Source organism: Somniosus microcephalus, unplaced genomic scaffold, assembly GCF_052327205.1.
Source record: "Somniosus microcephalus isolate GS21.2 unplaced genomic scaffold, FLI_Smic_1.0 scaffold552, whole genome shotgun sequence".
Lineage (NCBI taxonomy): Eukaryota > Metazoa > Chordata > Chondrichthyes > Squaliformes > Somniosidae > Somniosus > Somniosus microcephalus.
Window position 1 is genome coordinate 1 of NW_028225739.1, and position 72,089 is coordinate 72,089.

The window sequence follows — 72,089 nt, forward strand, 5'->3', positions numbered from 1 at the left end:
CAGGACTATCTCCTGAATCTAACAGAATTAGACACACGAAACAGGAGCAGGATCAGGCTACACGGCCCCTGGGCCCGCTCCGCTACCCACAGGGCCATGACCGATCCGAACCTAGACTCGTGTCCAAATTCCTGCCCGCTCCCCGTAACCCTTAATTCCCTTTTCTTCTAGGAAACTGTCTATTTCTGTTTTAAATTTATGTAATGATGTAGCTTCGACAGCTTTTTGGGGCAGCATATTCCATGGACCTACCACCCTCTGAGTGAAGTAGTTCCTCCTCGTCTCAGTTTTGAAAGAGCAGCCCCTTATTCTAAGACTATGCCCCCTAGTTCTAGTTTCACCCATCATCTGGAACATCCTCCCCGCATCCACCCGATCCAACCCCTTCACAATCTTATATGTTTCAATAAGATCGCCTCTCATTCTTCTGAACTCCAATGAGTAGAGTCCCAATCTACTCAACCTCTCCTCATATGTCCATCCCCTCATCCCCGGGATTAACCGAGTGAACCTTCTTTGTACTGACTCGAGAGCAAATGTGTCTTTTCTTAAGTACGGACACCAAAACTGTATGCGGTATTCCAGGTGCGGTCTCGCCAATACCTTGTACAACTGAAGCAATACCTCCCTATTTTTATATTCTATCCCCCTAGCAATGAAAGCCAACATTCCATTGGCCTTCTTAATCACTTGCTGCACCTGCATACTAACCTTTTGAGTTTTGTGCACCAGGACCCCCAGATCCCTTTGTACTTCAGTACTTTCCAGTTTCTTGCCATTAAGATAATAACTTGCTCTACGATTTTTCCTGCCAAAGTGCATAACCTCACACTTTCCAGTATTGTATTCCATCTGCCAAATCTCTGCCTACTTACTTAGCCTGTCTATGTCCCCTTGCAGGTTTTTTATGTCCTCCTCACTCACTACTTTCCCTCCCATCTTAGTATCATCTGCAAACTTTGATGTGTTACACTCGGTCCCCTCCTCCAAATCGTTAATATAGATTGTAAAGAGTTGGGGACCCAGCACTGACCCCTGCGGAACACCACTGGCTACTGATTGCCAGTCTGAGAATGAACCATTTATCCCAACTCTCTGCCTTCTGTTAGATAGCCAATCCTCTATCCATGCCAGAATATTACCCCCAATCCCGTGATTTTTTATCTTAAGCAATAATCTTTTGTGCGGCACCTTGTCAAATGCCTTTTGGAAGTCTAAATACACTACGTCCACTGGTTCACCTTTATCCACCCTATATGTTACTTCCTCAAGGAACTCCAGCAAATTTGTCAAACATGACTTCCCCTTCATAAAACCATGCTGACTTTGTCTTATTAAATTATGATTATCCAAATGTCCTGTTACTGTCTCCTTAATAATGGACTCCAAAATTTTACCTACCACAGATGTTAGGCTAACCGGTCTATAGTTTCCAGCCTTCTGTCTACTGCCCTTTTTAAATAAGGGTGTTACATTTGCAGTTTTCCAGTCTGCCGGGACCTTTGCTGAGTCCAGGGAGTTTTGGAAGATTATTACCAATGCATCCACAATCCCTACCGCCACTTCCCTCAAGACCCTAGGATGTAAGCCATCAGGTCCAGGCGATTTATCCGCCTTGAGTCCCATTATTTTACCGAGTACCACTTCCTTAGTGATTTTGATCGTATTTAGCTCCGCCCCCCCTATAGCCCCCTGCTTGTCCAGTGTTGGGATATTCTTGGTGTCCTCTACTGTAAAGACTGATACAAAATATTCATTCAGTGTTTTTGCCATCTCCATATTTCCCACCATTAATTTCCCGGTCTCATCCTCTAAGGGACCAACATTTACTTTAGCCACCCTTTTTCTTTTTATATAACTATAAAAACTCTTACTATCTGTCTTTATATTTTTTGCTAATTTACTTTCATAATCTATCTTCCCTTTCTTAATCAATCTTTTTGTTATTTTTTGCTGTCTTTTAAAGTTTTCCCAATCCTCTATCCTCCCACTAGATTTGGCTACCTTATATGCCCTTGTTTTTAGTCGAATACTATCCTTAATTTCTTTACTTAGCCACGGATGGCTGTCTTTTCTTTTACACCCTTTTTTTCTCAGTGGAATATACTTTTTTTGGAAGTTGTAAAATAACTCCTTAAATGTACACCACTGATCATGTACCGTCTTACCCTTTAATCTATTTTCCCAATCCACTTTACTCAATTCCGCTCTCATACCTTCATAGTCTCCTTTATTCAAGCTTAGCACGCTTGTTTGAGATACAACCTTCTCACCCTCTAATTGAATATGGAATTCAACCATGTTATGGTCACTCATTCCAAGGGGATCCTTTACTAGGACATTTTTAATTAATCCTGTCTTGTTACACAGGACCAGATCTAAGGTTGCTTGCCCCCTGGTCGGTTCAGTTACATACTGCTCAAGAAACCCATCCCTAATACACTCAATGAACTCATCCTCAAGGCAGCCCTGCCCAATTTGATTTGTCCAATTAATATGATGGTTAAAATCCCCCATAATTATAGATGTTCCCTTATTACAAGCCTCAACTATTTCCTGATTGATACTCCGTCCAACTGAGTTGCGACTGTTCGGAGGCCTATAGACTACGCCCACTAGTGTTTTTTTCCCCTTATTATTCCTTATCTCCACCCAAACTGTTTCATTATCCTGATCTTTTGACCCAATATCATTTCTCTGTATTACAGTGATTCCTTCCTTTATTAACATAGCCACCCCACCTCCCCTTCCTTCCTGCCTGTCCTTCCTGATTGTTAAATAACCTGGTATGTTTAATTCCCAGGCATTGTCACCCTGCAGCCATGTTTCTGTAATGGCCACAAGATCATACCCATATGTAGCTATTTGTGCCTTTAACTCGTCTATTTTGTTACGAATGCTACGTGCATTCAGATAGAGAACTTTCAAATGTGTTTTGTGACACTTAGTTCCTGCTTTTGCCCTTTTTATTATTTTACCTTTTACTCCATACCTTCTGCCCCTTCCTGACACGCTCTGGTTTTTAATTTCCCCACTGCTACCTAAGCCTATGACCTTCTCTGTTGTCATTTTTATTGTTTGTTCTCTAGGAAAGGTTGAGTAGTTTGGGACTCTACTCATTGGAGTTCAGAAGAATGAGAGGCGATCTTATCGAAACATATAAGATTGTGAGGGGGCTTGATCGGGTGGATGCGGTGAGGATGTTTCCACTGATGGGTGAGACTAGAACTAGGGGGCATAATCTAAGATTAAGGGGCTGCCCTTTCCAAACTGAGATGAGGAGAAACTTCTTCACTCAGAGGGTAGTAAATCTATGGAATTTGCTACCCCAGAGAGCTGCGGAAGCTGCGACATTAAATACATTTAAAATGGAGATAGACAGTTTCCTAGCAGATAAGGGAATTAGGGGTTACGGGGAGAGGGCAGGGAAGTGGACGTGAGTCTAGATTCGGATCAGCCATGATCCTATTGAATGGCGGAGCAGGCCCGAGGGGCCGTATAGCCTACTCCTGCTCCTACTTCTTATGTTCTTATGTACCTGCCCTCGGGAGCAAATTTGGCTAGGGTAAATAAAATCAGAGAGTTAAATGCGTGGCTCAAAGACTGGTGTGGGAGAAATGGGTTTTGCTTCTTGGGACACTGGCACCAGTACTGGGACAGGAGAGTGCTGTTCCATTGGGACGGGCTTCACTTGGCCAGTGCTGGGACTAGAATCCTGGCGAATCGAATAACTAGGGCTGTAGAGAGGGCTTTAAACTAATTAGTGGGGGGGGGGTGGTTTCAAGAGAGCGAAAAATAAAAATGTCAGCGGAGAAGGCAATAGAGCAAGGTAGCAGTGGGGGAATTAAAAACCAGAGCGTGTCAGGAAGGGACAGAATATATAAAGATAAAGGTAAAGTAGTAAAGGGGGTAAAAGCAGGAATAAATTGTCACAAAACATACTTAAAAGTTCTTTATCTGAATGCACGCAGCTTTTGTAACAAAATAGACGAGTTGACGGTACAAATAACTACACATGGGTATGATCTGGTGGCCATTGCGGAGACATGGCTGCAGGGTGACCATGACTGGGAACTAAACATCCAGGGGTATTTGACTATTAGGAAGGACAGACAGGAAGGAAAAGGAGGTGGGGTGGCTGTGTTAATAAAGGATGGAATCACTGCAATAGTGAGAAATGATATTGGGTCAAAGGATCAGGATAGTGAAACGGTTTGGGTGGAAATAAGGAATAATAAGGGGAAAAAGTCACTAGTGGGCATAGTCTTTAGGCCTCCTAACAGTTGCAACTCTATTGGTCGGAGTATAAATCAGGAAATAGTTGGGGCTTGTAATAAGGGAACAGCTATAATCATGGGAGATTTTAACTTTCATATTGACTGGACAAATCAAATTGAGCAGGGCAGCCTTGAGGAAGAGTTCATAGAGTGCATTAGGGATGGGTTCCTTGAGCAGTATGTTACCGAACCAACCAGGGGGCAGGCAATCCTAGATCTGGTCCTGTGTAATGAGACAGGATTAATAAAAAAATGTCCTAGTAAAGGATTGTAAGAAGTCACACAACACCAGGTTATAGTCCAACAGTTTTATTTGAAATCACAAGCTTTCGGAGCGCTGCTCCTTCGTCAGGTGAAGTGGAGAGATGCATAAAGTCACAGCTTATATAGTCAGAGAATAATGTCAGATGATTACAGTTAATCTTTCTAACTGCCAGTTATTTCTGGTGGGCTGGGGCCCGATTGTGATGGCATCAGAGGAAGAGGCCCAATCAGGTGGATGGAGGCCGGCCCGGCCTGTGACTGACGGGAGCTCTGACCAATAGGATGAGGGCTGAGGTGGGAGGACTGAACTGGGCCGCCTGGTCCTCCAACCAATGGCGGCGCGGCAAGGGGGCGGGGCCTCCTCTCCAGCTCAGGTGCGCTGGGGCCGATTGTGACGCGCTGTCCCCAGGTGAGAGCAGCTCAGTCAGCACAGAGCTGGGGCTGGAATCTGGGAGAGGGGCCGCAGGCAGCGGGCCTGGCAAAGGGGCACAAGCTTCACAATACAAGCTTCTTTCAAATGCAAAATTGTTTCCTACACACAGCCTTGGTCACTCTGCAAAAAAAACTGTTTAACAATTCATCATAACTCCCCTGCTTTAGGAGAGGGGTAGAGTGCAAAAGCAAGAAAGTTATGATGAAACTGTGTAAAAGACTGGAGTCAGCTGTGGCTCAGTGGATAGCAGAGTCAGAAGGTTGTGGGTTCAAGTCCCGCTCCGCACTGTCGGAGGGGCAGTACTGAGGGAGCGCTGCTCCATCGGAGGGGCAGTGCTGAGGGAGCGCTGCACTGTCGGAGGGGCAGTACAGCGGGAGAGCCGCACTGTCGGAGGGGCAGTAATGAAGGAGCGCTGCAGTGTCGGAGGCGCCATCCTATGGATGAGACGTTAAACCGAGGCCCCCGTCTGCCCCCTCAGGTGGATGTAAAAGATCCTGTGGTGCTATTTCGAAGAAGTTATCCCCGGTGTTTTCAGCCCAATATTTATCCCTCAATCAACATGACGATAAAACAGATTATCTGGTCATTATCACACTGCTGTTTGTGGGAGCTTGCTGTGCACAAATTGGCTGCCGCGTTTCCCACATTACAACAGTGACTACACTTCAAAAGTACTTCATTGGCTGTAAAGCGCTTTGGGACGTCCGGTGGTCGTGAAAGGCAGTTAAGAAGACAAATGGTATGCTGGCCTTCATTACAAGAGGATTTGAGTACAGGAGTAAAGAAGTCTTACTCCAATTATATCTTCTCCTTTCTTCTTAGGCAGTCCCTCGGAACCGAGGATGACTTGCTTCCACATTAAAAATGAGTTCTCAGGTGTAAGGGTAAACCAGGAGAGCTCCTTCTCCCCGAGACGGACCCTCTGATATAAAGGGTCGACTGGATCCATGTTTATCTGTAATTTAAACAGAGGTCTGGTCGTCTTCCGAGCTCTTTCCCCTGGAGGAGAGGGTAGAATGGGGGTCTTTAGTGTTAAATGGTTTCACCTGGGTCCATTGCTTCCATCGCATACCCATCGGTTCCTGTAGACAAACACACGTATCACTTGTCATTAATACAGTACATGACCCCATCCAACGGGCCCCATTCCCTTTCTTCCGATAACTTGCGTCATTACTTGTTGACCTATTCTGGGCAACTCGTCTGGTTTAAGTCCAGCATTCTGCCTTTCTAGATCTTTAATCTGTTGTTGGTTCCTTACTTCTTTATTTAGTGCTTGTGCCTCCTGATTTAGTTGTACTAAGTATCGCCTTAATCTATCTTGTACTGGTCCTGGTTCTCCCACCCCTCCAGCCAAATCCTCTGGTAGTCTCATAGCTCGTCCTGTCATTAATTCATAGGGGGTCAGTCCGGTCGTTCGTCCTGGGGTGGCTCACAGCCTCATTAGTATGCTGGGTAATAATTCCGACCATCCCTTCCCTGTTTCTTGGGTGGCTTTTGTCAGCACGTTTTTCAGTGTCCTATTCATTCTTTCTACCATCCCCGAGCTCTGGGGGTGATATGGTATGTGATATTTTTGTGTCACATGTAGCAGCTTACAGATTTCTTTCATTATTTTGCCGGTGAAATGAGTGCCGTTGTCTGAGTCAATTTGCAGAGGCACTCCCCAACGGGGTATAACCTCGGTAGCCAATATTAGTGCAACTGTTTTTGCAGAGCAGTCTCGGGTGGCAAAGGCTTCCACCCACCTGGTAAATTGGTCAATTATTACCAGGCAATATTTCTTCCCCCGGTCCTGCGCTAAGGGGCCGGTAAAGTCAGTTTGTAAGTTTTCCCAGGGTCCTTGGGGCCTGGGTTGGTTTGCTACTCTAACTCGACATCTCTGTCCTACATTATTCTTGCGCATATTATACAGCGGTGGCAATATTTCGCTACTTCCCGACCTATCTTTGGCCACCACCAGTACTCTCACAGTAGGTGCAACATGTTACTTCTGCCAGTATGTGTTACACCATGGTATAGCGCCATCAGTTGTTGTCTACAACATTCCGGTGCCACCACCTGGTTACGTGGGCCCCATTTCCAAATTCCATCTTGTAATTGCGCGCCAGCTTGTCTCCATTTCTCCTTTGCCTCTTTACTAGTATTTTCTTGTAGCTCCATTATATTCACTTCCTGTACCCCACTGACTATCATGACCATATTTATTTAGTTTTTGAACGTGTCCTCTGGTTGCATTTCTTCTGCAGCTAGTTTTGCGCCTAGATCTGCATACCTATTCCCCATAGGGGCCTGGTCCTGGGGTTCACAGAAACATAGAAGATAGGAGCAGGAGTAGGCCATTCGGCCCCTCGAGCCTGCTCCGCCATTCAATGAGACCATGGCTGATCATCCAAATTCAGTACCCTGTCCCTGCCTTCTCCCCATATCCCTTGATCCCTTTAGCCTTAAGAAATATATCCAACTCCTTCTTGAATATATTTAATGAATTGGCCTCCACTGCCTTCTGTGGTAGAGAATTCCACAGGTTCACCACTCTCTGGGTGAAGAAATTCCTCCTCATCTCTGTCCTAAATGGCTTACCCCTTATCCTTAGACTGTGACCCCTGGTTCTGGACTCCCCGACCATCGGGAACATCCTTCCTGCATCTAGTCTGTCTAGTCCTGTTAGAATTTTATAAGCTTCAATGAGATCCCCTCTCATTCTTCTGAACTCCAGCGAGTACAAGCCCAATCGACGCAATCTCTCCTCATACGTCATTTCTGCCATCCCAGGTATCAGCCTGGTGAATCTTCGCTGCACTCCCTCCATGGCAAGAACATCCTTCCTCAGATAAGGTGATCAAAACTGCACACAATACTCAAGATGTGGTCTCACCAAGGCCCTGTACAGCTGCAGCGAGACATCCTTGTTCCTGTACTCAAACCCTCTCGCTACGAAGGCCAACATACCATTTGCCTTCTTACATCTAGTTCCCTTGTCTAGATCATTAATATATATTGTGAATAGCTGGGGTCCAAGGACCGATCCCTGCGGTACCCCACTAGTCACTGCCTGCCACTCGGAAAAAGACCCGTTTATTCCAACTCTTTGCTTCCTGTCTGCCAACCAGTTCTCTATCCAAGTCAATACCTTGCCCCCAATCCCATGTGCCTTAACTTTACACGCTAATCTCTTATGCGGGACCTTATCGAAAGCCTTCTGAAAGTCAAAATACACCACATCCACTGGTCCTCCCTTATTTATTTTACCAGTTACATCCTCAAAAAATTCCAGTAGATTAGTCAAGCACGATTTACCTTTTGTAAATCCATGTTGACTTTGTCCGATCCAGTCACTGTTTTCCAAGTGCTCTGCTATTACATCTTTTATAATGGACTCTAGCATTTTCCCCACTACCGATGTCAGGCTTACCGGTCTATAATTTCCCGTTTTCTCTCTACCACCTTTTTTGAACAGTGGGGTAACATTAGCTACCCTCCAATCCATGGTACTGTTCCAGAGTCTATTGAATTTTGGAAGATGGCCAGCAATGCATCTACTATTTCTGGGGCCACTTCCTTAAGTACCCTAGGATGTAGATTATCAGGCCCTGGGGATTTATCGGCCTTCAATCCCGTCAATTTCTCTAACAGCATTTCCCTCGAAATACTGATTTCTATCAGGGTTTAATGAAAGGGAGGAACTATGTTCCCCGACATCTCTGGGAGGTTATTTGTGTCCTCCTTTGTGAAGACAGAACCAAAGTATGTATTTAATTGGTCAGCCATTTCTTTGTTCCCCATTATAAATTCCCCTGATTCTGACTGCAAGGGACCTACGCTTGACTTCACCAATCTTTTTCTCTTCACATATCTATAAAAGCTTTTACAGTCAGTTTTTATGTTCCCTGCAAGCTTACGCTCATTCTCTCTTTCCCCCCTCTTAATTAATCCCTTTGTCCTCCTTTGTTGAATCCTAAACTGCTCCCAATCCTCAGGTTTACTGCATTTTCTGGCCAATTTATATGTCCTCTCCTTGGATCTTATGCTATCTCTAATTTCCCTTGTTAGCCATGGTTGAGTCACCTTTTTTGTTTTAATTTTATGCCAAACTGGGATGAACAAATTCTGTAGTTCATCCATGCGATCTTTGAATGTTTGCCATTGCCTATCCACCGTCAACCCTTTGAGTGACATTCCCCAATCAATCCTACCCAACTCATGAAGAAGGATCAAGAAGGAGTTACATATATTTCTTAAGGCTAACGGGATCAAGGAATATGGGGAGAAGGCAGGGACAGGGTACTGAGTTTGGATGATCAGCCATGATCTCATTGAATGGTGGAGCAGGCTCGAGGGGCCAAATGGCCTACTCCTGCTCCTATCTTCTATGTTTCTATGCTTCTAAAATTGCGCTAGTCGCCATGCGCTGAGTGTATCCGAGCATTGCTCCAATGGGCGCCGCGCGGCTCAATCCGGTGTCTGAAATCACAGGAATCAACTTTCATTGATTTTCTCATCCTCCTCCTCCTATTGCTTGCTCTAAATGTATCTCTGCACTCCTCAGCCGGCCAAGACAATGGCGGTGGCTGTTACCCAGAACGCTCCCCGGGGTAGAATAGGCCCTATCAATGCTGCAGGGGTCTGGTGTGCAGGCGCGGCGTGGGGGCAGGGCGGGTCCCGCGCGTGCGCAGTCAATGCCGCCAGTCGGGTGATGGCGGCGGAAGGCGGAGAGAAGATTCCGGAGTGGGGAGGCGGAGGGGCGCAGGGGAGCAATGGAACCAGCGGGGAGGCTGTGGTAAACCACTGTTGTTAGTATTGTTGTTCACCACTGTTGTTAGTACTGTTGTTCACTGTTAGTACTGTTGTTCACTCTTGCATATTGTTGTACTTGTCTGTGCATGCCTCAGCTGACTCCGCCCCTGGCTCCACCCTCATGGCTGGGTATAAAGGTGGCTGCTCGGCAGCTCCCGGCCCTTTTGGATACCAGGCAACCACAAGAGGCATGCTCTGTTCTTTGGTAATAAAAGCCTGTCTGTTACTTTCTCAACTTCCAGTCTTTTGTAGCAATTGATAGTGCATCAGAGGCTTTATAAACACCCGGTGTAGGCCTCAAGCCCCCGAATAAGAACTTACGGGTCCCGCGTTTGCCCCGAGCGGGGCGGTGGCTGCGGGTCTTTCTCCCGGTGACAGGCCCAGCTCAACGGCCGCCATCTTGAGAGGCCGAGTGTGCAGCGGGGCGCATGCGCGGCCCCCTTGGGCCAGGGAGCAGGAGGAGAGAATGTTGTCAATTTCTGTCCTGGACTCTCAGTGATGGCTTTTGTAAACTCCTTTCACAGGCTGTGAGAAGGGCAGGATTGACAGACGGGGAAACTCAAACCAAACTTCACATCAAGATCTCAGAGAGTCACTCCATTCATCAGGACCTGAAATTCATCGGCCTTTTGAGTGCGGAAGGAGAAATGTTTGGGAGGTAAGTAGCACGGAGTCCAGTTCTACGGAGTACTGCTTCTACAGAGTACTTAACTCGGGAATTGGGTGAGTGAGCGAATTCGATGAGGTGGGGGTAAGAGGTGCTGCTTGATACGTGAAAAAATATAAACAACTAGGGTTTAATTAGGCTAAGTTACAGTAAAGATCTAAAGCGTATAACTAAATGTAATAAATTAAACAAGGTTATTACCTAGATTAAAAACTATTAATAGACAATTGGGTATTTCAAAACTTGAAAACCTAATTAGTTAAATAAAATACAATAGAGATGGCGGGGCAGGTGATGTGTTGCAGCTGTAGCATGTGGGAGCTGGTGGACCCCAGTGTGATCCACAGCAACCACATAGAGTCATAGAGGCACAGAAGGAGGCCATTCGGCCCATTGACTCCGTCCCAGCTCTCTGTAGAGCAATCCAGTCAGTCCCATTCCCCCGCTCTATCCCTGTAGCCCTGCAAGTTTATTTCCCTCAAGTGTCTCCGCTTCCACCACTTCCGTCGGCAGTGAGTTCCAGGTCCTCACTGGAGTTTTCCCTCTGTATCTGTTGCCCAAAACCTTAAATCTGTGTCCCCTAGTCCTTGTACCATCAACTAGTGGGAACAGCCTTTCACCGTCTAGCCTATCCAAACCCGTCATAATCCTGTACGTCTCTGTCAAATCACACCTCAACCTCCTTTGCTCTAATGAAAACAAATCCAGCTTCTCCAACCTGTCCTTGTAGCTAAGATCCCCCATCCCCGGAACCATTCTGGTGAATCTCCTCTGCACCCTCTCAAGGGCCTTCACATCCTTCCTAAAGTGTGGCGACCAGAAGTGTCTGCAACTCGAGGAACTTCGGCTCAGAGTTAGAGTCATAGAGTTATACAGCACAGAAAGAGGCCCTTCGGCCCATCGTGTCTGCGCTGGCCATCAAGCCCTGTCTATTCTAATCCCATTTTCCAGCACTTGGTCCGTAGCCTTGTATGCTATGGCGTTTCAAGTGCTCATCTAAATGCTTCTTGAATGTTGTGAGGGTTCCTGCCTCTACCACCCTTTCAGGCAGTGAGTTCCAGATTCCAACCACCCTCTGGGTGAAAAAGTTTTTCCTCAAATCCCCTCTAAACCTCCTGCCCCTTACCTTGAAACTATGTCCCCTGGTTATTGACCCCTCTACTAAGGGGAAAAGTTCCTTTCTATCTACCCTATCTATGCCCCTCATAATTTTGTACACCTCAATCAGGTCCCCCCTCAGCCTTCTCTGCTCTGAGGAAAACAACCCCAGCCTGTCCAGTCTCTCTTCATAGCTGAAGCGCTCCAGCCCAGGTAACATCCTGGTGAATCTCCTCTGCACCCTCTCCAATGCAATCACATCCTTCCTATAGTGTGGCGACCAGAACTGCACACAGTATTCCAGCTGTGGCCTAACTAGCGTTTTGTACACCATCATAACTTCCCTGCTCTTATATTCTATGCCTCGGCTAATGAAGGTAAGTATACCATATGCCTTTTTAACCACCTTATCTACCTGTCCTGCTGCCCTCAGGGATCTATGTACATGCACACCAAGGTCCCTCTGATCCTCTGTCCTTCCTAGGGTCTTACCATTCATTGTGTATTCCCTTGCCTTGTTAGTCCTCCCAAAATGCATCACCTCACACTTTTCAGGGTTAAATTCCATTTGCCACTGTTCTGCCCATCTGACCAACCCATCTATATCGTCCTGTAGCCTGAGGCTTCCCTCCTCACTATTTACCACTCCACCAATTTTCGTGTCATCTGCGAACTTACTGATCATACCTCCTACATTGATATCTAAATCATTAATGTACACTACAAACAGCAAAGGACCAAGCACCGATCCCTGTGGTACACCACTGGACACAGGCTTCCAGTCACAAAAACAAACTACCTCCTGCCACTAAGCCAATTTTGGATCCAATGTGCCAAATTGCCCTGGATCCCATGGGTTCTTACCTTCTTGACCAATCTCCCATGTGGGACTTTGTCAATAGCCTTACTGAAGTCCATGTAGACCACATCAACTGGACTACCCTCAGCCACACACCTAGTCACCCCCTCTCAAAATTCAATCAAATTGGTTAGACATGATCTCCCCCTGACAAAGCCATGCTGACTATCCTTGATTAATCCTTGCCTCTCTAAGTGGAGACTAATTCTGTCCCTCAGAATTTTTTTGCAATAATTTCCCGACCACTGATGTTCAGCTCACTGGCCTGTAATTCCCTGGTTTATCCCTACTACTACCCTTCTTGAATAATGGTACTAAGTTAGCTGTTCTCCAGTCCTCTGGCACCTCCACTGTGGCCAGAGAGGTTCTGAAAATTTGTGTCAGAGCCCCTGCAATCTCCTCCCTTGCCTAACACAGCAGCCTGGGATACATCTCATCTGGGCCTGGGGATTTATCCACTTTTAAGCACGCTAAAACCGCTAGTACCTCCTCCCTCTCAATACTAATTTGTTCAAGTATATCACAATCTCCCTGCCTGATTTCTATGACTGCATCGTCCTTCTCTATAGTGAACACAGATGCAAAATATTCATTTAAAACCTCACCCACATCTTCCAGCTCTACACACAGATTGCCACTTTGGTCCCTAATGAGCCCTACTCTTTCCCTGGTTATCCTCTTGCCCTTAATATACTTATAAAACACCTTGGGATTTTCCTTTATTTTGCCCGCCAGTGTTATTTCATGGCCCCTCTTCGCTCTCCTAATTTCTGTTTTAAGTACCCCCTGCACTTCCTATACTCCTCTAGGGCTTCCACTGTTTTTAGTCCATTGTATCTGCCAAAAGCCTCCCTTTTTTTCCTAAACCATTATCGTATACCCCTTGACATCCAAGGTTCCCTGTGCTTGTTGGTCCCACCCTTGACCTTTACGGGAACATGTTGCCATTGTACTCTCTCTATTTCCTTTCTGAAAGATTCCCATTGCTCTGATGTGGATTTTCCTACAAGTAGCTGATCCCAGTCCACTTTGACCAGATCCTGCCTTATCATATTAAAATCGTCCTTCCCCCAATTTAGAACCTTTATTTCCGGTCCATCTTTGATCTTTTCCATGACTACCTTAAATCTCACTGAATTATGGTCACTGTCACCAAAGTGCTCACCTACTAACACTTCTACCACTTGCCCGGCCACATTCCCTAGAATTAGGTCCAGTACCGCCCCCTCTCTTGTAGGACTTTCTACATGCTGGCTCAAAAAGCTCTCCTGGATGCACTTTAAGAATTCCGCACCCTCTAAGCCTTTCACACTCTGACTATCCCAGTTAATATTGGGGAAGTTGAAATCCCCCACTATTATTACCCTATTATTTGCACACTTCTCTGAGATTTGCCTACATATCTGTTCCTCTATCTCCCCCTGACTGTTTGGGGGCCTATCGTACACTCCCAGCAAAGTGCTTGCCCCCTTTTTGTTTTTAAGTTCTACCCATATGGCCTCATTAGAGGAACCTGTTAATATATCATCCCTCCTTACAGCAGTAATTGACTCCTTAATTAATATTGCGACACCCCCTCCTCTTTTACTCCCCCCTCTGTCTCGCCTGAAGATTCTATACCCCGGAATATTGAGCTGCCAGTCCTGCCCCTCCCTCAACCATGTCTCAGTGATAGCAACAATATCATACTCCCATGTGTTCATCAACACCTTCAGTTCATCCAACTTATTCGCAAGACTCCTTGCATTAAAATAAGTGCCATCCAGCCTTGCCCTACTCCCTTGTGCCGTTACATATTTGCTCTGCCTTCCAAGCTGACTTGTTTTTTCCTCTATATTTGGCTGTACATCACCCCCTATTATAGCTCCAATCTGTATCCCATCCCCCTGCCAAGTTAGTTTAAACCCCCCGCAACAGTGCTAGCAAACCTCCCCGCAAGGATATTTGTCCCGTTCTGGTTCAGATGCAACCCGTCCGACTTGCACAAGTCCCACCTTCCCCAGAAGCAGGCCCAGTGATCCAGGAAACTAAAGCCCTCCCTCCTGCACCAACTCTTTAGCCACGCATTCATCTGCTCTATCCTCCTATTCCTATATTCACTAGCACGTGGCACCGGGAGTAATCCAGAGATTACAACCTTTGAGGTCCTGCTCTTTAATCTGCTACCTAGCTCCCTAAATTCTTGCTGCAGGACCTCATCCCTCTTCCTACCCATGGCGTTGGTCCCAATGTGAACCACAACCTCTGACTGTTCACCCTCCCCCTTCAGAATGCCCTGCAGCCGTTCAGTGACATCCTTGACCCTGGCACCAGGGAGGCAACAAACCATCCTGGAGTCACGTCTGCGGCCACAGGAACCAGGGGTCACAGTCTAAGGATAAGGGGTAAGCCATTTAGGACAGAGATGAGGAGGAATTTCTTCACCCAGAGAGCGGTGAACCTGTGGAATTCTCTACCACAGAAGGCAGTGGAGGTCAATTCATTAAATATAGTCAAGAAGGAGTTGGATATATTTCTTAAGGCTAAAGGGATCAAGGGATATGGAGAGAAGGCAGGGACCGGGTACTGAATTTGGATGATCAGCCATGATCGCATTGAATGGCGGAGCAGACTCGAGGGGCCGAATGGCCGACTCCTGCTCCTATCCTCTATGTTTCTATGTTTCTAAAATAGACTTTGCTGACTCAGCAAACCTCATTTGCTTTGCTGTTTTTTGGCTGAGTAAATAAATGTTTTTTTTTGGCTGCATGCAGGTATTTAATTGAGTTAGTTCAGGCTTGCTGTCAGTCCTGGCCCTGGTCCCGCCCCTTCCTGCACCTCATTGGCTGACACCGCTGTCAATCGACACCACGAGGGGGAAGGGTGGGTGATTGACAGGTGACGATTGATAGAAGCGCCTACCCGCGCTGTGATTGGTGCAGGGGAAGGCAAGTGGGCGTGGCCGGCGCGGCCCACGTGGGGGAATGAAAGGCTGGCTGGAACGCATGCGCAGCCCGCCTCGCACCGTTGGGAAGCTTTTCAAATTTTTTTTTTGCGAAACAAATTGAAAACACTTATTAATTCCCCCAACCTCCTCCCCTCTAAAGTGCGATTATTATTTTTGTTTTTCCTCATTTATGTGGGGTGTCTTTTTTTACCTTGCGGTGGCGTGCGCCGATCCAACCAACCCCTGGGCGTTGCGTGCTGGCGTCACTGCGTAATCGGAAGGGTGTTTTGATTGACGCGAGGCGCCCGCCAATCAGGAGCGCGGAAAACGCTGGGAGGACCGGTCGGGCTGACGGTCCTCCAACCAATGGCGGCGCGGGAGGGAGGGGGGCGGGACCTCGGTGGGCTGCAGGCCGCTTTCCTGCTTTCATTGTCTGCAGGAGCTGTTAAAGGGAAGGGGAGGAGGGGGTGGAAAAAAAACAAGCTTGTGAGCGTTTATTCCTTTGCATTACCTTTATTGTAAGGCTATTCATCAACTGCATTCATTTAAAAATAAGTGAACCTTTTCTCTTTTCGACTTTTATCCAGAACAGAGCCCTGGTGCTGTGAACATTTTGGTGGGCAGCCACTTTTAAAGGGACAAAGACCAGCATTCGTCCTCCTCTCTCTCTCTCTCTCTCTTGTGAGTATTTGTGGTGGGGGAGGGGGTGAGTCAAAGGGGACTGCGGCCCCTTTTCCAAAAAAACAATTGCTTGGCCATTTAAAGGGGAATGGGTGCCCCCCCAGGTATTTAAAGGGGCAGTGCCTTGTTTTGTTTTACACACGTTGTATAAAAATAATAAATTGCAGGACAATGGAGTATTACAGTGTAGCTCTTTAATCTGTAATCTTACTCATAGCAGCACCAGTGGGGAAAAGCCTGGCATTAGGAACCCTAGCCTGGGTCTTCAAAACAATAGTAGTCCTTACAGATGCCTGCAGGCCAATGACAACTCAGCATGTGATCACGTGAATATAATACGTATTCTTTACAGATGCCTGCGGGCCAATGATAATTCAATATGCAAATGTTACATCCCCTTTCTTTTAAAAGAAAAATGTTATGCATTACTTTTAAACCTTTCTTCTACATAATGTTCTCGGTAGCATAAACATATAAGTAAAATTCTGATCCTTGTTTTCAAATCACTCCATGGCCTCGCCCCTCCCCATCTCTGTAATCTCCTGCAGCCCCACAACCCCCCTGAGATATCTGCGCTCCTCCAATTCTGCCCTCTTGCGCATCCCTGATTATAATCGCTCAACCATTGGTGGCCGTGCCTTCTGTTGCCTAGGCCCTAAACTCTGGAATTCCCTGCCTAAACCTCTCCGCCCCTCTACCTCTCTTTCCTCCTTCACACTATATATTAATGATCTGGACGAGGGAATTGGATGTAATATCTCCAAATTTGCAGACGACACAAAGCTGGGTGGGAGGGTAAGCTGTGAGGAGGATGTCGTGAAACTCCAGTACGATATGGACAGGTTGGGTGATTGGGCAGAAACATGGCAAATGCACTATAATGTGGATAAATGTGAGGTTATCCACTTTGGTGGCAAAAACAGGAAGGCAGATTATTATTTGAATGGCAATAGATTGGGAGAAGGGGAAGTGCAAAGAGACCTGGGTGTTCTTGTGCACCAGTCGCTGAAGGTAAGCATGCAGGTGCAGCAGGCGGTTAAGAAGGCAAATGGTATGTTGGCCTTCGTAGCAAGAGGGTTCGAGTACAGGAACAAGGATGTCTTGCTACACTTGGAGTCCATTTATTAAGGAGACAGTAACAGGACATTTGGATAATCATAATTTAATAGGACAAAGTCAGCATGGTTTTATAAAGGGGAAGTCATGTTTGACAAATTTGCTGGAGTTCTTTGAGGAAGTAACATATAGGGTGGATAAAGGGGAACCAGTGGACGTAGTGTATTTAGACTTCCAAAAGGCATTTCACAAGGTGCCACACAAAAGATTATTGCTTAAGATAAAAAATCACGGGATTGGGGGTAATATTCTGGCATGGATAGAGGATTGGCTATCTAACAGAAGGCAGAGAGTTGGGATAAATGGTTCATTCTCGGACTGGCAATCAGTAACTAGTGGTGTTCCACAGGGGTCAGTGCTGGGTCCCCAACTCTTTACAATCTATATTAACGATTTGGAGGAGGGGACCGAGTGTAACATATCAAAGTTTGCAGATGATACTAAGATGGGAGGGAAAGTAGTGAGTGAGGAGGACATAAAAAACCTGCAAGGGGACATAGACAGGCTAAGTAAGTGGGCAGAGATTTGGCAGATGGAATACAATACTGGAAAGTGTGAGGTTATGCACTTTGGCAGGAAAAATCGTAGAGCAAGTTATTATCTTAATGGCAAGAAACTGGAAAGTACTGAAGTACAAAGGGATCTGGGGGTCCTGGTGCACGAAACTCAAAAGGCTAGTATGCAGGTGCAGCAAGTGATTAAGAAGGCCAATGGAATGTTGGCTTTCATTGCTAGGGGGATAGAATATAAAAATAGGGAGGTATTGCTTCAGTTGTACAAGGTATTGGTGAGACCGCACCTGGAATACTGCATACAGTTTTGGTGTCCATACTTAAGAAAAGACATACTTGCTCTCGGGTCAGTACAAAGAAGGTTCACTCGGTTAATCCCGGGGATGAGGGGATGGACATATGAGGAGAGGTTGAGTAGATTGGGACTCTACTCATTGGAGTTCAGAAGAATGAGAGGCGATCTTATTGAAACATATAAGATTGTGAAGGGGTTGGATCGGGTGGATGCGGGGAGGATGTTCCCGATGAGGGGTGAAACTAGAACTAGGGGGCATAGTCTTAGAATAAGGGGCTGCTCTTTCAAAACTGAGATGAGGAGGAACTACTTCACTCAGAGGGTGGTAGGTCCATGGAATATGCTGCCCCAAAAAGCTGTAGAAGCTGCATCATTACATAAATTTAAAACAGAAATAGACAGTTTCCTAGAAGTAAAGGGAATAAAGGGTTATGGGGAGCGGGCAGGAAATTGGACATGAGTCTAGGTTCGGATCGGTCATGGCCCTGTGGGTAGTGGAGCGGGCCCAGGGGCCATGTAGCCTGATCCTGCTCCTATTTCGTGTGTCTAATTCTGTTAGATTCAGGAGATCGTTCTGTGATAGTAGATTGGCGGTTAGGATCAGATCAGCCATGATCTCATTAAATGGCGGAGCAGGCTCGAGGGGCCGATTGGCCTACTCCTGCTCCTATTTCTTATGTTCTTATGTAGTTGTACAGGGCCTTGGTGAGACCACACCTTGAGTATTGTGTGCAGTTTTGGTCGCCTTACCTGAGGAAGGACGTTCTTGCCATGGAAGGAGTGCAGCGAAGATTCACCAGGCTGATACCTGGGATGGCAGGAATGACGTATGAGGAGAGATTGTGTCGATTGGGCTTATACTCACTGGAGTTTAGAAGATTGAGAGGGGATCTCATCGAAACCTATAAAATTCTGTCAGGCCTGGACAGACTAGATGCTGGAAGGATGTTCCCGATGGTCGGGGAGTCCAGAACCAGGGGTCACAGTCTAAGGATAAGGGGTAAGCCATTTAGGACTGAAATGAGGAGGAATTTCTTCACCCAGAGAGTGGTGAACCTGTGGAATTCTCTGCCACAGAGGGCGGAGGAGGCCAGTTCATTAAATATATTCAAGAAAGAGTTGGATATATTTCTTGAGGCTAAAGGGATCAAGGGATATGGGGAGAAGGCAGGGACAGGGTACTGAATTTGGATGATCAGCCATGATCTCATTGAATGGTGGAGCAGGCTCGAGGGGCCGAATGGCCTACTGCTGCTCCTATCTTCTATGTTTCTATGTTGAGACGCTCCTTAAAACCTACTTCTTTGACCAAGCTTTTGGTCACCTGCCCTAATTTCTCCTTATGTGGCTCGGTGTCATTTTTTTTGTCTTATAATACTCCTATGAAGCACCTTGGGACGTTTTACTACAGTAAAGGCGCTATATAAATACATAGAAACATGGAAGATAGGAGCAGGAGTAGGCCATTCGGCCCCTCGAGCCTGTTCCGCCATTCAATGAGATCATGGCTGATCATCCAAATTCAGTACCCTGTCCCTGCCCTCTCCCCATATCCCGTGATCCCTTTAGCCTTAAGAAATATATCCAACTCTTTCTTGAATATATTTAATGAATTGGCCTCCACCGCCCTCTGTGGCAGAGAATTCCACAGGTTCACCACTCTCTGGGTGAAGAAATTCCTCCTCATTTCAGTCCTAAATGGCTTACCCCTTATCCTTAGACTATTACCCCTGGTTCTGGACTCCCCGACCATCGGGAACATCCTTCCTGCATCTAGTCTGTGTAGTCCTGTTAGAATTTTATAAATGTCAATGAGATCCCCTCTCATTCTTCTGAACTCCAGCGAGTACAAGCCCAATCGACCCAATCTCTCCTCATACGTCATTCCTGCCATCCCAGGTATCAGTCTCGTGAATCTTCGCTGCACTCCTTCCATGGCAAGAACATCCTCAGATACAAGTTGTTGTTTCATTTTTAAACATTTAACCGTTCTTGCAGTGACTGATGGCGGCTTTGCCTGGCTGAAGTTCTGGAGAGTCCAGGACCAGGGGTCACAGTCTCAGGATAAGGGGTCGGCCATTTAAGACTGAGGTGAGGAGGAATTTCTTCACTCAGAGGGTTGTGAATCTTTGGAATTCTCTGCCCCAGAGGGCAGTGGAGGCTCAACCGATGAGTATATTCAAGGCTGAGATCGAAAGGTGTTTGGGCTCTCGGGGAATCGAGGGATATGGGGATCGGGCGGGAAAGTGTTGAAGTCAAAGATCAGCCAAGATCTTATTCAATGGTGGAGCAGGCTCGAGGGGCCGTATGGCCGACTCCTGCTCCTATAGAATCAGAGTGGTTACAGCACAGAAGGAGGCCTGTCGAGCCCGTGCCGACTCTCAGCTAGTCCCACTCCCCCGCCCTTTCCCCGTAGCCCTGCAAATTGTTTTCCTTCAGGCACTTATCCAATTCCCTTTTGAAAGCGGTGATTGAATCTGCCTCCACCACCCTCTCAGGCAGTGCATTCCAGATCCTAACCACTCGCTGCGTCAAAAAGTTTTTCCTCATGTCGCCTTTGGATCTTCTGCCAATCCCCTTAAATCTGTGTCCTCTGGTTCGCGACCCTTCCACCAAGGGGAAGAGTTTCTCTCTATCTACTCTGTCCAGACCCCTCATGATTTTGAACACCTCCATCAAATCTCCTCTCAACCTTCTCTGCTCTAAGGAGAACAACCCCAGTTTCTCCAGTCTCTCCACGTAACTGAAGTCCCTCATCCCTGCAACCATTCTGGTCAATCTTTTCTGCACCCTCTCTAAAGCCTTCACATCCTTCCTAAAGTGCGGTGCCCAGAATTGGACACAATACTCCAGTTGGGGCCGAACCAGTGTTTCGTAAACGTTCATCATCACTTCCTTGTTTTTGGACTCTCTGCCTCTATTTATAAAGCCCAGGATCCCGTATGCTTTTTTAACTGCTTTCTCAACCTGCCCTGCCACCTTCAATGATTTGTGCACATATACCCCCAGGTCTCTCTGTTCCTGCACCCACTTTAGGATTGTACCCTTTAGTTTATATTTCCTCTCCTTGTTCTTCCAACCAAAATGTATCACTTCACATTTCTGCGTTAAATTTCATCTGCTACGTGTCCGCCCATTCCATTAAACATAGAAACATAGAAGATAGGAGCAGGAGTAGGCCATTCGGCCCCTCGGGCCTGCTCCGCCATTCAATAGGATCATGGCTGATCTGAATCTGGACTCACGTACACTTCCCTGCCCTCTCCCCGTAACCCCTAATTCCCTTATCAGCTAGGAAACTGTCTATCTCCATTTTAAATTTATTTAATGTAGCAGCTTCCACAGCTCTCTGGGGTAGCAAATTCCATAGATTCACCACCCTCTGAGTGAAGAAGTTTCTCCTCATCTCAGTTTTGAAAGGGCAGCCCCTTATTCTAAGATTATGCCCCCTAGTTCGAGTCTCACCCATCAGTGGAAACATCCTCCCCGCATCCACCCGATCAAGCCCCCTCACAGTCTTATATGTTTCGATAAGATCGCCTCTCATCCTTCTGAATTCCAATGAGTAGAGGCCCAACCTACTCAACCTTTCCTCATACGTCAACCCCCTCATCTCCGGAATCAACCGAGTGAACCTTCTCTGAACCGCCTCGAGAGCAAGTATATCTTTTCTTAAATATGGAAACCAAAACTGCACGCAGTATTCCAGGTGTGGCCTCACCAATACCCTGTATAACTGAAGCAAGACTTCCCTGTTTTTATACTCCATCCCCCTTGCAATAAAAGCCAAGATTCCATTGGCCTTCCTGATCACCTGCTGCACCTGCATACTAACTTTTTGTGTTTCATGCACCAGGACCCCCAGATCCCTTTGTACTGTAACACTTTGCAGTTTCTCTCCATTTAGGTAATAACTTGCTCTTTGATTTTTTTCTGCCAAAGTGCATAACCTCACACTTTCCAACATTACATTCCATCTGCCAAATCTCTGCCCACTCACTTAGCCTGTCTATGTCCTTTTGCAGGTTTTTAATGTCCTCCTCACTCACTGCTTTCCCTCCCATCTTTGTATCGTCGGCAAACTTGGATATGTTGCACTCGGTCCCTTCCTCCAAATCGTTAATATAGATTGTAAAGAGTTGGGGTCCCAGCACTGACCCCTGCGGAACACCACGAGTTACTGATTGCCAGCCCGAGAACGAACCATTTATCCCAACTCTTTGTTTTCTGTTAGATAGCCAATCTTCCACCCATGCCAGTATATTACCCCCAATCCCGTGATTTTTTATCTTGATCAGTAATCTTTTGTGTGGCACCTTGTCAAATGCCTTTTGGAAGTCCAAATACACCACATCCACTGGTTCCCCTTTATCCACCCTGTTTGTTACATCCTCAAAGAATTCGAGCAAATTTGTCAAACATGACTTCCCCTTCATAAAACCATGCTGACTCTGTCCTATTAAATTATGTTTATCCAAATGCTCTGTTACTGTTTCCTTAATAATGGACTCCAACATTTTGCCAACCACAGATGTTAGGCTAACTGGTCTATAGTTTCCAGCTTTTTGTCTACTTCCCTTCTTAAATAAGGGCGTTACATTAGCAGTTTTCCAATCTGCCGGGACCTTTCCTGAGTCCAGGGAGTTCTGGAAAATAATCACCAATGCATCCACAATCCCTACCGCCACTTCTCTCAAGACCCTAGGATGTAGGCCATCAGGTCCAGGGTATTTATCTGCCTTAAGTCCCATTATTTTACTGAGTACCATCTCCTTAGTGATTTTAATCATCTTTAGCTCCTCCCCCCCCCCCCCCCCCCATTGCCCCCTGTTTGTCCAGTGTTGGGATATTTTTAGTGTCCTCTACTGTAAAGACTGATACAAAATATTTGTTCAGCGTCTTTGCCATCTCCATGTTCCCCACCACTAGTTTCCCGGTCCCATCCTCTAAGGGACCAACATTCACTTTAGCCACCCTTTTTCTTTTTATATAGCTGTAGAAACTCTTGCTATCTGTTTTTATATTTTTGCTAGTTTACTTTCATAATCTATCTTCCCTTTCTTAATTAATCTTTGTTATTGTTTGCTGGCTTTTAAATGCTTCCCAATCTTCTATCCTCCCACTAGATTTGGCTACTTTATATGCCCTTGTTTTCAGTCGAATACTATCCTTTATTACTTTACTAAACCACGGATGGCTGTCTTTTCTTTTACTCCCCTTTTTCCTCAGTGGAATATATTTATCTTGAAAGATGTGAAATATCTCCTTGAATGTAGACCACTGCTCTTGTACCGTCTTACACTTTAATCTGTTTTCCCAGTCCACTTTAGTCAATTCTACTCTCATACCTTCATAGTCTCCTTTATTTCAGCTTAGTATGCTGGTTTGAGATCCAACTCTCTCACCCTCAAACTGAATTTGGAATTCAACCATATTATGGTCACTCATTCCAAGGGGATCCTTTTACTAGGACATTTTTTATTAATCCTGTCTCATTACACAGCACCAGATCTAAGATTGCCTGCCCCCTGGTTGGTTCAGTTACATACTGCTCAAGGAACCCGTCCCTAATACACTCTATGAACTCTTCCTCAATGCTGCCATGCCTAATTTGGTTAGTCCAGTCAATGTGAAAGTTAAAATCCCCCATGATTATAGCTGTTCCCTTATTACAAGCCCCAACTATTTCCTGATTTATACTCCGACCAACAGAGTTGCAACTGTTAGGAGGCTTATAGACTACGCCCACTAGTGACTTTTTCCCCTTATTATTCCTTATCTCCACCCAAACTGTTTCACTATCCTGATCCTTTGACCCAATATCATTTCTGATTATTGCAGTGATTCCATCCTTGATTAACATAGCAACTCCACCTCCCTTTCCTTCCTGTCTGTCCTTCCTAATTGTCAAATACCCTTGTATGTTTAGTTCCCAGTCATGATTATCTTGCAGCCATGTTTCCGTAATGGCCACCAGATCATACCCATGTGTAGTTATTTGCACTGTCAACTCGTCAATTTTGTTACGAATGCTGCGTGCATTCAGATAAAGAACTTTCAAATATGTTTTCTGACAATTTATTCTTGGTTTTACCCCTTTATCATTATACATTCTGTCCCTTCCTGACACGCTCTGGTTTTTAATTCCCCCACTGCTACCTTGCTCTGTTGCCTTCTCCGCTGACATTTTTATTTTTCGCTCTCTTAAAACCTCCCCCACACTAATTAGTTTAAAGCCCTCTCTACAGCCACAGTTATTCGATTCGCCAGGACTCTAGTCCCAGCACTGGCCAAGTGAAGTCCGTCCCAACAGAACAGCTCTCTCCTGTCCCAGTACTGATGCCAGTGTCCCAGGAAGCAAAACCCATTTATCCCACACCAGTCTTTGAGCCACGCATTTAACTCTCTAATTTTATTTACCCTAGCCAAATTTGCACGTGGCTCAGGTAGTAATCCAGAGATTATTACCCTTGTGGTTCTGCTTTTTTATTTGGCCCCTAGCTGCTCAAACTCCCGCAGCAGAACCTCCTTCCTTGTCCTATCTATGTCGTTGCTATCAACATGGACCACGACAACTGGATCCTCCCCCTCCCACTCCAAGTTTCTCTCCAGCCCAGAGGAGATGTCCTTAACCCTGGCACCGGGCAGGCAACACAGCCTTTGGGACTCTCGCTCTCGGCTGCAAAGAACTCTATCTATCCCCCTAATGATACTATCCCCTACCACTACAACATTTCTTTTAACTCCCCCCCACTTGAATGGCCCCCCGCTCCACGGTGCTGGCCAGGTTGCTCATCCTCCCCGCAGTCCCCGTTCCCGTCCTCACAGGGAGTAAGAGCCTCAAACCTGTTGGACGAGAGCAAGGGCTGCGGCTCCTCCAACACTACCTCCTGGATCCCTGTACCTGCCTCACTTCTAGTCACACCATCCTGACCCTGGCCACGGACTACATCTGAATTAATTAATCTAATTGGTGTGACTACCTCCTGATACAGAGTTCAGGTAACTCTCCCCCTCCCTGATGTGTCTCAGGGTTTGAAGCTCGGACTCCAGCTCTTCAACACGGAGCCGGAATTCCTCGAGCAGCCAACACTTACTGCAAATGTGATCACCGTGAGCATCAATGGTGTCCACCAGCTCCCACATATTGCAGCAGCAACACATCACCAGATCTCCCATTCTATGTAATTAATTAAATTTAATAATTGGATTTTTAAATACCCTCTGCCCTGATTCTAGATGATGAATATCGCACCTTAGAAACTATAAACCACAGAGTTTAAGCTTAAAAAAGAGAGAAATACTTACCAACCAATCACTTACCCGCTTTCTGGTGACGTCACACTTGGATTACTTTTTACACCTCTCCTTCCCTCCGAGTTCGGAGACTGGTCTCTGGGGCCTTTTATAGCCCCGCTCTGCCGCTCGAGATTCCCACCGATGCTGTGAGGCCTTACCTGGTCTCTGGGGCCTTTTATAGCCCCGCTCTGCCACTCGAGTTTCCCGTCGACGCTGTGAGGCCTTACCTGGTCTCTGGGGCCTTTTATAGCCCCGCTCTGCCGCTCGAGATTCCCGCCGACGCTGTGAGGCCTTACCTGGCCTCTGGGGCCTTTTACAGCCCCGCTCTGCCGATCGAGTTTCCCACCGACGCTGTGAGGCCTTACCTGGTCTCTGGGGCCTTTTACAGCCCCGCTCTGCCGCTCGAGATTCCCGCCAACGCTGTGAGGCCTTACCTGGTCTCTGGGGCCTTTTACAGCCCCGCTTTGCCGCTCGATCAAGCCCCCTCACAATCTTATATGTTTCGATAAGATCGCCTCTCATTCTTCTGAATTCCAATGAGTAGAGGCCCAACCTACTCAACCTTTCCTCATAAGTCAACCCCCTCATCTCCAGAATCAACCGAGTGAACCTTCTCTGAACTGCCTCGAGAGCAAGTATATCATTTCTTAAATATGGAAACCAAAACTGTACGCAATATTCCAGGTGTGGCCTCACCAGTACCCTGTATAACTGCAGCAAGACTTCCCTGCTTTTAAACTCCACCCCCCTTGCAATAAAAGCCAAGATTCCATTGGCCTTCCTGATCACCTGCTGTACCTGCATACTAACCTTCTGTGTTTCATACACCAGGACCCCCAGATCCCTTTGTACTGTAGCACTTTGCAGTTTCTCTCCATTTGGATAATAACTTGCTCTTTGATTTTTTCTGCCAAAGTGCATAACCTCACACTTTCCAGCATCATATTTCATCTGCCAAATTTCTGCCCACTCACTTAGCCTGTCTATGTCCTTTTGCAGGTTTTTTATGTCCTCCTCATTCACTGCTTTCCCTCCCATCTTTGTATCGTCGGCAAACTTGGATATGTTGCACTCAGTCCACTCCTCCAAATCGTTAATATAGATTGTAAAGAGTTGGGGTCTCAGCACTGACCCCTGCGGAACACCACTAGTTACTGATTGCCAACCCGAGAATGAATCATTTATCCCAACTCTGTTTTTTGTTAGATAGCCAATCTTCCACCCATGCCAGTATATTACCCCCAATCCCGTGATTTTTTATCTTGTGCAGTGATCTTTTGTGTGGCACCTTGTCAAATGCCTTTCCAAATACACCACATCCACTGGTTCCCCTTTATCCACCCTGTTTGTTACATCCTCAAAGAATTCGAGCAAATTTGTCAAACATGACTTCCCCTTTATAAAACCATGCTGACTCTGTCCGATTAAATTATGCTTATCCAAATGTCCTGTTACTGCTTCCTTAATAATGGACTCCAACATTTTACCAACCACAGATGTTAGGCTAACTGGTCTATAGTTTCCAGCTTTTTGTCTGCCTCCCTTTTTAAATAAGGGCGTTACATTAGCCGTTTTCCAATCTGCTGGGACCTTTCCTGAATCCAGGGAGTTTTGGAAAATTACCACCAATGCCTCCACAATCCCTACCGCTATTTCTCTCAAGACCCTAGGATGTAAGCCATCAGGTCCAGGGGATTTATCCACCTTTAGTCCCATTATCTTACCGAGTACAGGTAGACTACCCTTTATCCGAACTTCCGAAACCCTCTAAAAACCGAAGGTTTTTTCGTTCAGCGTAAGTCGTGCGCACGACCCCCCGCCGACCCCCCCGCGGACCCCCGCCGACCCCGACCCCCGCCGACTTACGCTGAGCAGAGGGTCAGCGTAAGTCGTGCGCACGACCCCCCCGCGGAACCACCTGACTCTCTTCCAAAGGCTCGAAAGCAACGAGAGCTCTGAGCCCGCGGCGGTGCCGGCCCCTGTTCCGACCGAGCACGACGACCTGTTGGTGGAAATGCGGAACTTCATTGCATTCCAGGCTAGCAGCGACGGACAAGCCACGACTGCGGACCCCCGCCCCCGCCGACCCCGACCCCCGCCGACCCCCCCCCCCCCCCCCCCACGGACCCCCGCCGACCCACCTTCCGAAATCCGAAATTTTCCGAAAACCGAAACACGGCTGGTCCCGAGGTTTTCATATAACGGATAGTCTACCTGTACCATCTCCTGAGTGATTTTAATCGTGTTTAACTCCTCTCCCCCCCCCCCCCCCATAGCCCCCTGTTTGTCCAGTGTTGGGATATTTTTAGTGTCCTCTACTGTAAAGACTGATACAGAATATTTGTTCAGCGTTTCTGCCATCTCCATGTTCCCCACCACTAATTTCCCGGTCTCGTCCTCTAAGGGACCAACATTCACTTTAGCCACCTTTTTCTTTTTATATAACTGTAGAAACTCTTGCTATCTGTTTTTATATTTTTTGCTAGTTTACTTTCATAATCTATCTTCCCTTTCTTAATTAATCTTTTAGTTATTCTTTGCTGGCTTTTAAATGCTTCCCAATCTTCTATCCTCCCACTAGATTTGGCTACTTTATATGCCCTTGTTTTCAGACGGATACTATCCTTTATTACTTTACTTAGCCACGGACGGCTGTCTTTTCTTTCACAGCAACAATTCACAAAACGTTGGCAATATAACGTGGAGCACAGATGGTTAAGTGGAGCTGTGATCGAGGTGCTCAAAATTATGAGGGGTTTTGGTCGAGCAAACAAGGAGAAGCTGTTGTCACTGGCAGGAGGGTCGGAAACGAGAGGACACAGATTTCAGATCATTGGCAAAAGAATCGAGAGAGGAAATGAGGAGACACTTTTTTACACAGCGAATTGTGATGATCTGGAATGCACTGCCTGAATGGGAGGTGGAATCAGATTCAATAGTAACTTTCAAAAGGGAATTGGATATATACTAAAGGCAGAAATTTGCAGGGCTGTGGGCTAAGAGCAGGGCAGTGGGACTAATTGCATCGCTCTTTCAGAGAGCCGGCACCAGCACGATGGGCCGAAAGGCATCCTACTGTGCTCTATGATTCTATAACATCAGCTTCTCTCTGCTCACTAGTACTGAGAGAACAGGGAATAATCTTTAAATACAGCCCAGTTATTGGGGGCTCTTAACATTAACAAGCCCCAGTTGCCTGAATTAACATGGTTCAGTCCTGGATGTGATTAAAGGCATCGGAAACAGTGGAATCGACCCACCGCAGTCACACTGTGGACACTCTGGTGTGTCAGCGGGTGGGATACACCAGGGAATCCCTTTCCACACACTGAGGTTGGCTCTAATGATCGGGAGTCCCAGGGTTTCGGATACCAGATAATCAAGCTCACAAGAACACAAATTGTCTCTCCAGACTTTATTAAGAGCGCTGCATAACACAGATCGGGTGATAATTCCCTCAATCTGGAGAATAGAAGTACAGTGGATTCGCGCGCGATCTTCTCGAGTCTGTTCCAACTGACAACGGCTTAAGTGGCCTGTTCTTATACACAAGCTTGGTTACCGCTCAGGAAATGGGATTGTTTGGACCCGTCTGTTGACCGCCTCCTGAACTCCTGCTAATTCAGGGAATTTAGTCCATCTGTGACCAGACTATAACCACAAGCCCGTCTGGTTATCACACCTATACGGTCCGTGAGGTTATTATCAGATTCACACCCAGACGTTGTGCCTTCACTTGTCTGGCACTTCATCCCATAACACGGGTACAGGGGCTCAGTAATGTTTCATTCATCAGAAAAAGACAAAGTACAACAACATACTGGTCAGCTTAATAACAACAGAAAATGCTGGAAAAACTCAGCAAGTCAGGCAACATCCGTGGAGAGAAATTTGAGTTGACGTTTCGGGTTTGACCCTTCTTCAAAACTGGAGAGAAAAGGAACTAGATCGAAGGCAGGGCTGCGATCGGACAAAAGAATAAAAGAACCAAAAGAAGTAAAAGAGATTAGAAGCTAGACGAGATGGTAATAGGCTGTGATTAGGTGTAAAGTGTACTGGCAGGGCAAAAGATAGCTGCCAGGTGTGAGAGAGAAACAAAAGGAAAGGGGGGGGGGGAAAGGAAAGGAGTGGAAAAATATAAGTGAAAATGAAATAGGGGCCGAGGTTATGATCTGAAATTGTTGAACTTGATATTGAGACCGGAAGGCTGCAGACTGCCTAATCGGAAGATGAGGTGCTGTTCCTCGAGTCAGCTTAACAGAATCTCATCATATTTATGTGGCTATAAATATAAAAGTCACTAATAAATCCAGGAGGGAATTCAGAAGAAAATTTTTTACCGTGAGAATGGGGAACTCGCTACCACAGGTAGTAGTTAATTGAAATAGGGTGGGTGTGGGGCATAAACACTGGCATGGACCAGTTGGGCCGAATGGCCTGTTTCTGTGCTGTACATTCTATGTAACACCATCTAAGGATAAGGGGTAAGCCATTTAGGACAGAGATGAGGAGGAATTTCTTCACCCAGAGAGTGGTGAACCTGTGGAATTCTCTACGACAGAAGGCCGTGGAGGCCAATTCATTAAATATATTCAAGAAGGAGTTAGATATATTTCTTACGGCTAAAGGGATCAAGGGGTATGGGGAGAAAGCAGGGACAGGGTACTGAATTTGGATGATCAGCCATGATCTCATTGAATGGCGGAGCAGTCTCAATGGGCCGAATGGCCTACTCCTGCTCCTATCTTCTATGTTTCTATGAACAGTGAAACAAAGGGAATCATCAGCACAACAGATTGAAAGATTAAACAGCAGTACAAGAATTTATAAAACATTCATCCATTCCATGTTCATGTCACCCCAGCTGTCTACAGGGCCCTGCGCTACGAAGCAATGTGAACACGCTGGTGTGTCAGCAGGTGGGATGTCCAAGTGAATCCCTTCCCACACACGGAGCAGGTGAACGCCCTCTCCCCGGTGTGAACGCGCTGGTGTCCACTCAGATTCCAGGAGCTTTTAAAGCTCATCCCACAGACAGAACATTTAAATGGTCTCTCATCAGTGTGATATCGCTGGTGTGTCAGTAGGTGGGATGACCGAGTGAATCTCTTCCCACACACGGAGCAGGTGAACGGCCGCTCCCCAGTGTGAACTCGCTGGTGTCTGTTCACATTCCTGGAGCTTTTAAAGCTCATCCCACAGACAATGTAAATGGTCTCAGATCGGAGTGAACTCGCTGGTGTCCACTCAGATTCCAGGAGCTTTTAAAGCTCATCCCACAGACAGAACATTTAAACGGTCTCTCATCAGTGTGAACTCGCTGGTGTTGCTTCAGATCCTCAGAGGTTTTAAAGCTCTTCCCACAGGCAGAACAGTTAAATGGTCTCTCATCAGTGTGAACTCGCTGGTGTGTCAGTAGGTGGAATGACCAAGTGAATCCCTTCCCACACACGGAGCAGGTGAATGGCCTTTTTCCTGCTCTCTCTAGCTGGTGTCCCTTCAGCACCTGGGACATTTGAAAGCTTTTCCCACAGTCGGAATGTTTCACCGGCCGCTCCCCAGTGTGAATATGCTGGTGTGCCAGCAGATTCGAGAACCGAGTTAATCTCTTCCCACACACGGAGCAGGTGAACAGAATCTCTCCTGCTCTCTCCAGCTGGTGTCTCTTCAGATCCTGGGACCTTTTAAATCTCTTCCCACAGTCAGAACATTTAATCGGTCTCTCATCACTGTGAACAAGCTGGTGTCTCAGGAGGGTGGCAGAATGAGAGAATCGCTTCAAAAACACAGAGCAGGTCAACGGTCTCACATCGGTGTGGACAAGCTGGTGTCTCAGCAGCACGGAGGATGCAATTAATCCCTTCCCACACACGGAGTGGGTTAAAGGTCTCTCCCTAGTGTGAATTTGCTGGTGTATCATCGGAGCGCATGACTGAGTGAATCCCTTCCACACACGGGGCCGGTGAACGGGCTCTCCCCAGTGTGTAGCCACTGGTGTCTCTTTGGGTACTTGTAGATTTTGAAGCTCTTCCCACACTCAGAACATTTAAAAGGTCTCTCAGCAGTGTGAACTCTCTGGGGTGCCAGCAGACTGGAGGAGCGATTGAATCAGGTCCTGATGAATCGAGCGACTCTGTCTGTTCTTGACGTGATGTTCGGTCTGAGCTTCCTGTCTGTAAATGCTCTACTTCTAAAACCCTGTAAAAGGAGTGTAGATAAAATTCAATACAGAAAAGTGGGAGCTGAGACATTTTGCGAGGATGAGGAGAGAAAATACCTGCTAAATGGTACAATTTTAAAGTGGGTGCTACAAGGGAGCTTGTGCTCAATTCTTTAAAGGTGGCAGGACAGGTTAACAAAGCAGTTAATAAAGCTCATGGGGTCCTGGGCTTTATAAATAGAGGCAGAGAGTACAAAAGCCAGGAAGTTCTGCTAAAGGTTGAACAGGTTGGGCCTATACTCATTGGAGTTTAGAAGAATGGGAGGTGATCTGATTGAAACATATAAGATTCTGAGGGGGATTTATCCGGCGGCCCACACTGCGCCTGCACAGGACACACACCGGCCGTGCTGTGATCGCTGCTCTCTCCTTCCACGTGCAGAAGCTGATGATGTTCAGGTCCCGATGAATAGAGCGACTCTGTCAGATCACGGTCTGAGCTTCCTGTCTGTAAATGCTCCACTTCTAAAACCCTGTAAAAAGAGTGTAGAAAGGGGGTAAGAGGGAGAATGTTGTCTCATGTCGCCCTTTCCAAGCCCAGGGGCAGTGAAGCTGATTTTCAGGCCCCAGTTGCTGCACAGGTTGCATACAAACATACGAATTAGGAGCTCCAGGGAAAGCGCAGGCTGTGAACAGGCCCTGCCCCCTCCCGCTACTCTGCATGTGCTGCCGGGCCCCTCTCCCGAGGATGAGCCGCTACCGCACCTGTTCAGGGCCCCGCATTCTGGGGAAGGCCCGGGCAACCGCGAGAGTCCAGATCACCGGCGGAAAGTGAGTTTTATCAGGGTTTATTTTATATATAGTGGAGAGAAGCGCGGGCGGGAAAATAAATAAAAAGAAAATACAAACCGCACCGTCCCAGCGCCCTCCTGGCACCGAGCGGAGCGGTTTGAGCGGCCGCAGCCCCTTGTCTTCTGCAGGGAGCCAGACTGGGGCACATCATCAACTCCACGGTGGTGACTGACGGGAGCTCCGACCAATAGGGAGAGCGGGCGGAGCTTGGAGGACTGAGGTGGCGGCGGATCCTCCAACCAATCGGGGCGTCCGAGGGGTGGGACTTCCGCCGCCTGCTTCACCCGCTGCTGAGACAAGTGGAATGCAGCAGAGGGCGCTCTTCTGAGTTTGGGGCTCAGGCCTGTTGGTTGAGCAGTGCAGAGGGAACTTTACTCTGCACTGGGCTTCACTCCCTCAGCACTGCACTGGAGGGGCAGCACAGAGTTTTAGACTCGAGTCTCTGGAGTGGGACTTCAACCCACAACCTTCTGACTCAGAGGAGAGAGTGCTGCCGCCTGAGGCACGGCTGACACTCTGTATCTAACCCGTGCTGTACCTGCACTGGGAGTGTTTGATGGGACACTGTAGAGGGAGCTTTACTCTGTATCTAACCTGTGCTGTACCTGCCCTGGGAGTGATGGGACAGTGTAGAGGGAGCTTTACTCTGTATCTAACCCGTGCTGTACCTGCCCTGGGAGTGTTTGATGGGACAGTGTAGAGGGAGCTTGGGACGGAGCGATCATAATATGATCAAATTCTTCATTAAGATGGAGAATGAAGTTGTTGACTCAGAGACTAGGGTCCTAAATTTAAATAAAGGAAAGTACGATGGTCTGAGGCGCGAGTTGGGTAGGATTGATTGGGGATTGTCACTCAAAGGGTTGGCGGTGGATAGGCAATGGCAAACATTCAAAGACCGCATGGATGACCGACAGAATTTGTTCATCCCAGTTTGGCATAAAAATAAAACAAAAAAGGTGACTCAACCATGGCTAACAAGGGAAATTAGGGATAGCATAAGATCCAAGGAGAGGACATATAAATTGGCCAGAAAAAGCAATAATCCTGAGGACTGGGAGCAATTTAGGATTCAACAAAGGACAAAGGGGTTAATTAAGAAGGGGAAAATAGAAAATGAGAGTAAGCTTGCAGGGAACATAAAAACTGACTGTAAAAGCTTTTATAGATATGTGAAGAGAAAAAGATTGGTGAAGTCAAGCGTAGGTCCCTTGCAGTCAGAATCAGGGGAATTTATAATGGGGAACAAAGAAATGGCAGACCAACTAATTACATATTTTGGTTCTGTCTTCACAAAGGAGGACACAAATAACCTCCCAGAGATGTCGGGGAACATAGGGTCTGATGAAAGGCAGAAACTGAAAGAAATCAGTATTTGTAGGGAAATGGTGCTAGGGAAATTGATGGGATTGAAGGCCGATAAATCCCCAGGGACTGATAATCTTCATCCTAGTGTACTTAAGGAAGTGGCCCTAGAAATAGTAGATGCATTGCTGCTCATCTTCCAACATTCGATGGAATCTGGAACAGTACCCATGGATTGGAGGGTAGCTAATGTTACCCCACTATTGAAAAAAGGTGGTGGAGAGAAAACGGGGAATTTCAGACCGGTAAGCCTGAATTCCCCAGACAGTGGTGAACCTGTGGAACTCTCTACCACAGAAGGCGGTGGAGGCCAGTTCATTAAATATATTCAAGAAGGAGTTGGATATATTTCTTAAGGCTAAAGGGATCAAGGGGTATGGGGAGAAAGCAGGGACCGGGTACTGAACTTGGTGATCAGCCATGATCGAATTGAATGGCGGAGCAGGCTCGAGAGGCCGAATGGCCTACTCCTGCTCCTATCTTCTATGTTTCTATGAGCTTTACTCTGTATCTAACCCGTGCTGTACCTGCCCTGGGAGTGTTTGATGGGAGAGTGTAGAGGGAGCTTTACACTGTATCTAACCCGCGCTGTACCTGCCCTGGGAGTGTTTGATGGGACAGTGTAGAGGGAGCTTTACTCTGTATCTAACCCGTGCTGTACCTGCCCTGGGAGTGTTTGATGGGAGAGTGTAGAGGGAGCTTTACTCTGTATCTAACCCGTGCTGTACCTGCCCTGGGAGTGTTTGACGGGGCAGTGTAGAGGGAGCTTTACTCTGTATCTAACCCCTGCTGTACCTGCCCTGGGAGTGTTTGATGGGACAGTGTAGAGGGAGCTTTGCTCTGTATCATAACGCGTGCTGTACCTGCCCTGGGAGTGTTTGATGGGACAGTGTAGAGGGAGCTTTACTCTGTATCTAACCTGTGCTGTACCCGCCCTGGGAGTGTTTGATGGGACAGTGTAGAGGGAGCTTTACTCTGTACCTAACCTGTGCTGTACCCGCCCTGGGAGTGTTTGATGGGACAGTGTAGAGGGAGCTTTACTCTGTATCTAACCCGTGCTGTGCCCGCCCTGGGAGTGTTTGATGGGACAGTGCAGAGGGAGCTTTGCTCTGTATCATAACGCGTGCTGTACCTGCCCTGGGAGTGTTTGATGCGGCAGTGTAGAGGGAGCTTTACTCTGTATCTAACCCGGGCTGTACCTGCCCCGGGAGTGTTTGATGCGGCAGCGTAGAGGGAGCTTTACTCTGTATCTAACCCGTGCTGTACCTGCCCTGGGAGTGTTTGATGCGGCAGTGTAAAGGGAGCTTTACTCTGTATCTAACCCGTGCTATACCTGCCCTCACGAGCAAATTTGGCTAGGGTAAATAAAATCAGAGAGTTAAATGCGTGGCTCAAAGACTGGTGTGGGAGAAATGGGTTTTGCTTCTTGGGACACTGCCACCAGTACTGGGACAGGAGAGAGCTGTTCCGTTGGGATGAACTTCACTTGGCCAGTGCTGGGACTAGAATCCTGGCGAATCGTATAACTAGGGCTGTAGAGAGGGCTTTAAACTAATTAGTGGGGGGGAGGGTTCAAGAGTGCGAAAAATAAAAATGTCAGCGGAGAAGGCAATAGAGCAAGGTAGTAGTGGGGGAATTAAAAACCAGAGCGTGTCAGGAAGGGACGGAACAGATAAAGATAAAGGTAAAGTCGTAAAGGGGGTAAAAGCAGGAATAAATTGTCACAAAATATATTTAAAAGTTCTTTACCTGAATGCACGCAGCATTCGTAACAAAATAGACGAGTTGACGGTACAAATAACTACACATGGGTATGATCTGGTGGCCATTACGGAGACATGGCTGCAGGGTGACCATGACTGGGAACTAAACATCCAGGGGTATTTGACTATTAGGAAGGACAGACAGGAAGGAAAAGGAGGTGGGGTGGCTGTGTTAATAAAGGATGGAATCACTGCAATAGTGAGAAATGATATTGGGTCAAAGGATCAGGATAGTGAAACGGTTTGGGTGGAAATAAGGAATAATAAGGGGGAAAAGTCACTAGTGGGCATAGTCTTTAGGCCTCCTAACATTTGCAACACTATTGGTCGGAGTATAAATCAGGAAATAGTTGGGGCTTGTAATAAGGGAACAGCTATAATCATGGGAGATTTTAACTTTCACATTGTCTGGACAAATCAAATTGGGCAGGGCAGCCTTGAGGAAGAGTTCATAGAGTGCATTAGGGACGGGTTCCTTGAGCAGTATGTTACTGAACCAACCAGGGGGCAGGCAATCTTAGATTTGGTCCTGTGTAATGAGGCAGGATTAATAAAAAATGCCCTAGTAAAGGATCCCCTTGGAATGAGTGACCATAACATGGTTGAATTCCAAATTCAGTTGGAGGGTGAGAGTTGGATCTCAAACCAGCGTACTAAGCTTAAATAAAGGAGACTATGAAGGTATGACAGCAGAGTTGACTAAAGTGGACTGGGAAAATAGATTAAGGTGTAAGACGGTACATGAGCAGTGGTGTACATTCATGGAGATATTTCACAACTTTCAAGAAAAATGTATTCCACTGAGGAAAAAGGGGATTAAAAGAAAAGACAGCCATCCGTGGCGAAGTAAAGTAATAAAGGATAGTATCCGACTGAAAACAAGGGCATATAAAGTAGCCAAATCGAGTGGGAGGATAGAAGATTGGGAAGCATTTAAAAGCCAGCAAAGAATAACTAAAAGATTAATTAAGAAAGGGAAGATAGATTATGAAAGTAAACTAGTAAAAAATATAAACATAGAAGATAGGAGCAGGAGTAGGCCATTCGGCCCTTCGAGCCTGCTCCACCATTCAATGAGATCATGGCTGATCATCCAAATTCAGTACCCTGTCCCTGCCTTCTCCCCATATCCCTTGATCCCTTTAGCCTCAAGAAATATATCCAACTCTTTCTTGAATATATTTAATGATCTGGCCTCCACCGCCCTCTGTGGCAGAGAATTCCACAGGTTCACCACTCTCTGGGTGAAGAAATTCCTCCTCATTTCAATCCTAAATGGCTTACCCCTTATCCTTAGACTATGAGCCCTGGTTCTGGACTTCCTGGCCATCAGAAACATCCTTCCTGCATCTAGTCTGTCCAGGCCTGACAGAATTTTATAGGTTTTGATGAGATCCCCTCTCAATCTTCTAAACTCCAGTGAGTATAAGCCCAATCGACACAATCTCTCCTCATACGTCATTCCTGCCATCCCAGGTATCAGCCTGGTGAATCTTTGCTGCACTCCCTCCATGGCAAGAACGTCCTTCCTCAGGTAAGGTGTCCAAAACTGCACACAATACTCAAGGTGCGGTCTCACCAAGGCCCTGTACAACTGTAGTAAGACATCCTTGTTCCTGTACTCGAACCCTCTTGCTACGAAGGCCAACATACCATTTGCCTTCTTAACCGCCTGCTGCACCTGCATGCTTACCTTCAGCGACTGGTGCACAATAACACCCAGGTCTGTTTGCACTTCCCCTTCTCCCAATCTATTGCCATTCAAATAATAATCTGCCTTCCTGTTTTTGCCACCGAAGTGGATAACCTCTCATTTATCCACATTATAGTGCATTTGCCATGTTTCTGCCCAATCACCCAACCTGTCCAAATCGTACTGGAGTTTCACGACATCCTCCTCACGGCTTACCCTCCCACCCAGCTTTGTGTCGTCTGCAAATTTGGTGATATTACATCCAATTCCCTCGTCCAGATCATTACTATATATTGTGAACAGTTGGGGTCCTAGGACCAATCCTTGCGGTACTCTACTAGTCACTGCCTGCCACTCGGAAAACGACCCGTTTGTTCCAACTCTCTGCTTTCTGTCCGCCAACCAGTTCTCTATCCAAGTCAATACCTTGCCCCCAGTCCCATGTGCCTTAATTTTGCACGCTAATCTCTTATGTGGGACCTTATCGAAAGCCTTCTGAAAGTCCAAATACACCACATCCACTGGTTCTCCCTTATCTATTTTACCAGTTACATCCTCAAAAAATTCCAGTAGATTAGTCAAGCATGATTTACCTTTTGTAAATCCATGTTGACTTTGTCAGTCTTTACAGTAGAGGACACTAAAAATATCCCAACACTGGACAAACAGTAACATAATGGGACTTAAGGCAGATAAATCCGCTGGACCTGATGGATTACATCCTAGGGTCTTGAGAGAGGTAGCGGTGGGGATTGCGGATGCATTGGTGGTAATTTTCCAAAACTCCCTGGATTCAGGCAAAGTCCCAGCAGATTGGAAAACTGCTAATGTAACGCCCTTATTTAAAAAGGGAGGCAGACAAAAGGCTGGAAACTATTGACCAGTTAGCCTAACATCTGTGGTTGGTAAAATGTTGGAGTCCATTATTAAGGAAGCAGTAACAGGACATTTGGATAAGCATAATTTAATCGGACAGAGTCAGCATGGTTTTATAAAGGGGAAGTCATGTTTGACAAATTTGCTCGAATTCTTTGAGGATGTAACAAACAGGGTGGATAAAGGGGAACCAGTGGATGTGGTGTATTTGGACCTCCAAAAGGCATTTGACAAGGTGCCACACAGAAGATTACTGCACAAGATAAAAAATCACGGGATTGGGGGTAATATACTGGCATGGGTGGAAGATTGGCTATCTAACAGAAAACAGAGAGTTGGGATAAATGGTTCATTCTCGGGTTGGCAATCAGTAACTAGTGATGTTCCACAGAGGTCAGTGCTGGGACCCCAACTCTTTACAATCTGTATTAACGATTTGGAGGAGGGGACCGAGTGCAACATATCCAAGTTTGCCGACGATACAAAGATGGGAGGGAAAGCAGTGAGCAAGTTATTATCTAAATGGAGAGAAACTGCAAAGTGCTACAGTACAAAGGGATCTGGGGGTCCTGGTGCATGAAACACAGAAGGTTAGTATGCAGGTACAGCAGGTGATCAGGAAGGCCAATGGAATCTTGGCTTTTATTGCAAGGGGGATGGAGTATAAAAGCAGGGAAGTCTTGCTTCAGTTATACAGGGTACTGGTGTGGCCACACCTGGAATATTGCGTACAGTTTTGGTTTCCATATTTAAGAAAAGATATACTTGCTCTCGAGGCAGTTCAGAGAAGGTTCACTTGGTTGATTCCGGAGATGAGGGGGTTGACTTATGAGGAAAGGTTGAGTATGTTGGGCCTCTATATTTCAGATAATTATCCCTGCCCCCATTTTTCATGCAGTATGATTTTTGCCACTCCCATTTGCAACATTTTATCTTTCCTGCCTCTTACAAAAGTACAGGATGTTCTTTCTATTTCTTCGTCCCCTCCTAACCCCTCCGCGTCTCTGCACCTGCTTAATATCTGTTACATCTCCAGCTTTCTCCAGTTCTGATGAAGGGTCCCAGACCTGAAACGTTAACTCTGTTTCTCTCTCCACGGATGCTGCCTGGCCTGCTGAGTATTTCCAGCATTTTCTGTTGTTAATCCAAATTCAGTACCCCGTTCCTGCCTTCTCCCCATATCCCTTTAGCCTTGAGAAATATATCCGACTCCTTCTTGAATATATTTAATGAATTGGCCTCAACTTCCTTCTGAGGTAGAGAATTCCACAGGTTCACCACTCTCTGGGTGAAGAAATTCCTCCTCATCTCTAAATTTAACGATTAGGGGTAAGCCATTTAGGACGGAGATGAGGAGGAACTTCTTCACCCAGAGAGTGGTGAACCTGTGGAATTCTCCACCACAGAAGGCAGTAGAGGCCAATTCATTAATTGGGGCAGAAATTCGGGTCGGGGGCTTGCCGCGCGTGCAAGCCCCCGATCTGCACTTACCCGACGCACCTGCCGTTCACCTCCAGGGACGCCTGGAATTCCTTTTTGAAACAGAAGAATCCCGGGCAGCGTCTGACGTCACGCCGCCCAGGAGTGCAGCCAGCGCGAAGCCTGGAGTGCGCTGTGCAACTGAGACACGCCCCTTGAGGTCTCAGTTTAATAGGACACGCCCCCAATGTTTCTCACAAGCTGAAAAGCATTTTTACATGCAGAGCAGCATTTCAAATAGGTTTTTGGTATTTTTATGAAGCTTTTGGTAACTTTTATAAACTTTTACATTACTTTGAAGAATCTGAAGTAGTTTTAAACAGAACTAAAGCAATTTAAAGACTTTTAAAAGCCCTGAAAGAATTTTTTTCATTCCATTTATTTATTTAGCAACGTCGTCGTCGAATGTGTCTTCACACTGTTCCCTTTGGGGAACTGTATGAAGTGGTGGAAGGATTTATGGCCGTGATTAACGCTCATTCCGTGACCGTAACCATCTTTGTACCAGCCATTAGGGTGGTTAGTCCTATGGCGGGAGGGTTTTACAGGCTCCCACAAGCTATACGAGGGGGGGCCCACCCACACCCACGAACGCAAATATCCCACTGGATGTCAACCCAGAATTTAGAGCCAGAGCTCCGACTCCACTTGCCGGGACTGTCTGGAGCGGGGTTCGAAACCCTACCCCGTCTGGCCCAGCGGCAGGGATCCTATCGCTACGCCAAAGGCCCACTCCGATTAGCAACGTGAAATGGCTGGAATGAGCACAATTCACGGCATTAAAAGAACCCACAATTGAACTGATGATGACCTCGGCAATCTCCTCAACGAGGTGAAGGCGCAGCGCCTGCTCATCATTGGTAATGAGAAGTCAAAGGCGCCGCAAAAAGGACAGATGATAGCTTGGTCTTTCAAGTGGCAGTATAGGGCTCCAGTCATGGGGAGGGAAAAGGCGCAGGAAACGTATGGGTGTCACCTTTTGCGTGGAGTGGGCCTTTTGCGTAGCGGTAAGCATCCCCGCCGCTGGGCCAGAAGGAGTAGGGTTTCGAACCCCGCTCCAGACAGTCCCGGCAAGTGGAGTCGGAGCTCTGGCTCTAAATTCTGGGTGGACATCCAGCGGGATACTTGCAACCATGGGTGTGGGTGGCCCCCCCGCCTCAGATGGGTTGTGGGAGCCCGTAAAACCCTCACGCCATAGGACTAACCACCCTAATGGCTGGTATGAAGATGGTTCTGGTCACGGAAGGAGCGTTAACGTGGCCAGAAATCCTTCCACCACTTCATACAGTTCCCGAAAGGGAACAGTGTGAGGATACGTACGACGATGACCTCTTGCGCAATGCACCTCCTTGGACCCTCAGTCGCAGATGCGAGGGGGCAAATCATGCAATTGTTAAATTTTTCATTTTATTGACATGTAAAATGTTGGCCCAGTAATTCCGTTCCAAACGTGTGAGTACGGTCGGGGTACTCACGCGTCTGGCCAGAGGAAATGCCGGTTTTCAGCATGCACAGCGCATGTGGGAAAAACCGGCATTTCCTGTCCTCTGAACGAAGAGGTTCAGAGGCACAGCGCGTGCGACTGCACAGGCAGCGCGTGCGCAGTAAAATTCGCCGGTTTCATTCATGCTTTCAGTGAGGTTAAGTCCTTACAACTTACACATGAAAAAAGCATAAGTACAGTTGCTCCAGAGGCTGCGGAGGAAGATATATTTTATCGTGGAGCTTCTGAAAGGCAATATTTTTGTTTGGGAAAGGGAGGAAAGTTATTTTAAGAAATGCTGAGGTAAGTTTTAAAGTTTATTTTTGTTTTTTAAAATGGGTTTTCAGTACTGTAGGTAGAAGGAGCAATTGTGGCTATGTGAATTGAATTGTATGTCTGTATATATTCCTTTGCGTATATGTATATATATTCCTTTACTTATGTGTATGAATGTATGTATTTAATTATGACTTTCAGAGAAAGTAACTTATTGGAAAATCATAATTAAATACATACATTCATACACATAAGTAAAGGAATATATACGTAAAGGAATATATACGGACATACATACATAATTACTTAAAAGAATATATTACTGATGAAAAGTTTCTTTCTTAAAAATGTTGGAAATGTTACATTACTCATTTTAGAAGTCATTTTCACATTTAATAAACACAGCAAATTCAATTCACACAGCCACAATTGCTCCTTCTACCTACAGTACTGAAAACCCATTAAAAAAAAAAAAAAATAACTTTAAAACTTACCTCATCATTTCTTAAAATAACTTTCCTCCCTTTCCCAAACAAAAATATTGCCTTTCAGAAGCTCCACAATAAAATATATCTTCCTCTGCAGCCTCTGGAGCAACTTTACACATGCTTTTTCCATGTGTAAGTTGTAAGGACTTAACCTCACTGAAAGCATGAATGAAACCGGCGAATTTTACTGCGCACGCGCTGCCTGTGCAGTCGCACGCGCTGTGCCTCTGAATCCCTTCGTTCAGAGGACAGGAAATGCCGGTTTTCCCCGCATGCGCTGTGCATGCTGAAAACCGGCATTTCCTCCGGCCAGACACGTGAGTACCCCGACCGTACTCGCGCGTTTGGAACGGAATTACTGGGCAAATATGTTCAAGAAGGAGTTAGATATATTTCTTAAGGCTAAAGGGATCAAGGGATATGGGGAGAAGGCAGGGACAGGGTACTGAATTTGGATGATCAGCCATGATCTCATTGAATGGCGGAGCAGGCTCGAGGGGCCGAATGGCCTACTCCTGCTCCTATCTTCTATGTTTCTAAGTTTCTATGCGACCCCTGGTTCTGGAATCCACGACCATCAGGAACATCCTTCCTGCATCTAGTCTGTCTAGTCATGTTAGAATTTTATAAGTTTCAATGAGATCCCCTCTCATTTTTCTAAACTCCAGCGAGTATAAGCCCAATCGACTCAATCTCTCCTCATACGTCATTCCTGCCATCCCAGGTATCAGCCTGGTGAATCTTCGCTGCACTCCCTCCATGGCAAGAACATCCTTCCTCAGATAAGGCGAACAAAACTGCGCACAATACTCAAGGTGTGGTCTCACCAAGGCCCTGTACAACTGCAGCAAGACATCCTTGCTCCTGCACTCGAACCCTCTCGCTACGAAGGCCAACATACCATTTGCCTTCTTAACCGCCTGCTGCACCTGCATGCTTACCTTCAGCGACTGGTGCACAAGGACACCTAGGGCTCGTTGCATTTCCCCTTCTCCCAATCTATTACCGTTCAGATAATAATCTGCCTTTGTGTTTTTGCCACCAAAGTGGATAACCTCGCATTCGTGGGGGGGCCGATTGAGCAGGGGGGGCCGATTGAGCATGCGCGGCCCCGCCTCTCCACACTAAAAGGGACACCCAACCCCTCCATATTTGAAGGGACTCCCTCCCCCCTCTCGTGTTTTCTTCTGATTAAAGGGACAGTGACAATTCCCCCGGCCACCGCACTTTAGCAAGGATGTGAAAGACTTTGAGAGCCAGCCAGTGGCTCCATTGGGAGCACCCTCGTCTCCGAGTCAGAAAGTTGTGGGTTCAAAGTCCCCACTCCAGAGACTGAGCACATAAACCTAGGCTGACGCTCCGGGGCAGTGCCGAAGGAGTGCCGCACTGTCGGAGGGGCGGTGCTCAGGGGGCGCCGCACTGACGGAGGGGCAGTACTGAGGGAGCGACGCACTGTCGGAAGGGCAGTACTGAGGGAGCGCCGCACTGTCGGAAGGGCAGTACTGAGTGAGTGCTGCACTGTCGGAGGGGCAGTACTGAGGGAACGCCGCACTGTCGGAGGTCCGTCTTTCGGATGAGACATTGAGGTGGACATAAACGATCCCACTATTTCGCAGAAGGGCAGGAGAGTTATCCCTGTTGTCCTGGCCATTATTTATCATGCAAATTGGCTGCAGTGTTTCCCACATTACAACAGCAACTACACTTCAAAAAGTACTTCATTGGCTGTAAAACCGTTGATCGTGAAAGGCGCTGTATAAAGACCAGTCTTTCTTTATTTTCTCTCCTGTATTTACATTAATTACTTATATAAACCTGTTTTACTGTCTCTTGCAAGGGGAGGAATTGCAGACGGGCAGCTTAACGCAAACTTCACACGAAGATCTGACCGAGTCACTCGATTCATCAGGACCTGAATATCATCGACATATGGAAGCGGAAAGCAGCAATCAGAGTGCGGACAAACTGCACACGTGTCTTGTGTGTGGACGTGGATTCAACCGAAGGTGCAGCCTGGCGAGACACAAGTGTAACCAAAGCGAGGAGAGTCCGTGCAAATGTCGGGAATGCGGGAAGGGATTCAGTTGCCTTTCCGAGCTGGAGACTCATCAAAGCAGTCACTCCGTGAAATGGCCGTTCACCTGCTCCGTGTGTGGGAAGGGATTGACTCATTCAGGCTCCCTGCGGGCACACCAGCGAGTTCACACTGGAGAGAGGCGGTTCACCTGCTCAGTGTGCGGGAAGGGATTCAGCCATTCTACCTCTCTGCGGGTGCACCAGCGAGTTCACACTGACGCGAGACCCTGTAAGTGCCCTGACTGTGAGAAGAGCTTTAAAAGCGCCGAGGATCTGAACAAGCATCAACGCATTCACACCAGGGAGAGGCCGTTCAGCTGCTCTCACTGCAGAAAGAGGTTTGCTAGTTCATCAAAGCTCGTGATACACCAGCGACATCACACCGGGGAGAGGCCGTTCACCTGCTCCGTGTGCGGGAAGGGATTTGTCCAGTCCCACACTCTGCTGGTGCACGAACGTGGGCACACTAACGAGAGGCCGTTCACCTGCTCCGAGTGCGGGAAAGGATTCACACGTTCCGACTCTCTGCTGATACACCAGCGAGTTCACACTAATCAGAGGCCGTTCTCCTGCTCCGAGTGTGGGAAAGGATTCACACGTTCCGACTCTCTGCGGGAACACCAGCTGGTTCACACTGACGAGAAGCTGTTCACCTGCTCAGAGTGCGGGAAAGGATTCGCTCGTCCCTCCTATCTGCGAGAACACCAGCTGGTTCACACTGACGAGAGGCCGTTTAAATGTTCCGACTGCGACATGAGTTTCAAATGCTCCAAGGTCCTGAAGAAGCATCGACGCATCCACACCGGGGAGAGGCCATTCAGCTGCTTTCACTGCGGGAAGAGGTTTACGCACTCATCCAATCTTCGGAAACACCAGTTCACCCACGCCGGGGAGAGGCTGTTCAGCTGCTCTCACTGCGGGAAGAGGTTTACGCACTCATCCAATCTTCGGAAACACCAGTTCGCCCACAATGGGAAGAGGCCGTTCCCCTGCTCAGTGTGTGAAAAGGGATTCACCAGTTCATCTGACCTGCTGAGACACCAGCGAGTTCACACCTGAGCACACTGGTCCCATTCTGCTGTTAATCACATGAAGGACTATTCTGTGTTAATAATGGCAATTACGGGGTTGGGGGGTGGGGGGTGGTTTGAAGATGCTGATAATAATCCCAGTAACTAGGCTGGAGTTTAAGAGGGGTCAGCCTCGGCTCAGTGGGCGACACTCTCACCTCTAGAGTCAGAAGGTCATGGGTTTGAGTCCCACTCTGGAGACTTGGGCACGTAATCTAGGCTGACACTCCAGGGCAGTACTGAGGGAGAGCTGCTCTGTCAGAGGTGCCATCTTTCAGATGCGACGTTAAACCGCTGCCCCGTCTGCCCCCTCAGGTGGGTGAAAAAGATCCCGTGGCCGCTATTTCGAAAAACGGAAGGGAGAAAGGATCTCGACTTGGAAGATCAGGAAGTAGATGTGAAACTGTAATATTAGTCGCTTGAAATGATTGTAAGACTGAATTTAACTGTGACTGTAATAATCGTGTTTTGTAGGTAACAGAGTGTGGGGAAAAACTAGTACGAATCCAGTATGTGGTGATTTGGTGGTGCCTCCTGTGTCACTACTGTGGTGTATGTACCTTTAAGAGCCCCTGTGTACTGTAATGCCGGTAGTGGCCACTCGGTCTATATAAGCCTGTATAATGTCTTGTATCTTTTAGTTCACCTCCAGACTTTGTTCAGTAAACACCTGTTAAACCAACTCCTGCATTCCGTGTCTCCATTAACACACGGATACAACAGTGGCGACGAATTGGAAACGGACTTGCCTGCAATTCGGCAGCACCTCGAGGAGATCGATTCCTCAGACGAAGGTCGAAGAAAAAAAAATGAGAAAAAAAACTGTGGTTTCACCAGCTAGCCGGGCTGGTGGCAGGTACTGCAATAATCCTTCCTGGGCAGCAGGCTGGGGCTCGATCGGCTGGCTCTGCAGCGGGGCCGAGCAGCGAAGACGGAGACAAACAGAGACGGAGGGTGGAGCACTCGGGAGACGGCCGGCGCTGCAAAGCAGGTCGGCGTTCGGACCAAGCAGAGGGAGGGAAAAGTCCCAGAGAGTCCGGCGGGAACTAGTCTCCAACTATTAAAAATATCTGTGTAAATAAAAACCGCGGAGAACAGCGTTGTCAGCAGCGGCAGCGGCGGGAAAGCGCGGGAGGCGCCATTTTTTCTCAGCAGGGAAGAAAGGAAAGCGCGGGAGGCACCATTTTTTTTCAGGATGCCTAAGACTGGCAATATTACTGCTTTCGATAGTGATATAGAGGATTGGACCACATATGTGGAAAGAGTGGAGGTATATTGCACAGCGAATGAAGTAGAGGATGATAAAAAGGCATCGGTACTTCTAAATCTAATGGGCGCAAGGACATACGGGCTGTTACGAAACTTAATCACTCCAGCCAAACCGATGGACAAGAATTTTAAGGAGATTGTTGATACCCTACAGGAGCACTTAAACCCAACACCGCTGCTGATAGCGGAATGATTCAAATTCTTCAGGAGGAATCAGCACAAGAATGAAAGTAACGCTGATTACCTCACCGAATTAAGGAAGCTGTCAAAGCACTGCCAATTCAGGGCAGGACTGGCAGATTCTCTACGAGACAAATTCGTCTGCGGTCTCCTAAGTGAAGGAACACAGAAAAGGCTACTTTCTGAGAAAGATTTGACAGTGGACAAGGCTTTCAGTGTGGCTGTATCATATGAAGCAGCAGCAAGAGGAGCTGCAGAGATACAGCAAAAGCCACAGGACTTCGGCACCCATGAAATGACACGGGGTTTCGAGAGATGTTATCGCTGCGGCAGATCCACCCATGACCAGAGGGACTGCTGGTTCAAGGACAAAGCATGCAGGCAATGCGGAAAGATGGGACACATTGCACGTGTATGCCGATCTGGAAACAAAAAATCCACTGACAGAAAAAAAATCAATAAGGAAAAGTACAGAAAGGTACAAATGATGTGCAGGTTAGGTTGATTGGCTATGATAAATTGACCCTTAGTGTTAGGGGGATTAAATACGTGGGGTTACAGGGATAGGGTGGGATATGTGTTGGTGTAGGGGTTACGGGGATCGGGTGGGATATGTGTCGGTGCAGGCTCGATGGGCCGAAATGGCCTCTATCTGCACTGTGGGGATTCTGTGATTCTGTGACAGTAGCTCCGAAGAGCGATAGCGACTCCGGAAACAAGAGACTAAGCTGTCTCAAATTACATAATGTAATTGCCAAAGAAGATTACCAGACCATTTGGGTTACCCTCACGATAGCGGGGTCCCCAGTTAAAATGGAGCTAGATACAGGATCAGCTCTGACCGTCATAAGTCGACGGGATTACGAGCGGCTATTTCCGCATATACCTTTGAAAGACACATCCATTATCTTGAAGACCTATACGGGGCAGAAAGTATACCCCAGAGGGAAAATAAGGGTGCCTGTTGTATACAATGGCAAGGAAATACAAAAGTTGTATTTATACGTTCTGCAAGATGGTGGTCCACCGCTGTTGGGACGTGAATGGATCAGGAAGATAAGTTTAGACTGGCACTCCATTCAGGCACTGACGGTGACCAGTAAGAAAAAAAATGATGACGTCATACCTGAACGATTAAAAGACATCTTGGCCAACGCCAAAGAAGTGTTTCAACAGGAACTAGGAACCTTGAACGGCGTCACCGCCTCAATAAAAGTGGAAGATGCGGCAATTCCCAAGTTTTTTAAGGCAAGGCCAGTGCCATACGCAATTCGTCCAGCAGTCGAGGCAGAGCTGGAGAATTTGGAAAAGGCAGGCGTGTTATCCAAGATAGATTGGAGCGAGTGGGCAACACCCATCATCCCGGTCATGAAGAAAACGTTGAATAATGATAAATCTGAAGAACAGAGAAAAATTCGCATCTGTGGGGACTTCAAGGTGACTGTAAACCCGGTCCTTCACACGGTACAGTATCCTCTTCTGAGGATAGAAGATATTTTCACCTCACTATCCGGAGGGAAACGTTTCACCAAAATTGACTTGGCACAGGCATATCTACAGATGGAGGTTGAGGAGGCCTCTAAAAAGTATCTCATGATAAACACACACAAAGGCCTGTACCAGTACAATCGACTGGTTTTCGGAGTAGCATCATAGAAACTAGGAGCAGGAGTAGGCCATTCGGCCCTTCGAGCCTGCTCCACCATTCAACGAGATTATGGCTGATCATCCAAACCCTAGCACCTGGTCCCTACATCGACAGCCATCCCGCCCAAGCCCTATCCCCGTAACCCCACGTATTTAATCCCCCCTAACACTAAGGGCCAATTTTTATCATGGCCAATCAACCTTACCCGCACATCTTTGGACTGTGGGAGGAAACCGGAGCACCCGGAGGAAACCCACGCAAACACGGGGAGAATGTCTGTGTGGAGTTTGCACAGTCACCCGAGGCCGGATTTGAACCCGGGTCCCTGGCGCTGTGAGGCAACAGTGCTAACCACTATGCCACCGTGCTCCAGCTATCTGGCAAAGAGCTATGGAGCAAGTCCTGCAAGGGATTCCGGGGACTCAATGCTACCTAGACGACATCCTTGTAACAGGAGAAAACGACAATGAGCACCTTGCCAATTTGGAGCAGGTGCTCACTAGGCTGAGAGAACGGGGCCTACGAGCAAATCGCCCCAAGTGCGAATTTTTCCAGAAACAAATATCATATTGTGCCCATATAATTAATGAAGAAGGGTTGCATAAGTCACCTGAAAAAATTGAAGCGGTCATTAAAAGCCCCAGCACCTGAAAATGTCTCACAATTAAGGTCGTTCCTGGGATTGATAAATTACTATCATAAATTTTTACCGAACTTGTCAACTGTTCTGCACCCTCTTAACGCACTGCTACAAACGGGAGTAATTTGGAAATGGAGCGAGGACTGTAAACGTGCCTTCCATAAATGCAAAGGCTTGATTACGTCCAAGGAAGTGTTGGCTCATTACAACCCATCACTGCCAATCGGACTGGCGTGCGATGCATCCCCTTACGGCGTAGGAGCGGTATTATCGCATAGATTCCCTGATGGCTCGGAGCGGCCGATAGCTTTTGCATCACGCTCATTGAACTCAGCTGAGCGTAACTATGCCCAGATTGACAGGGAAGCACTCAGCCTGGTATGGGGAGTGAAGAAATTCAACCATTACCGACACGGACAAAAATTTACCTTGTTGACTGACCATCAACCCGTCGTCTCCATATTCAACCCTAAAAAGGGTGTTCCCATTATGACAGCGCAAAGGCTACAGAGGTGGTCCCTTTTCCTAGGGGCACACCAATATGACATAGAATACAAAGGATCAAAACAGCATGGGAATGCTGACGGTTTATCACGCCTACCGTTGCCAACGGTAGAAGAGGCACCTACAATGGACCCAGTGGAGATGTTCCACTCAACCATAGTGGAATGTCTACCAGTAACAAATTCTACCAGTAAAAAGGAAACGAGAAATGACCCGACTCTCTCAAGTCTACGATTTAACGGTGAAGGGATGGCCAGCACATGGCGAACCACTGTTGCCAGCATTCTCGCAAAGAAGAGAACAGCTGTCAGTGTGCTGAGGAACCTTGATGTGTGGATCCAGAGTGGTGATTCCACCCAAACTCCAGGATAAAGTGCTAAAGGAGCTTCACGAGGGGCATCTGGGTGGAGTGAAAATGAAGAACCTAGCCAAAGCATTTGTGTGGTGGCCAGATATCGATGGAGACATTGAAGAAATGACCAAGAGCTGTCTAGGATGCCAGAAGGTCCAAAACGCCCCACCACAAGCCCCTCTACATCCATGGGAGTGGCCCTCATCTCCATGGCAAAGGGTACACATCGACTTTGCTGGTCCATTAATGGACTTGATGTTCTTAATCGCGGTTGATGCACACTCCAAGTGGCCAGAGGTAATAAAGATGTCCTCCACCACCACGGAAAAAACCATCACAGTATTAAGGACCATATTTGCCAGGAATGGGCTGCCTGAACAGATCTGTTCTGATAATGGACCGCAATTTGTGTCCGAAGAATTCAGGAAGTTCTTAAAAAACAATGGGGTTAAGCACTACACGTCCGCCCCATACCATCCCGCCACCAATGGATTGGCTGAAAGGTTTGTCCAGACCTTCAAGAAGGCCATAAAGGCCATGGGTAATGAAGACATAAATCTACAACATAAGGTAGATAACTTCTTGTTTGCATACAGGAATGCAACACATGTGGTTACAAACCAAACTCCCGCCATGATGTTTTTCAATAGAAGACTAAGATGCCGGCTGGATTTGATCAAGCCAAACATCAGAAGGGACGTAGAGAACCGGCAATTTCAAGGCATGAAGGCCAACTAGAACCTTCCAGATAGGTCAACAAGTTTTGGCCCGGGACTACCGTACCGAGAAATGGCAGCCTGGAACTATTTGCACACGACTAGGACCACTGATGTATACCATGGACATTGGAGAAAGCATAATAAGGCGCCATGCTGACCAGATCATAGAGTCATCCAAAAAGGGACAACCTACACCACAACTCTATACGCCTAATGATGAAGCAGAGATACCCATAGTATCTACCTCCGATCCGGTGATACTGGAACCAGATGAACCCGACACTGGCATTCAAGCCGAATCGACCGTGCCAAAAGAACCTACTACACCACTGAAAACTACTACACCACCGAGGCGTTATCCGGACCGAGTCAGGAAGCCTCCAGAGAGACTGACTTATAATTGATTAACTGCAGCAAATGTGTAGATTATTGTTCTTGTAAACATGTTAATTAATGATTACTTAAAATGTTATGTACTGGTTGTCTAAAAGGGGAGGAATTGTGGTGTATGTACCTTTAAGAGCCCCTGTGTACTGTGATGCCGGTAGTGGCCACTCGGGCTATATAAGCCTGTATAGTGTCTTGTATCTTTTAGTTCACCTCCAGACTTTGTTCAGTAAACACCTGTTAAACCAACTCCTGCATTCTGTGTCTCCATTAACACACGGATACAACAACTACCACCACAACTACCATGCTTTACGGGTCTAACAGGACCTGTCCCATCAACCAACACGTTTTTAAGTACAAGCTGCACAGTTATGTGGCACAATTCAGACCCGACATTCCCTATTGTTTGAGGGTTTCAGTGAGCTCATGATACGACTGAACTCCTCCCTAAAGCATTTTTTATGTTTTGGAGCAAGACAACTGGAGAATAGATATTGAAATTGAAAGCATAAAGGACAACACACACTGGTGGGACATTGGGCTTAATACATCAGCATGCCCTTAGGCTCGTATTATTTCACACGCTCTGGTTGTTCTCCAACTTGTAATGATTTTGTATTTGAGATATGCAACCCATGTAGTAAAACTTTGAACTATGTAAGATCAGACGTTTGTTTAAGATCTACCCAGTTAAACACAAATGTCACAAGGTAGGGAGTCAAAAATTGTTAGGACTAATAAGACAACATAGGGACAAACATGGAAATTCCTCATTGGATTAGGATAATTTCCCATGTACTGGTCATATCCCAACTTGTAGTAATGATGTGCTTACTATTCTACACCTGCTACCTGAAACACCTAAAGTCCAATGCCCAATCACATTTAAATATGCTCACAGCCCAGAACATGTTAGAGTTACATAAACGGAAGAAAAATAATCCATATGTAAGATTTTAGTTTTGAGGGGTCGGCAAATGCCTCGCCCTCAAGGTAGGGATATGTAGGATAGGGTGTACCTGTAGGATTTAGTAAACATTATTAAGATTCGATACAATTTCACATATTATAGTTATATAAAAATGGTTATGTTAAGATCCTAAAAGCCTGTATAAAATGGAGAATGGCTGAGAGCAAAGCAGCATGGGATTATGCCAACCTGACTAAAAACCTGTTTAAAATTACTGAAGTAATGGAATGTTGTGCTAAGTTTATGGAGACGAGGAATTCAGCAATATTATGCTTAAAGAGATAAAAACTAGAGAGATAGATAAGAGTTGGAGACGTCCTTCATTGGTCCAGCTATCGGATGGACCGACTGTTTTGTCAACATTCTAGGAAGTGTTCTGTGAAAAGTCAAGATCTGAGATAAGGGTACTTTGTAATGTAGAGAGAAGAAGTCAGAAGGATCAAACAAGGTCATAAGATGGGTAACGAGGGAGCAAGACTTTTTACCAGGTGTTAGAGGGTTTATTACTGCCACGTAGGCAAAATGAGAGGGAAAAGGGGTATAAAGGTACAGGTTTTGAACATCGAAAGCAGCGCACCGTGTAACCAGAGATTGATAGGAGCTTCGTTCAACAGAACACAGCAAGACCCCAAGGAAGCGCGCATGGGTCAACGAACACAGCAAGATACATCAGGAGACTTGCACCGCGCTCACTCGGAAGGAACACCAGAGTTTGAACGAACAGACTGTGACTATCTTCTTGTTAAGTACTACTTCTTTGTACTGGATTTTTAATGCTTAATAAACCTGTTTTACTGATACACAATATACCTGTACCCAGAGTGGTTTGTGTGGTCATGGACTGTTTTACTGATACACAATATACCTGTACCCAGAGTGGTTTGTGTAGTCACGGACTGTTTTACTGATACACAATATACCTGTACCTAGAGCGGTTTGTGTAGTCACGGACTGTTTTACTGATACACAATATACCTGGACCCAGAGTGGTTTGTGTAGTCATGGACTGTTTTACTGATACACAATATACCTGGACCCAGAGCGGTTTGTGTAGTCACGGACTGTTTTACTGACACACAATATACCTGTACCCAGAGTGGTTTGTGTAGTCACGGACTGTTTTACTGATACACAATATACCTGGACCCAGAGTGGTTTGTGTAGTCACGGACAAATTATTATAACAGCTTTTGAAAGCTACATCAGTCATCGGGAAAATGCTGGAATCCATTGTTAAGGAAGTGGTATCAAGTCACTTAGAAAATCATAACATGATTAGGCAGAGTCAACATGGTTTTATGAAAAGGAAATCGTGTTTGACAAATTTATTAGAGTTTTTTGAGGATGTAACTAGCAGGGTAGATAGAGGGGAACCAGTGGATGTAGTATATTTGGATTTCCAAAAGGCATTTGATAAGGTGCCACATAAAAGGTTATTACACAAGATTAGGGCTCATGGGGTTGGGGGTAATATAGTAGTTAACGGACTGAAAACAGAGAGTAGCGATAAACAGATCTTTTTCAGGTTGGCAGGCTGTATCTAGTGGGGTACTGCGTGGATCAGTGTTGGGGCCTCAGCTATTTACAATCTATACTAATGACCTTGATGAAGGGACCGAGTGTAATGTATCCAAGTTTGCTGATGATACAAAGCTAGGTGGGACAGTAAGCTGTGAGGAGCCTTTGGACCTTCTGCCAATCACCTTAAATCTGTGTCCTCTGGTTCTCGAGCCTTACACCAATGGGAACAGTTTCCCGCTATCTACTCTGTCCAGACCCCCTCACGATTTGGAACACCTCCATCAAATCTACCCTTAACCTTCTCTGTTCTAAGGAGAACAACCCCAGCTTCTCCAGTCTCTCCACATAACTGAAGTCCCTCATCCCTGGTACCATTCTGGTCAATCTCCCTGTGGTAAACCACTGTTTGTATTCCACTGTGTACATGCCTGGACATGCCTCGGCTGACTCCTCCCACAAGTCCTAGTACAAAGGTGACTGCTCCCCAGCCCTTTGTATCCTGGACCGGTCGACCATTCGAGGCAGACCTTCATTCTTTTGTTAATAAAAGCCTTTAGTTACTCTCTTAACTCTCAGTCTTTTATGAGTAATTGATAGCGCATCAATTTTATTAACAAAATTTTTATAATGGAGAAGATCCTCACACCAGCATGCCTGGACTTAGATCATCGGGAGGCGGACTCATCCACCAAGTTTACTCACTGGCTTAAGTGTTTCGAAAAATTCCTGATCGCCTCCGCTGCAACGGTCAAATCGGACGAGGACAAACTGGATGTCCTGACCTCCAAAGTGAACTACCGAGTGTACTCGGCCATCCAAGATGCGACCTCGTACGCGGACGCCATCAAGCTCCTCAAGGACCAGTACACGCGCCCAGTGAACGAAGTGTACACCCGGCACCTTCTGGGGAGTCGTAAACAACAACCTGGGGAATCAACCGTGGAATACCTTCAGGCACTGTCTGTGCTTGGCCGGGCCTGTGGTTGTAAGGATGTAAAGGCCGCCGTGTACACAGAGGAACTTATCCGGGACGCTTTTGTAGCGGGCCACAGGTCCAACTACACCCGACAGCGACTGTTGGAGCAGAGTGACCTCGATCTCAACAAGGCCTCTGAACTCGCACTTTCATTGGATGCAGCCTACCAGGGCATGGATGCCTACTCCTCTGCACCGTGGACGCCGCGGGGAATGACAGCCTGGGACACGGTAGGACCGTCTCATAGCGCCGTGCCACCCCAGCCACACCCCAGCAACGGCCCAACTACCGCAGCAGTGTCCCAAGGCCAGAAATGCTACTTCTGTTGCCAGGCAAAACACCCCAGAGCGCGCTGCCCGGCAAAAAACGCGACCTGCTCGGGCTGCGGGAAGAAGGGACACTACGCTAGCGTCTGCAGGGCCAAAGCCACCCCGAACCCCAGCAGCGCCGCGTGTGGGCCATGCGGGCCGCCATCTTGGGCCTCTCCGGCCATGTGCGAACCACCGGTACAGCAGCCATTTTGGATGCCTCCAGCCACATGGGGATCATGGACGCCGCCATCTTGGACGACAGCCGGAACGCAGCAGGCCCCCAACACCGCCTCATCTGATACCCGCAGCGACACACCGACCCCTACGCTGGCATCCGTTACACTGGACCAAGCGAGACCGCACCAGCTGGCCAGCTCCACAATGGACATTAAGGTAAATGGTCACGATACAATCAGCCTTTTTGACTCTGGGAGCACGGAGAGCTTCATCCACCCCGACACGGTGCGGCGTTGCTCTCTCCCAGTCCTGCCTGCGCACCAGCGGATTTCTATGGCCTCCGAGTCCCAGTCGGCGGACATCGGCGGCTACTGCATGGTGACACTCGTAGTAGACGGGACTGTGTACGATCATTTTAAACTCCTGATCCTGCCCGACCTCTGCGCTGCCGTCCTGCTGGGGTTAGATTTTCAGTGCCACCTTAAAAGTGTTACGATGGCGTACGGTGGACCCCTACCCCCACTCACAGTCCGCAGCCAGCAGCTTCCAAATTGCCCGCCGCGCACCAGGTGCAACCTCTCCACACTCAGAGTCACCCCCCCCCACTGTTTGCTAACCTCACCCCCGACTGTAAGCCCATCGCCACAAAGAGCAGGCGATACAGTGCCGGGGACAGGGTTTTCATTAAAACCGAAGTGGAGCGGCTCCTGAAGGAAGGGATTATTGAGGGCAGCACCAGCCCCTGGCGAGCCCAGGTTGTGGTCGTTAAGACTGGCGAGAAGCAGCGCCTGGTCATCGACTACAGCCAGACAATAAATCGCTACACCCTGCTGAACGCCTACCCACTCCCCCGCATAGCTGATATGGTCAACCAGATCACGCAGTACCGCGTCTTCTCGACCATTGACCTGAAATCAGCGTACCACCAGCTCCCCATCCGCCCTGAGGACCGCCAGTACACTGCCTTTGAGGCAAACGGCCGCCTCTATCACTTCCTTAGGGTTCCCTTTGGCGTCACCAACGGGGTCTCCGTCTTCCAAAGGGAGATGGACCGGATGGTAGATCAAAATGCGTTGCAGGCCACTTTCCCATATCTGGACAATGTGACCATCTGCGGCCGTGACTTGCAGGACCATGACGCAAACCTCGAAAAATTCCTCCGCACCGCCCAACTCCTAAACCTGACATATAACAAGGAGAAGTGCATATTCCGCACAAACCGCCTCGCCATCCTTGGCTGTGTTGTGGAACACGGAGTCATCGGCCCCGACCCCGACTGGATGCATCCCCTTATGGAACTCCCACTGCCCCACTGCCTCAAGGCCCTGAAGAGGTGCCGAGGGTTTTTCTCCTATTACGCCCAGTGGGTCCCCTACTATGCGGACAAGGCCCGTCCGCTGATCAAGTCCACCTCTTTTCCCTTGATGGCAGAGGCCCGCTTAGCCTTCCACCGTATCAAGGAGGACATTGCCAAAGCCACCATGCACGCAGTGGACGAATCCATCCCCTTCCAGGTGGAAAGCGATGCGTCCGACTTTGCCCTGGCCGCTACCCTCAATCAGGCAGGGAGACCCGTGGCCTTCTTTTCATGAACCCTCCAAGGCCCGGAGACCAGACACTCCGCTGTTGAGAAGGAGGCCCAGGCGATTGTGGAGGCTGTGCGTCATTGGAGGCACTACCTGGCCGGAAAACGATTTACCCTGCTCATTGACCAGCGTTCAGTTGCTTTTATGTTTAACAACAAGCAGAGGGGCAAAATCAAAAATGACAAGATCTTGAGGTGGAGAATCGAACTTTCCACCTACAACTACGAGATCTTGTACCGGCCCGGGAAGCTAAATGAACCCCCGGATGCGCTATCGCGTGGCACCTGCGCCAGCGCGCAGATCGATAGACTGCGGGCCCTCCACAATGACCTCTGCCACCCGGGGGTCACCAGGTTCTTCCACCTCATCAAGGCCCGCAACCTGCCTTACTCTATTGAGGAGGTCAGGACCATGACCAGGAACTGCCAAGTCTGCGCTGAGTGCAAACCGCACTTTTATAGACCAGACAGGGCCCACCTGATAAAAGCCACTCGCCCCTTCGAGCGCCTGAGCGTTGATTTTAAAGGGCCTCTCCCCTCCTCTGACCGCAATGTGTACTTCCTCAATATTATTGATGAGTACTCCCGTTTCCCGTTCGCCTTCCCCTGCCCGGACATGACCAGTGCCACGGTCATTAAATGTCTGAACGACCTCTTCACCCTGTTCGGCTTCCCCAGCTATATCCATAGCGACCGGGGCTCATCGTTTATGAGCGACGAACTCCATCAGTACCTGCTAACTAGGGGTATTGCCACAAGCAGGGCCACCAGTTACAACCCCCGGGGGAACGGACAGGTGGAAAGAGAAAATGCGACAGTTTGGAAGGCCGTCCTGCTAGCCTTAAAGTCTAGGGATCTTCCAACCTCCCGCTGGCAGGATGTGCTCCCCGATGCGCTCCACTCTATTCGGTCACTGCTCTGCACTGCCACTAACGCCACCCCTCATGAGAAAATGTTTGTCTTCCCAAGGAAGTCCACATCGGGGACATCGCTACCGCCATGGCTGACGTCCCCAGGGCCGGTCCTACTGAGAAGACACGTGAGGACCCATAAAACGGACCCCCTGGTCGAGAGGGTCGACCTCCTCCACGCCAACCCCCAGTATGCTTACATTGCATACCCGGACGGGCGGGAGGACACAGTCTCCATAAGAGACCTTGCACCCTCGGGGGCCGCAGTAACCCACTACTCACTACCACCCCCCCCCACGATCCGATATCCAGCCCCAGCAGAAGGCAGGCCTGGGCCCCGCGACCCGCTCGACATCTACGAGGACGACACGCCTGTGCCACAGCCTACACTGGACTCGACGCCGGAAGCTTCACTACCCCTGCCGTCGCCATGCCGATCACAGCGGCAGACAAGACCTCCGGAGAGACTCCAATACACTAACTTTTAATACACTTCACCCCGCCGGACTCAATTTTAAACAAGGGGTGAATGTGGTAAACCACTGTTTGTATTCCACTGTGTACATGCCTGGACATGCCTCAGCTGACTCCTCCCAGAAGTCCTAGTATAAAGGTGACTGCTCCCCAGCCCTTTGTATCCTGGACCGGTCGACCACTCGAGGCAGACCTTCATTCTTTTGTTAATAAAAGCCTTTAGTTACTCTCTTAACTCTCAGTCTTTTATGAGTAATTGATAGCGCATCACTCCCCTTAACCTTCTCTGCTCCAAGGAGAACAACCCCAGCTTCTCCAGTCTCTCCACATAACTGAAGCCCCTCATTCCTGGTACCATTGTGGTCAATCTCCCCTTAACCTTCTCTGCTCCAAGGAGAACAACCCCAGCTTCTCCAGTCTCTCCACAGAACTGAAGTCCCTCATTCCTGGTACCATACTGGTAAATCTTTTCTGCAGCCTCTCTAAGACATAGAAACACAGAGATAGGAACAGGAGTCGAGCCTGCTCCGCCATTCAATGAGATCATGGCTGATCTTCGTCTGAGATCATAGCTGATCTTACCAGTTCAGTACCCCGTCCCCGCCTTTTCTCCGTAACCCTTAATCCCCTTAGCCTTCAGAAATATATCCAATTCTCTCTTGAAAATATTTATTGAATTAGCCTTCACAGCCCTCTGTGGCAGGGAATTCCACAGGCTCACCACTCTTTGAGTGAAGAAATTCTTCCTCATCTCTGTTTTAAATGATTTGCCCGCTATTTTTAGACTGTGGCCCCTGGTTCTGTGCTCCCCGGCCATTGGAAACATTCTCTCTGAATTCAGCCTGTCCAGGCCTGCCATAATTTTATATGTTTCGATGAGATCCCCTCTCAATCTTCTAAACTCCAGTGAGTACAAGCCCAAACTATTTAATCTCTCTTCGTAGGTCATTCCCGCCATTCCAGGTATCAGCCTGGTGAATCGCCGTTGCACTCTTTCCATGGCAAGAACATCCTTCCACAGATGGGGCGACCAAAACTGTACACAATACTCCAGATGCGGTCTCACCAGCACCTTGTACAGCTGTAGTAAGGTATCCCTATTCCTATACTCGAACCCCCTTGATATAACATAGTAACATAGAGATAGGAACAGGAGTAGGCCATTCGGCCCTTCGAGCCTGCTCCGCCATTCAATGAGATCATGGCTGATCCTCGTCTGAGATCATAGCTGATCTTACCAGTTCAGTACCCCGTCCCCGCCTTTTCTCCGTAACCCTTAATCCCCTTAGCCTTCAGAAATATATCCAATTCTCTCTTGAAAATATTTATTGAATTAGCCTTCACAGCCCTCTGTGGCAGGGAATTCCACAGGCTCACCACTCTTTGAGTGAAGAAATTCTTCCTCATCTCTGTTTTAAATGATTTGCCCGCTATTTTTAGACTGTGGCCCCTGGTTCTGTGCTCCCTGGCCATTGGAAACATTCTCTCTGAATTCAGCCTGTCCAGGCCTGCCATAATTTTATATGTTTCGATGAGATCCCCTCTCAATCTTCTAAACTCCAGTGAGTACAAGCCCAAACTATTTAATCTCTCTTCGTAGGTCATTCCCGCCATTCCAGGTATCAGCCTGGTGAATCGCCGTTGCACTCTTTCCATGGCAAGAACATCCTTCCGCAGATGGGGCGACCAAAACTGTACACAATACTCCAGATGCGGTCTCACCAGCACCTTGTACAGCTGTAGTAAGGTATCCCTATTCCTATACTCGAACCCCCTTGATATGAAGGCCAACATACCATTTGCCTTCTTAATCGCCTGTTGCACCTGCATGCTCTCCTTCAGTGACTGGTGCACAAGAACACCCAGGTCCCTCTGCACTTCCCCATCTCCCAATCTATTGCCATTTAGATAATAATCTACCCTCCTGTTTTTACCCCCAAAGTGGATAACCTCGCATTTATCCACATTATAGTGCATCTGCCACGTATCCGCCCATTCCCCCAACCTGTCCAAATCGCACTGTAGCCTCCTGACATCCTCATCAGAGCCCACCCCTCCTCCTAGTTTAGTGTCGTCAGCGAATTTGGAAATATTGCATCCAATTCCCTGATCCAGATCATTTATATATATTGTGAACAGCTGGGGTCCCAGGACAGATCCTTGCGGCACCCCGCTGGTCACTGCCTGCCACTCTGAAAACGAGCCGTTTATTCCAACTCTCTGTTTTCTATCCGCCAGCCAGTTCTCTATCCACGTTAATACTTTGCCCCCAATCCCATGAGCCTTAATTTTGCATGACAATCTTTTGTGTGGAACCTTATCGAAGGCTTTCTGGAAGTCAAGGTACACCACATCCACTGGCTCTCCCCCATCTATTTTACCAGTTACTTCCTCAAAAAATTCCAGCAGATTAGTCAAACACGATTTACCCTTTGTAAATCCATGTTGACTCTGTCCGATCCTTTCCCCATTTGTCAAGTGCTCCGCTATTTTATCCTTAATAATGGACTCTAGCATTTTGCCCACAACCGATGTAAGGCTTACTGGTCTATAATTCCCTGCTTTCTCTCTACCCCCCTTTTTAAATATTGGGGTAACATTAGCTACCCTCCAATCCACGGGTACTGTTCCCGAGTCAATGGAGTTCCGGAAGATGATCCTTAGAGCATCTGCTATCTCCAGGGCCACCTCCTTAAGTACCCTAGGATGTAGTTTATCAGGCCCCGGGGATTTGTCGGCCTTCAGTCCCCTCAACTTACCCAACACCATATCCCTAGAGATACTAATTTCTGTCAGCTCCTCCCTCTCATTAGTCCCTATGTTTGCCGATATTCCTGGGAGGTTATTTGTGTCCTCCTTTGTGAATACAGAACCAAAGTATGAGTTTAATTGGTCTGCCATTTCCTTATTCTCCATTATATATTCTCCCGAATCGGACTGCAGGGGACCGACTTGGGATTTTACCAGTCTTTTCCTCCTGATATACCGATAAAAGCTTTTGCAGTCTGTCTTTATTTTTGCTGCAAGTTTACTTTCGTATTCTATTTTCCCCTTCCTCATTAATCCCTTTGTCCTCTTCTGCTGTATCCTGTACTGCCCCCAATCTTCCGGTCTGGTGCTTTTTTTTGCCAGTTGATATGCCCTTTTTTTTGATTTTATGCTGTCCCTAATTTCCCTCGTTATCCACGGTTGAGTCACCTTTTTAGGTTTATTTTTATGCCAAACCGGTATAAACATGTTCTGGAATTCTTCCATTCTATCTTTGAATGCTTGCCATTGTCTATCCACTGTCAATCCCCCCAGAAACACCACCCAATCAATCTTACCCAATTCCCGTCTCATACCCTCGTAATTCCCTTTATTTAAGTTCTGGACCTTAGTCTCTGATTCAATTTCCTCACTCTCCATCTCGACTGAGAGCTCGATCATATTATGATCGCTCTGACCCAAGGGGCCTCGTACAAGAAGATTGGTGATAAGTCCCTTCTCATTGCACAATACCCAGTCTAAAATGGCCTGATCTCGAGTCGGCTCCTCGACATATTGGTCCAGATAACCGTCCCGAAAACATTCCAGGAATTCCTCCTCCTCAGAATTTTTACTAATTTGGGTAGTCCAATCAATATGTAAATTAAAGTCACCCATGATGACAGCTGTGCTCTTATCGCACGCTTCTCTAATTTCCCTTTTTATGCCTTCCCTCACCTCCATATTACTATTTGGAGGCCTATATATCACACCCACTAACGTTTTTCTCCCCTTGCTATTTCTCATTTCTACCCATACAGATTCCGTTTCATCCGAGTTAATTTCTGTCAGCTCCTCCCTCTCATTAGTCCCTATGTTTGCCGATATTCCTGGGAGGTTATTTGTGTCCTCCTTTGTGAATACAGAACCAAAGTATGAGTTTAATTGGTCTGCCTTCACATCCTTCCTAAAGTGAACATAAGAACATAATAAATAGGAGCAGGAGTAGGCCAGTCGGCCCCTCGAGCCTACTCCACCATTCAATAAGATCATGGCTAAATCTTCTATCACTCAACATTCCACCCGAACCCATGTGATCACCGGGGAGAGGCGAAAAACCAGATAAAAAACCCAATGGCCAATTTGGGAGAAAAAAATCTGGGAAGTTCCTCTCCGACCCATCTAGGCGATCGAAACTCGTCCAGGAGATCACTCTGTCCCTATATTTTCTACAGTACTTACCTTCTGTAAAAGGTGATCTCCACCCCAGCCAGGAACAGGAATAGAACCATCTCCTGAAATCTAACATAATTAGAACACAAGAAGTAGGAGCAAAACCAGGCTACACGGCCCCTGGGCCCGCTACGCTACCCACAGGGTGATGACCGTTCCGAACCTAGACTCATGTCGAATTTCCTGCCCGCTCCCCATAACCCCTAATTCCCTTTACTTCTAAGAAACTGTCTATTTCTGTTTTAAATTTATTTAATGATGTAGCTTCTACAGCTTTCTGGGGCAGCAAATTCCACAGACCTACTACCCTCTGAGTGAAGAAGTTTCTCCTCATCTCAGTTTTGAAAGAGCAGCCCCTTATTCTAAGATTATGCCCCCAAGTTCTAGTTTCACCCATCATTGGGAACATCCTCACCGCATCCACCCAATCAAGCCCCTTCACAATCTTATATGTTTCAATAAGATCGCCTCTCATTCTTCTGAACTCCAATGAGTAGAGCCCAGTCTACTCAACCTCTCCTCATATGTCCACCACCTCATCCCCGGGATTAACCGAGTGAACCTTCTTTGTACTGACTCGAGAGCAAGTATGTCTTTTCTTAAGTATGGACACCAAAACTGTATGCAGTATTCCAGGTGCGGTCTCACCAATACCTTGTACAACTGCAACAATACCTCCCTGTTTTTATATTCTATCCCCCTAGCAATAAAAGCCAACATTCCATTGGCCTTCTTGATCACTTGCTGCACCTGCATACTAACTTTTTGAGTTTCGTGCACCAGGACCCCCAGATCCCTTTGTACTACAGTACTTTCCAGTTTCTTGCCATTAAGATAATAACTTGCTCTATGGTTTTTCCTGCCAAAGTGCATAACCTCACACTTTCCAGTATTGGCCCAGTAATTCCGGGCACAACGCGTGAGTACGGACGGGGTACTCTTGCGTGGGCCCGGAGGAATTGCCGGTTTTCAGCATGCACAGCGCATGCGCTGAAAACCGACATTTCCTGTCCTCTGACCCAAGGGGTTAAGAGGCAGAACGCGCGCGACTGCACAGGCAGCACGTGCGCAGTAAAATTCCTTTTTTTTTCCAGAGTTGCGCGCGTGTAAAGGCCTCCGGTCTTTACACATAGAAAAACAAGACGTAAGTATTTAGTTTTTCAGGTAAGTGGGCTTTTAGGTCAATGTAGAAATTTTTTTTCCACAGGTTTGTTATTTTTAAAGAATTTACAGGATGGTAAGTTTAGTTTTAGACCCTATTTTAAAAAAATTTATTTTTTTCAAAAAATTGATTAATTGTTTAAAACATTTTTTAAAACTTATTTATAGTTAATACAATCAGTGGGATGTTTTTTAAAATTTTATTTAAATTTAAAGTAGTGTTTTGGCAGCCCATACTTTTCATGAGTTTGACAGTTCTTACTGTCAAACTCATGAATGAGTTTCCCCTCCCCTGATTGGCTGCACAGTGCTCACCTGATCCCAGCCGGCACATCGCACTAACTACGCCGCTGGATCAGGTAAGCACATCGCGCCGACATCTGAACCGGGCCAGTGACAGGAAATGCGAGCAGACTTCAGATGTCGGCGCGCAGGGTGAGTGCAGATCGGGGGCTTGCACGCGCGGCAAGCCCCCGATCCTAATTTCAGGGCCACTGTATTCCATCTGCCAAATCTCTGCCCATGTACTTAGCCTGTCTATGTCCCTTTGCAGGTTTTTTATGTCCTCCTCACTCACTACTTTCCTTCCCATCTTTGTATCATCTGCAAACTTTGATATGTTACATTCGGTCCCCTCCTCCAAATCGTTAATATAGATTGTAAATAGTTGGGGACCCAGCACTGACCCCTGCGGAACACCACTAGTTACTGATTGCCAGTCTGAGAATGAACCATTTATCCCAACTCTCTGCTTTCTGTTCGATAGCCAATCCTCCACCCATGCCAGAATATTACCCCAATCCCGTGATTTTTTATCTTGAGCAATAATCTTTTGTGTGGCACCTTGGCAAATGCCTTTTGGAAGTCTAAATACACTATGTCCACTGGTTCCCCTTTATCCACCCTGTATGTTACTTCCTCAAAGCACTCAAGCAAATTTGTCAAACATGACTTCCCCTTCATAAAACCATGCTGAGTTTGTCCTATTAAATTATGTTTATCCAAATGTTCCGTTACTGTCTCCTTAATAATGGACTTTAAAATTTTACCAACCACAGATGTTAGGCTAACAGGTCTATAGTTTCCAGCCTTCTGCCTACTACCCTTTTTAAATAAGGGTGTTACATTAGCAGTTTTCCAATCTGCCGTGACCTTTGCTGAGTCCAGGGAGTTTTGGAAAATTATTACCAATGCATCCACAATCCCTACCGTCACTTCCCTCAAGATCCTAGGATGTAAGCCATCAGGTCCAGGGGATTTATCCGCCTTGAGTCCCATTATTTTACCAAGTACCACTTCCTTAGTGATTTTAATTGTATTTAGCTCCTCCCCCCCTAGAGCCCCCTGTTTGTCTAGTGTTGGGATATTCTTAGTGTCCTCTACCGTAAAGACTGATACAAAATAATTGTTCAGCATTTTTGCCATCTCCATGTTTCCCACCATTAATTTTCCGGTCTCATCCTCTAAGGGACGAACATTTACTTTAGCCACCCTTTTTCTTTTTATATAACTATAGAAACTTTTGCTATCTGTTTTTATATTTTTTGCTAATTTACTTTCATAATCTATCTTCTCTTTCTTAATCAATCTTTTAGTTAGTTTTTGCTGTCTTTTAAAGACTTCCCAATCTTCTATCCTCCCACTAGATTTGGCTACCTTATATGCCCTTGTTTTTAGTCGGATACTATCCTTAATTACTTTACTTAGCCACGGATGGCTATCTTTTCTTTTACACCCTTTTTTCCTCAGTGGAATATATATTTTTTGGAAGTTATAAAATAACTCCTTAAATGTACACCACTGATCATGTACCGTCTTACCCTTTAATCTATTTTCCCAGTCCACTCTAATCAATTCCGCTCTCATACCTTCATAGTCTCCTTTATTCAAGCTCAGCACGCTTGTTTGAGATCCAACCTTCTCACCCTCTAATTGAATATGGAATTCAACCATGTTATGGTCACTCATTCCAAGGGGATCCTTTACTAGGACATTTTTAATTAATGCTGTCTCATTACACAGGACCAAATCTAAGGTTGCTTGCCCCCTGGTCGGTTCAGTTACATACTGCTCAAGAAACCCATCCCTAATACACTCAATGAACTCATCCTCAAGGCTGCCCTGCCCAATTTGATTTGTCCAGTTAATATGATAGTTAAAATCCCCCATAATTATAGCTGTTCCCTTATTACAAGCCTCAACTATTTCCTGATTGATACTCCATCCAACAGAGTTGCAACTGTTCGGAGGCCTATAGACTACGCCCACTAGTGTTTTTTTCCCCTTATTATTCCTTATCTCCACCCAAACTGTTTCACTATCCTGATCCTTTCACCCAATATCATTTCTCTGTATTACAGTGATTCCTTCCTTTATTAACATAGCCACCCCACCTCCCCTTCCTTCCTGCCTGTCCTTCCTGATTGTTAAATAACCTGGTATATTTAATTCCCAGTCATGGTCACCCTGCAGCCATGTTTCTGTAATGGCCACAAGATCATACCCATATGTAGTTATTTGTGCCGTTAACTCCTCCATTTTGTTACGAATGCTACGTGCATTCAGATAGAGAACTTTCAAATATTTTTTGGAAGTTGTAAAATAACTCCTTAAATGTTCCTGCTTTTTTCCCTTTTACTACTTTACCTTTTACTCCATACCTTCTGTCCCTTCCTGACATGCTCTGTTTTTTAATTCCCCCACTGCTACCTAAGTCTATGACCTTCTCCGTAGTCATTTTTATTATTTTCTCTCTTGAAACCTCCCCCCCACTAATTAGTTTAAAGCCCTCTCTACAGCCCTAGTTATTCAATTCACCAGGATTCTAGTCCCAGCACTGGCCAAGTGAAGTCCGTCCCAACGGAACAGCTCCCTCCTGTCCCAGTACTGATGCCAGTGTCCCAGGAAGCAAAACCCATTTTTCCCACACCAGTCTTGGAGCCACGCATTTAACTCTCTGATTTTATTTACCCTAGCCAAATTTGCTCGTGGCTCAGGTAATAATCCAGAGATTATTACCCTTGAGGCTCTGTTTTTTAATTTGACCCCTAGCTGTTCATACTCCTTTAACAGAACCTTCCTTGTCCTATCTACGTCGTTTGTACCAACATGGACCACGACAACTGGATCCTCCCCCTCCCACTCCAAGTTTCTTTCCAGCCCAGAAGAGATGTCCTTAACCCTCGCACCAGGCAGACAACACAGCCTTCGGGACTCCCGCTCTTGACTGCAGAGAACCCTATCTATCCCCCTAATGATACTATCCCCTACCACTACAACATTTCTTTTTACTCCCCCCACTTGAATGGCCCCCTGTTCCATGGTGCTGTGGCCAGGTTGCTTATCCTCCCTGCAGTTCCCGCTCCCACCCTCACAGGGAGAAAGAATCTCAAAACTGTTTGACAAGAGCAAGGGCTGCGGCTCCTTCAACACTACCTCCTGGATCTCTGTACCTGCCTCCCTCATAGTCACACTGTCCTGTCCCTGACCACGGACTACATCTGAATTAATTAATTTCATAGGTGTGACTACCTCCTGAAACATAGGCCTAGAAATTGAGTGCCCTTAGCGCCGATTTTGCGGCGCTAGAGGGCCTAGCGCTGCATTTGGCGCCGGCGCCAAAATTGCCTGGGGCCCTTACGCCGCGGTAGACCGGTAGCGCTGCGCCGGCACCGATGACATCATCGGTGTGCGCAGCGTCCCGGTTGCCATGCCGACGGGCCCCAGCGCCGAAATTCAGTTGCGGCCGCCTCGCCCGTGACAGCCGCAACTAAGACTCTGGCAACAGAGTCTTACGAGTCTTTGCGCCGGCGCATTAAAGGCCCCGTGGCGGCCGGCCGCTTTCCCGCCGGCCGCCTGGCCGCAGCTCCCTCCCCGGACTTCCCCCCCCCCCCCGGAACAGAAGCAAGCCTGGCACTTGTCCGAGGTGCCGGGCTCATTTTTTAAAAGATTTTCGCGGGCCGCGATCGGGTGCAGGCAGCTCCTCCTTAAGGGAAGGAGGAGGCCTGCACTTCCCGAGCCTGCCGCACCGCATCGGGTGCCGCAGCGCCGGAATTGCGGCGCGAAACGGCAGTTAGCGCCGATTTACCGCCGCAAAGACCCTTCAGTAGCGCCGGCAGCCGTTTGGGCGCGGCCCTGCTGAATTTTTGGCGCGCGCAGGGGGACTTAGCGCCGGCACTAACTTCCGGCGCTAAAGCCCTGGCTAAGCCAAAACTCAATTTCTAGGCCATAGAGTCCAGGAACTTCTCCCCCTCCCTGATGTGTCGCAGTGTCTGAAGCTCGGTCTCAAGCACCTCAATACGGAGCTGGAGTTCCTCTAGCAGCAAACACTTGTCGCAGATGTAATCACCGTGAGCATCAATGGGGTCCACCGGCTCCCACATCTCGCAACAGTAACACATCGCCTGCTCCATTCTATATAATTAATTAAATTTCTTAATATTAGTTATGAAGACCCTGCCCAGATATAGATGATAATATCACACCACTATTCAATAGGACTTACCAACTTAAAGGTATAAAAGAGAAGGAAGAGAACCAACCAACCAGCTGATCACCAACCTTCTCTTTGAATGCTGTCTGTGGGGCCTGTTTGGTTGATTCATCTCGCTGCTCTGCTTCCGCAGTGCTGTCTAAGCCTGGGAGTAGGGAACAGAACAGAGCAAAAACACCCGCTCACCTCCCACTTGCCCGAACTCTCCCACTTAGAAACTCTCACTCCACTCAATGCACCGCACACTGTGCAGCCGCACTAGCCCTGCCCCTTTTATACCCGGATTCTACTTCTGGTTTAAGCTCCACAGCAGCTTAATTTACACTAAAAAATTAAACTCACTTGAAATAATTAACTTTTTAGCACACTAAAATTCACAAAATACACTTAAATGACTTTTTCTCCCACTTACCACACTCTCTCTCCACTCAAATACCACAGCACTCTGCAGTGCTCAGAATTGGACACAATAAGAAAGAAAGATAGACTTGCATTTATAATAACATAAGAAATAGGAGCAGGAGTTGGCCATTCGGCCCTTCGAGCCTGCCCCGCCATTCAGTGAGATCTTGGCTGATCTTCTGCCTCAACTCCATTCACCGGCCCTATCGCCATATCCCTTGGTGCCCTTACTAGTCAGAAATCTATCGACTTCTGTTTTGAATATACCCAATGACTGAGCCTCCACAGCCCTCTGGGGTCGAGAATTCCAAAGATTCACCACCCTCTGTGTGAAGAAATTTCTTCTCATCTCAGTCCTGAATGGCCTACCCTTTATCCTGAGGCTGTGGCCCCTGGTTCTAGACTCCCCAGCCAAGGGAAACATTCTCCCAGCATCCACCCTATCAAGCCCTGTAATAATTGTGTATGCTTCAATGAGATCCCCTCTCATTCTTCTGAAATCAAGAGAATACAGGTCTAGTTTACTCAATCTCTTCTCATACAACAGTCCTGCCATCCCAGGAATCAATCTTGTGAACCTTCGTTGCACTCCTTCTGTGGCAAGTATATCCTTCCTTAGGTAAGGAGACAAAAATTGTACACAGTACTCCAGGTGTGGTCTCACCAAGGCCCTATATAATTGGAGGCAGTGTTGGTGGTAACTCTCCAGTGCTTTGAGGTGCACTGGAGAGGTACCATGAACGCTGCCTCCACAAGATCCTGCAAATTTATTGGCAGGATAGGCGCACCAACGTCAGTGTTCTCGCTCAGGCCAACATCCCCAGCATCGAGGCTTTGACCACGCTTGATCAGCTCCGATGGACGGGTCACATTGTCCACATGCCCGATACGAGACTCCCAAAACAAGCGCTCTACTCGGAGCTCCGGCACGGCAAGAGAGCCCCAGGTGGGCAAAGGAAACGCTTCAAGGACACCCTCAAAGCCTCCTTGAAAAGGTGCAACATCCCCACCGACACCTGGGAATCCCTGGCCCAAGACCACACAAAGTGGAGAAGCATCCGGGAAGGCGCCGAACACCTCGAGTCACTTCGCCGGGAGCAAGGGGAAGCCAAACACAAGGAGCGCACGTCAACCCAAGCACCCCACCCACCTGCCCCTTCAACCACCATCTGCCCCACCTGTGACAGAGACTGTAGGTCCCGCATTGGACTCATCAGACACCTAAGAACTCGTTTTTAATGTGTAGGCAAGTCATCCTCGGTTCCGAGGGACTGCCTAAGAAGAAGATATAATTGGAGTAAGACTTCTTTACTCCTGTACTCAAATCATTTTGTAATGAAGGCCAGCATACCATTTGCCTTCTTAACCGCCTTTCATGACCACCGGACGTCCCAAAGCACTTTACAGCCAATGAAGTACTTTTTGAAGTGTAGTCACTGTTGTAATGTGGAAAACGTGGCAGCCAATTTGCGCACAGCAAGCTCCCACAAACAGCAATGTGATAATGACCAGATAATCTGCTTTTTCATCATGTTGATTGAGGGATAAATATTGGGCTCAAAATACCGGGGATAACATCTTCGAAATAGCACCACGGGATCTTTCACGCCCACCTGAGGGGGCAGACGGGGGCCTCGGTTTAATGTCTCATCTGTAAGACCACTTATCCGACACTGCAGCGCTCCTTCATTACTGCCCCTCTGACAATGCGGCTCTCCCACAGCATTGCTTCCCCCGACCGTGCGGTGCTCCCGCACTACTGGCCCTCCGATGGAGCAGCGCTCCCTGAGCACTGCCCCTCCGACAGTGCGGCACTCCCTCAGTACTGCCCCTCCGACAGTGCGGCGCTCCCTCAGTACTTACCCTCCGACAATGCGGTGTTCCCTGAGCACTGCCCCTCCAACAGTGCGGCACTCCCTCAGTACTGCCCCTCCAACAGTGCGGCGCTCCCTCAGTACTGACCATCCGACAGTGCGTCGTTCCCTCAGTACTGCCCCTCCGACAGTGCGGGGCTCCCTCAGTACTGCCCCTCCGACAGTGCGGCGCTCCATCAGTACTGCCCCTCTAACAGTGCGGTGCTCCCTCAGTACTGCCCCTCCCACAGTGCGGCGCTCCCTCAGTGCTGCCCATCCAACAGTGCGGCGCTCCATCAGTACTGCCCCTCCAACAGTGCGGCGCTCCCTCAGTACTGCCCCTCCGACAGTGCGGCGCTCCCTCCGTACTGCCTCTCCGACAGTGCGGCGTTCCCTCAGTACTGCCCCTCCGACAGTGCGGCGCTCCCTCAGTACTGCCCTTCCCACTGTGCGGCACTCCCTCAGTACTGCCCCTCCGACAGTGCGGCGCTCCCTCAGTGCTGCCCCTCCGACAGTGCGAGGCTCCCTCAGTACTGACCCTCCGACAGTGCGGCGCTCCCTCAGTACTGACCATTCGACAGTGTGGCGCTCCCTCAGTACTGCCCCTCCGACAGTGCGGCGCTCCCTCAGTACTGCCCCTCTGACAGTGCGGCGTTCCCTCAGTACTGCCCCTCCGACAGTGCGATGTTCCCTCAGTACTGCCCCTCCGACAGTGCGGCACTCCCTCAGTACTGCCCCTCCGACACAGTGCGGCGTTCCCTCAATACTGCCCCTCCGACAGTGCGGCGTTCCCTCAGTACTGCCCCTCCAACAGTGCGGCGCTCCCTCAGTACTGCCCCTCCGACAGTGTGGTGCTCCCTCAGTACTGCCTGACAGTGCGGCGCTCCCTCAGTACTGCCCCTCCGACAGTGCAGCGCTCCCTCAGTACTGCCCCTCCGACAGTGCGACGTTCCCTCAGTATTGCCTCTCTAACAGTGTGCTGCTCCCTCTGTATTCCCCCTCCGACAGTGCGGCGTTCCCTCAGTACTGCCCCTCCAACAGTGCGGCACTCCCTCAGCACTGCCCCTCTGACAGTACGGCGCTCCCTCAGCACCGCACTGGAGTGTCAGCCTCGCTTTATATGCTCAAGTCCCTGGAGCAGGATTTGAACCCACAACCTTCTGACTCTGCTATCCACTGAGCCACAGCTGACTCCAGTCTTTTATACAGTTTTTTCATAACTTCCTTGCTTTTTGCACTCTACGCCTCTCCAAAAGCAAGGGAACTTATGATGAATTGTTAAGCAGTTTTTTTTTTGCAGAGTGACCAAGGCTGTCTGTAGGAAACAATTTTGCATTTGAAAGAAGCTTGTAATGTGAAGCTTGTGCCCCTTTGCCAGGCCCGCTGCCTGCGGCCCCTCTCCCAGATTCCAGCCCCAGCTCTGTGCTGACTGAGCTGCTCTCACCTGGGGACAGCGCGTCACAATCGGCCCCAGCGCACCTGAGCTGGAGAGGAGGCCCCGCCCCCTTGCCGCGCCACCATTGGTTGGAGGACCAGGCCCGCCCAGTTCAGTCCTCCCATCTCAGCCCTCTTCCTATTGGTCAGCACTCCCGTCAGTCAGAATCACATTGCTCCGGCTCACTCCGCCCCCCCCCCCGCGCGGCTCAATCCGCTCCGTTTGGCGTCCGCGGAGGTCTCGCCCACCCGCCCGACTCTCAGGTTTGGTTTTTCTCGTATTTTACTTTATAATCTCGCTCTCTGCTCCCCCCTCAACTTGATTTAAATCGATTCCCAAACACTTGACTTTACCCCGGCCGCTGATTCCGCCACTTCCCCGTATCCGGCCTTCTGTTCGCTCCCCGGAGGCCCCGCGCAGGCGCACTGGCAGCCTAGTTTTGTGGTGAGGGTGCCGAATGAGCAGGCGCGGCCCCGCCTCTCCACATTTAAAGGGACACCCACCCCCTCCACATTTAAAGGGACGCCCACCCCCTCCACATTTAAAGGGACGCCCACCCCCTCCACATTTAAAGGGACTCCATCCCCCCTCCACATTTAAAGGGACACCCACCCCCTCCACATTTAAATGGACTCCCTGCCCCCTCTCCTGTTTTTTAAAAAAAATTCATTGATGTGATGTGGGCGTCGCTGCCTGCATTTAGTGCTGAAAGGGTTAAAAGCAAATCCTTTCAGTGTTTAAAATGCAGGGCAAACAAATTAAAGAGAGAGGGGTCATGTGCGAGATCACGAAGAGCTGAGGAGAAGCCAGGTGACGATAAAATGTCTGCCCAGCTCAAGCACTTTATACAATGGAGCCTTACAAGAATAAGATAAGGCATAGCCACCAAGCTACACACAACTAATGCTGAACTGTGAGAAAGATTTAATAAAATCAGCTAAACTTAAAGTAGTAACATAAAGAAACAAAATGGCTTGTGTAGATTATTAAAGAAGCCTCAGCCTAGCAAATATGGTCTGGCAGCCTGTAGAACCAGACGTCATAATCCAGGTGGCAGAGATAAGAAATAGAACAGAAAGAATGGGCTCAGTTACAAACGAGTTGTTGATACTGT

The 72,089-nt window shown here is 47.6% G+C and overlaps 1 protein-coding gene across 1 annotated transcript; it reads left to right on the plus strand.

Moving 5' to 3' along the window:
• Positions 1 to 9,790: 9,790 nt before the first annotated feature.
• LOC147081480 (uncharacterized) lies at positions 9,791 to 45,487 on the plus strand. The gene is made up of 3 exons (XM_085980793.1): positions 9,791 to 10,429; positions 15,909 to 16,002; positions 43,497 to 45,487. The coding sequence occupies exon 3, from the start codon at positions 43,589 to 43,591 to the stop codon at positions 44,792 to 44,794; it is 1,206 nt and encodes a 401-aa protein (XP_085836919.1). The 5' UTR covers positions 9,791 to 10,429; positions 15,909 to 16,002; positions 43,497 to 43,588; the 3' UTR covers positions 44,795 to 45,487.
• Positions 45,488 to 72,089: the final 26,602 nt, after the last annotated feature.

Excerpts from the sequence above, each read along its gene's own strand:
- LOC147081480 (XM_085980793.1), top strand. The coding sequence starts at position 43,589 with ATGGAAGCGGAAAGCAGCAATCAGAGTGCGGACAAACTGCACACGTGT.